This window comes from Zosterops lateralis (assembly GCF_965231275.1).
Source record: "Zosterops lateralis genome assembly, chromosome: 17".
NCBI lineage: Eukaryota > Metazoa > Chordata > Aves > Passeriformes > Zosteropidae > Zosterops > Zosterops lateralis.
In genome coordinates, this window is record NC_139777.1 from 13,024,167 (window position 1) to 13,094,412 (window position 70,246).

The following is a 70,246-nucleotide window of genomic DNA, read 5'->3' on the forward strand; positions in this document are numbered from 1 at the left end:
ACACACAGACTCTGGGAGCAAACACAGAGTAAAACCAAGTCTAAATAACTTTGCTGTTCCCTGACATTTGGGCACTGCCTGCTGGAGCAGGCGGCACTAATTACTCCTTCCTCAGCCAGGCACGACGGGAGCAGGGGGGGACCAGGGGCACCGGGGTGTTCCCAGCCCTGGGGACACCTTGGGGAGGTGTTGGGGTGTGGGTGGGCCTGTGCAGAGCAGCAGGGTCACCCCATAAAATTTTAATCTCCATTTCGACAGGCTAAAGCTCCGTGTGTATTCCTGTGTCAGCCCTCAAGGCAGCAGTAACTTTGCAGCTGTGGAATATCTGACTGCTTTGTGTTTCCTCAACAGAAAGATGTGAAAATCCAAATGTTAAATGAAGAATAAAAAATAAATAAATAAAAAGGATAAAAATTGCCATTGTGAAGAAAAAAGAGCAAGAAGGGGTGGAAAGGGAAAGAGCAAGAAAGGCCAAAAAAATTAATGAAAGGTAAGTTTGAAAAGCACAGAGTTTTGTTTTTGATAATAAGGTACTGAGTACTTTTTGATAAAGGAACTGAGTTCTTTACACTTTCAGGGATTAACCCCCACAAATGATTTTTCTTTAAGAATTGCCAGTAGTGCAGGCAGTGCCCTGGGCTCACAGACCCACCATGTTCCCCCAGCTGCCAGGAGCAGTGCCAGGCCTGGCTCTGCAAGAAACAGCAGTGGGGTGAAGTCCTGGGAGCCTGAGGGTCAGGAATCACTGGGAAAAACTGGGAAAAGGACCATGGGACAGAGCAGAGCTGCATCCACACAGGCAGGGGAGGATGCAGTGCCCACCCCTGGCTTTAGGGGCATGGAGAAGCTGGAAAAGGGCACAGAGGATGTCCCCAGAACTGAATGGCCTGAGCTGGGGCACAAGAGAAGAGGCAGCCCAAGGAGGGTGGCTCTCAGCTGGTTCCTCTGTGTTTCCCACCCCTGGTTCTCCCAGTCCATCCCCCAGGGATGGCACAGGCCCGGAGCTGCCTGTGCTCTGCTGTGGCAGGTTCCAGCTGAGGACACACAGTTAATTATCTCCACAAACAACTCGGGGCAGGCAAAGTGTTCCCTGGCCCCCCCAGACCTATGGCTTCCAGGGGATTGCATGAGTGAAGATGTGAAAATGGGGGAGGGAAAAAAAAGAAAAGAAAAAAAAAAAAAAAAGAAAAAAAAAAAAAAGGGAAATTTGGAAAAGAGCAGGTAGGGATTCACATCACTTCTGGGTATCCTTGGGTGCCCAGAGCCAGACTGTGCTGCTGAGGGTCCTTATCCCACAGAAATGTCTGGAATCCCCTCAGAATCCAGTGCTTGAGGCTCCTCCCCAGCTCTGAGCATCCTGGGTGGTGGCACAGGTCAGGAATGTGCCCAGCCTGCTCAGGGCTGGGGTCCCCAGAGTCCCTGGGAGCAGGCAGGTGTCCTCAGTGGTGGCACAGGGAGAGCTGCTGGCACTGCTGGACACTCCCAGGCACCCTGGGGTGACTCCAGGTCCTAATCCATCAAACCCATCACTAATTTTTTTGTGTTTCCTCTTTAAAGCAGCTGAGGCAGTGCCTGGATGAATTGGTGATGAGCTGCCCCCCTGCAAGGCTCCTGTCCCCGAAACCCCCCTGTGGCACCCCCAGTTTTGGGTGCCCATTCCAAGGCACTGCAGTGTCCTTGTTTTTCTCCTTCTGAAATCTGGGCACGTCTCAGCCCTGGTGTGCAGCTTCTGAGCAGCAAAACATCCCTGAATCCTGGTGTTCCCTTCATCCCTGGTGTTCTCTTCATCCCTGGTGTTCTCTTCATCCCTGGTGTCCCCTTCATCCCTGAATCCTGGTGCTCCCTTCATCCCTGGTGTTTAACCCCATCTTCTCCCAGCCCTTCCCTCTGGCTGTCAGGGCTGTTGGGAGGACAAGGGACGTTTTTTGGAAGGGCCAGTTGAGGAGATGGAGCCAGGGGACAAACCTGGGTGGGGGTTTCTCAGCTCTGCTCTGCTCTCTCCTGCTGGTGCCACTGGAGGGTTTGAAGGTTTGCAATGCCTGAACAGGTGATTTGAAAAGCAAATTGTAAAAGTATCCAGCTGGAGATGGGAGGAATCCCTGGCCCACGAGTTGGGAAGGAGTATCCTGGACATCCCTGAGCTGCTGAGTTGATGAAATGTGGTTCCCTGTCAGTGTGACACTGGGAGCTTGGCCCTCAGCAGCACCAGGACATGCTCTGAATGCCCCTGACCTCCAGGGATGCTGAGGAGGGTGCAGCATTTTTGGATACTCCTAAAATCTCCCGCCCCAAACCCTGAGCCAGCCCATTTGCAGTGCTCAGCCCTGATGGAATCAGTGGCATTTTCATAGATTCAGGCTCAAATTAACCTCAGTGAGAAACTCAATCTGGCCAGAGGCACCTCCCAGGGGGTCTGATGCCACCAGCAGATCCCAACATGGGGCTGCTCCTGAGGGCTGCAGGCAAAAGGCAGAGCTCCTCCTGGCACTGCAGAGATAGAGATTCCTTTTTTTTTTTTTTTTTAATAAAAAAAAAAAAAAACAAACCAAAAAAAAAACCCAAAACACAGGTGGGGGGGAGGGGGTAAAAAAAGGCCTCATGTTTGCAGCCAACACGTGTAATCTGTTGCAGCCCTTGTCAGACAAAACAGTTTTGCCGTAAGACAGCGATTCCCAGAGGGGAAAGGGGCGAAGTGAAAATACTTTATCAGCTGCCTACATATGTAAAGCAGTACCCTGGTTGAAAAGCAAAGCCTCTTTCCCTTTGAAAGCTGGGAAGGGAGAGATGGGAGGCAAGTGCCTGGGAGCAGGGACAGGAGTGACACAGGCACAAAGCCCAGCACGGCAAAGCCCAGGCCTCCCTCCCAAAATGCTCTTATCTCCCTATCAGCCCCAAAAAACTACCTGGCTGTGGAGAAGAAACAAAGCCAAACAAAACCCAGATGTGGCTCAGTTTGGGAAACTAAAAATACGGTTTTTAATGTACAGAATGTGGTTTTTAATGTACAGGAATTATTTAATTCAGGCATTAGGGGCAGGTTCTGTCAGAGCCCCCAGGTCAGCAGGGAAGAGTCCATTGCTCCAGGTAGCTCTTCCCTCAGGTTGGGCTGAGATGAAGGGAATTACTCCCTGCCTGGATTTAAGAAGTGATGCTCAGGAGCTGCCAGCAGACAAGGGTTTTCCTTCCTCTCTGAATTTAAAGTCTGTTTCAAAGGCTGGGAATTCCAGGACCTGGACACACGGCATAAATCAGCCCTCGGGTTCACAGGATGAGAGGACTCTACTGGCAACAAGTGGGCTGGCTCCTCATGGAGGCTTCTCCTGCTCCATCCATCAGCCAGAGACCTGAGAAGATGAGGAAAAAAAAATTAATTCCACATAACAACTCTCTCAGCAAGACAGAGAGGGGATATGAACAGGGCTGGGGGGACATCGGGCTGGGAGGAAGAACCCAGGAGGGGCTGAGATCCTGGATAAGGATGCACAGAGGCAGGAGGGGGAGAAGGAATGGGATGGGGGCAGGAAGGGGAGCAAAGAAAGGAGGGAAGCAGCAGAAGAAAGGGCAAAGAAGAAGCAGAGGCGGGGGCAGAGGGAAGGAGCCTGCGCGTGCCCATCTGGGCGATGCATCACATTGAAATTGTCCCGCATTAAAAATTCACCAGCCAGTGAATTTTCAAGGGATTTGTAGTAATTAGATGACAAAATGCTGGCAAATCTCAGGCTTGCCAAAGATGTTACTCAGGGGTCAAAGACTCGACACTTTTGGCTGGGTAATTTGTAAGTGTCAATCACACTCAGCCATCAGAGGGAAAGGAGAGATCCAACGGCTGAATCCTAACGAAGTCCAAGGCTCCTGCCTGCTGTGGCCCCTCCTGCTGCCACCCAGGCCTGCAGGCCCCAGCTGAGACCACACTGGCCTGACTTGGGCTCTCATTTTTAAAATTAAAATACAAAACTTGCCAGGTTTTGTTTCTCAGCACTGATCCTTGGCAGGAGGAGCTCCTGCCCTGCTCTGCAGCTGCCTGGGGTGATGTGCCTGTCCTGTTTATCCTGCTGGGGGCAGAATGGGCTGTGACCCCCCCGGGGTGATGCCTCTGCAGCCCTGCACCAATCCTGCCAATTGCTCCTGGGACAGTCCACCCTGGTGCTGACACACTGGGCTAAGTTAGGCTGAAAATGGAATTGAAGCAGCTCCTACCTGCAATCTGCCTGTTGCTGCCTCCCCCTTGGGTGTCACAGAGACTTTGGGGCGACCAAAGCAACCCCATGGGTTGTCTCTGCCCGTGCTGGCTCTGTTGAAAAACCCAGGTTAATTCAGATCCAGCAGGACACTCCCAGCCCTGGTCCTGCCTCAGGCTAAGCCCATGGCAGCAGCTCATCCCACACACCCACCCAGAGCTGGAGGAGAGAAGAAATTAAAAAGTTTTCCACGTCATCAGCTTAAAACCAGACCACAAAGTGCAAAAATTAATGTTTTGCCCCAAAAAACAGGAGAGATCCCTGTCTCAGCCAGGTGCAAAGCTCCAGTCCAGGCTCAGCCCTGCTGAGGCTGAGGTTAAGCCTGGGCTTTGCTGCCAGGTTTTGGGGGCAGAGGATGGCTCTGAGGGGATGGCTGCCCAGCCCCAGATCTCTCCTGGAGAGATTCTTGCCTTTTGTGGTCTGGTTTCTAAGCTGATGAAGCAGAAAAGCCCTGGATTTCTCAGCCCCAGGGTTGGGGATGGCTGCTAACAGGGACTACAATTACCTCCAAAAAGATTTGGGATCACCCAATGTGGGAGAGGCAGAAGCCTGCTCTTCTCTCCATCTCTCAGGGCTTATAAAGCTGTCCCTGTTACCCCTGCTAAACCCCACCTCCAGTTTTGGGCTGTGAGGGATGATTGAAGCTGTCAGGGAGGTTTTGGCCATCAGCTCTGAGGTGCTGAGGCACCAAGCAGCACCATCACACCCCAAGGCAAAGCACTGCACACCCCAAACTCCCTTCCACTCCAGGAAGCCAAATCACAGAGGAAGGGAAGCTAAAGGAGCTTTGTTTGCTCCATCCCTCCCAGCGTGGCTGAAATTCCTGAGTGCTCTTAATGCAGTGGTGTGGGGAGGGGAGAGATGGGGAAAGAGGAAAAAGAGGAAAAAGAGGAAAAAGAGGAAAAAGAGGAAAAAGGAAAGGAATCGCCCCTGGACAGAGCTGCTGTGCTTTAGCTGAATGCAGAGGCATTCCTTGCTGCAGGCCAGCAGGACTGGGAGAGCTAGAAAAGGAGGCAAAGCAGCAGTGTGATGCTCCCCAGCCACAGTGCTGGAGCTGAGGGGACTGGCAATGTGGCTGAAGGTTCCTCCTCAATTTCAAAAGTCATTCAGCAGCTGCAAAACACCTTGCAGGGGTAGCCTTCCTCCAGCTCCTCATCAGCTGCACTTCCAGCTCCTGCTCCACGTATTTACAGAGCCCAAATCTCAGGCTGAGGTCTGCAGGGGGTCTGAACTGAGGGGTTTTTCCATGGTTTTATCTTCACTTGATCTAACAGTGTTTTCAGATGTTGCTGGAAGAATATTTGTTGGGAAGCAGTAGGGAAGGACTCTGCTTGTAACTGCTTGTAACTGCTCTGACCAGTGCTGGGCACTTGGGAACCATTCCCTGCTCCCAGGGGGTGTCCATGGGATGTTTCCTCCCTGTCAGAGCCTGCTACTGGCAGATGAAGACCCCCAGGCCCACCCCACTGCACCTGAACACAGCTCCAACCACTGCCCTGCTCACTCTTGCAGGAGAAAATTAACCAGAAAACGCCAAATTTGAGTTGAGGGAACACCAAGAAAGCATCTTCCCCCCTAGATCACCTCTCCTGACACACACCACAGCCCTTATTGCCCTCCCATTGTGTCCCAGCAGCTTTGCTAAACCCTGAGCTGGAGATGATATCTCATGTGGGGACATGGTGACACTGGCTCTGCACCCCCCTGCTCCACACCCATCCCCAGCAGCCCACCATGGTCCTGGGGCTGCAACAGAGAGACAAACCTAATTACATGGCACTAATTATGGCCTGTGGAACGTAGGGACTGTGCTCCTGGAGCTCCGCAGGGGAGGTGACACTCCCTTCTCCAGGATCCTTCCCACCTCCCTGCTCCTGTGCTGGCATCACTTCCCGTTTGTCACCGATTCAGGTCACACTGTGCACACCCCCTCGTGCTCTGCCTCCCTCCCCAGCTCCAGTTTGGGGTGAAAGCCTCCCTGATTAGCCAATTTGGATCCCTATTTACTGTGAATTACTGAGCCTGATTATTATTCATGGCTGGCGAAGGCTGAGATCTCAAGCCCGGCCATGCGATTTCTCTTCCTCTCCAATGCATATATTTAGGGAAAACAGGAGGCAGAGAGCCTCAGCCAGGGAAGCTGCAGCTACCTCCTCCTGCTGCATTTCCTGTTGAGGAAGGTGCTAGTGGATGCTGGAATGTAGTGCCAAACTCTGGTCATGGGTAACGTCTGGATGTGTTAGAATATTGGTCCCTTCTAACTCCCTTCTCCTCAGATTCTGTGATGAAGGAGAAGTTCCCCAAATCTCCCAGCCAGCAGCCAAGTCAACTCTCTCAATCTGCATTTGCAAATTCTTCCTGAAGTCCAACCTGAAGCTCTCTCTGGAGATTAGAGAGCTCCAGGAATCAGCAGCTGGACTGGAAAGCAGCAGGGCAGGACACAGGGGATACAAGATCTTCCTGCAGCCCTGGCAAAGGCTGGGTGAATGGAATTTATGGGGCGTGCCTGTCCCTAAGTGCTTCCCAGACCTCATTCCATGGGAACACTTGACAGGAAGACCAGGCAAGATGGCACTGAAGGGATGAGAAGAGCTGAAATTCCTGAATTTAGGCAGGAGCAGTGCAGTGGTGACGAAAGGAAACCACCAAGAGCCCATAGATGCTGACTGCCTGTCCCTGCCAGGTCTCCTGCCTTCTCCTATGGGACACAGAGGAAATCACAGATGGTGGTGTGGGGTTTTCCAAAGGGAATGGGTCACTTTGGGGACCCACAGGGCACTGTGGCACAGCAGAGAGGGGCTGGCAGTGCCCAGCAAACCCAGGCTCCCTCTGTGCCTTGCCTTGCTTTGCTGGCTGGCCCCGTAAGGAGATAAAAGCCCACACAGGCCTCTGGCAACAGGCAGCAATGAGGAGAGCTGCTTCTACATTAAAACCCCTTAACCCTCTCATTCAGTAAAAAAGCTGCATTTGAATAATATCCTAATCCAATTGCAGAGCTGGCCCTGGGGAGGGGGATCTGGAGCCTGCCTGGGGAGCAGCTGCAGCAGCTCCTGCTCCTGTCCAGCTCACCAGGTCTCGCCCTGGATGAAGCTGTCACAGCCTGACAAAAACCCACTGGCCAAGGCAGGCAGTGGGCTTCAACCCCTCAGGGAGCCTGCACCATGTCCCAATAGCCAGAACTGAGTGTAAACCCCTCACCTGAGCTCTCTGCTGGGGAGAGCACAGCCCAGAGAGCCCCTCTGGCGTGGCTGTACCCCAGCTCCCATCTGCAGAACCAGGGCTGATGGATGGCTCTGGCTTGGAGCTGCTCATCTTTGCCACCAGCACAGCCTGGCCCCAGCACTCACCTCCCAAAAAGGACACCCAGGTGAGCAGCACACCCTCCCTGTGCCCAGCTCTGCCCAGGGAGCACCGGGCAGTGAGGGGTGACAGCACACACGGTGACACCCACCCTGGGGTGTCAAGAGACAGCAGAATGAGGGGGACAGGGACATCCCAGCCCAGTTACAACCACCAGTGTGCAATCATTTGGTACAGACAAAACCTTCCTGAATAATAGAGAAGAACCTATTCCCCCCTCCCAGAGCAAACAAGAGCACTGCAGCAGCACTGCTGAGGTTCAGGACCAGGGGGAGGCTGTTCCCTGCTTCAGCTCCATGGACAGGTAAGAGAGTTTGCATTATTTTATCATTAGGATTGCTTCAGATCAGGGGGAAAAAAAGAAAACAGCCAGTGGGGAGTGCTGGATTTCTGCAGACCTGTTTAAGTGATCATTTTAATTCAGGTGTATGCTTGTTTTTAGAGAATTCCTGCTGTAATTTTAGGGGTGCGACGTGGGATTCTCAATACGTAACAAAGAAGTGGAGTAGGAATTAACTCCAACTGTTCTCCAGAGCTGTGATCAGCACTTCCATAATTAATGTCCAGGCACAAATATATTTGTGTACACATACACAGCCCCCCCCACTCACATCAAACAGATTTCCTTGATACCAAATTGCCTGAAAAATTAACCAATGTCAAACTGCTCCACAAGATAAGTATCATTAAGGGAAAAAGAAAATCTTCATTATGTTTGAAGGTACAGAGGAGAGAAAAAGAAAACCCACATGAATGTTTTCCAGCCTGTTCCCAGCCTGGGAAATAACATGTTTTAAAACATATCAAAGGGTTAAATTAATTTTCATTAAAATTTAAATTTGAGAAGGCTCCCTCTCTTCTTTCCTCCCTCCTCCCCCTTTGAACGTTTGACTGGCAACCATTTCATATTTCAATCTCGGCAGAACAAATTGAATTAGATGTTGAAACCAAACTCTGCTCTGTTCTCTAAAGCCTACATGCTCTGCTTGTGCTAATCCTTTTCGTCGCCGCTGCAGACCTCAGAGACACTCAGCAAGAAACCTGCCCTGCCACAAAAGACAATGAAGGGAAAGAGGAAAATAAAAAAACTCCCCCCCAAAATAACAACCCAGGAAAAAAAAACCCCAGAGGAAAATTCAAACCCAAGCTGCAATGCTGCAGAGCTTTGCTGAAATCGTGTGCTGGGAGGGGACACTGCCCAGCTTCTCTGCCCTCTGTGCTGGGCATGGGCACGTCCTGAACAGTTAGGATGGTCAAACATCCCTGCTGACTGAAATTCAATTTACCTCAGGCTGAAGCTTCCCTGCAGTGACCCCCCTGGTGCAGAGCTGGGCCAGTGGTGAAGGCAGTGGGGAACAGGGACAGGAATGCCACTCACCAGTTGAAAGCAAAAAAAGGGGAATAAAGTTTGCCACCATTTCAGGTGACACTGCCACGCCCTCTGACAGCGCTGCTACCACACCTGTGCCTCAGTTTCCCCACTGCTACATGGCTGGTGCTGCTCTACAGGATGAGGGTTTTACACCACAGCCCTGACACATCCCAAAGGGGTATCCCTGAATTTTGGTGTGTCCTCTGAGCCAGCACTCCCAGGTCCTGACAGGAGTGGCTGCTGCTGGGTTTGGGAAGCCTCTCAGTGGCAGCAGCAGGACTCTGGAGCTGCAAAACAGTTTGGGGGACCAGAAAGGGGTGTCACACCACTGCAGCCTCAGTGCTGAGCCCTGTTTTTGGGAATTCTGCAGAAAAGCTGGGGTAGGACATGATTGTAAGGTCAGGGCTGGGCTGTGAGCAGCACTGTGTGCCCTGCCCAGCCCCACACCTGGAGGCACCTGCACATCACAGCTGGACAGATGTTACCCCAAAGCCCTCCCTGCAGTGGCCTTGCATGGAGCAGGCAGTGCTGATTTAACCCAGCTCAGGTGACGTGAACAGGGCTCCTGTCACAGCCCCAGGGTTTCCTGTGGCCACAAACACACACAAAGGACACCATGAGCCCATCTTACCTCTACTGAACCCACACAGGCTGAGCTCAGGGGTCTCAAAAAGATGAGAGGGGCTGGCAGGACTGCAGGGTTTGACCTCAGGAAGCCCTTTCATCCTCGCTCCCTTCTGCCATCCCATATTTTCCAGCCTTGAGATGCTACTCCAAGACACAGCAAGGAGGACTGATGGGAGCCAGGACTCACAGACCTCAGGGTGTGGCGCTTTTGGAGGGAGAGAAGCCACAGAGTTTTTGGTGCTGGCAGGGAAAAGGCCTTTGCCAAACTATCTGTGACATGGTGGCAGCTGTAGGTTGGTGTCCAAACAGGGACTTGTATGTTTTGGCAGCCCATCTGTTCTCCCCCAGCCACAAGGAGGGACAATTCACACCCTGGCAGCAATTCCTGCTGCAGCAGAAATTCTGCTGCCCTCCCCTGTGGGGATGCCAACAGCCAGGGCAGCACACAGAACACACCAGGGCATGCACTCACTTCAACACAGGGCCCAAACCCAGCCCAAATCTGGGCTGTAACCCCTGGGACCACAGCCAGGAGCTTGGGGGGTCACAGAGGGGAGAGGCAAAAGGTGGGATCAGCTTGGAGGCTGCTGAGCCTTTGGAATTCTGCCTTCTCCTGCTCCCAGTGCTGCCCACCCTGCAGCAAACCAGGTCACTGTGACTTTTGGGGCCAGCTGTGCCCACCCTGGTCCCACTGCTCCAGTACTCACCTCAGAAGAGCCCAGGCAGCTGTTAGATGTCCTCATCCTTGTCATTGTCCTCCTCTTCGAGGTGCTCCATGATTTCATTCAAAACCTCTGATCGTTTTTTCTTCTTTGGGGAGTCTGTCCAGGCCCAGGTGGGAGCGGAGCGGGGAAGAAGAAAAGCAAAAATTACAACCTGGACCCTCACGCAGCTACCTAGGAAGGTGCTGAGGGGGCTGGAGGTAGCAGGATACCCTTCCAGGTGAAGCTCATTAAGTATCATCTACTTCTGCCCCCCAGCCAGGTCCTGGCAGAAGCTGGGATTCCAATTCCTCCCACCCGTGCTTTAGTTCACAAGCTGGCAGCAAACAGCATCCAAACAGGTGATGGTGATACCCAACCCTTCCTGCTGACCCCAACTCACTGTGGAATTCACAATCTCCCTGTGGAAAAGTGGCTGTGAGCCTAACCAGGGGCTCATCAGGGCTCTTGACAGGACACAACCTCACTGAGACTGCCCCATCCCAGTGCACATCCCTCACCTCGGTGGAATGACGTCCCTGCTCTGCCCCACAGCACAGCTCTGTCCTGGCACTGCCCAGCTCCCCTGGGGCTCAGCACCATGCACACATCCTCCCCAAAGGATGCAGGAGAGGGGGGAGCCCTGGGGGGGCTGCCAGCACCTGAGGGAACATCTCAACCCTGCAGCAGCGCCCGGCACTGAGGTGACAAAGCCATTTGGTCCCTGATGTGAGGCTGACATCCTCCTTTCTGCTGGGCAAGCAGTGCCCTCCCGGCAGGAGCCGTGGCACAGCCCCCTCTCCCCCCCTGCCTCCCCAGCTCACTCGCAGCACATGGAGAACAGCTGTTTAAATCCTGCTTTCAGACATCAAAAGCCTCGCTGGGTTTCTCAAACAAACAAACATACCATAGGACTAAAGAAAAGGTGTAAAATAAATAAATGGAACAAGCTGTGCATTTTCTTTTAGTATTACAGCTGCTGCGGGAGATAAACAACAAGTAAATGTCACAAAACATCAATACAGAAGAAATTAACCTGACAAAAGCTCACATCCCCCCCCCCCCCCCACCTCCGCCTCCCCCCAACTCCCAACAATTTTGCATTTCTGGAGTTCCCATCTAATGATTTTATTTTTCAATTAATTCCTTGACAGAGAGCCAGAGCCTGGCTCCCTTCTCCCTGGGGGCTGTGGGGATGGGAGGGGATGAAGGTGCTGATGGACCCACTGCCCTCCAAGCACCGACCCCACTGAGCTCAGGGGGGCCCAAGGGGCCACAAGGTGCCACCACAAGACCCTCCAGCAGTTCTTTGCAGTTCAATCACCCAAAGGTGATAACCAACCCTGGAGGAAGGTGCCAGCTCAGCACTTCTCCCTCTCCTTCGCTCTGCTCCCAGCTCCCCTGCTTTGGAATGGCAGCAAATGTGGTCTCCTCTCCCAAACCCACTGTGGGAAGCGTGTCCTGTACCTGCCACCCCTTCCCAACCAGAGCCTAGAAGGCCCCTCACAGAGATCCTGCAATGCTGAGGCTGCAGAGCAGAGGAAAAGCTGGATGTGGGATGCTGGGTGCACAGGGAGCATCCCTCAGCAGAGCACAGGCAGGGAAATTCCCCCCACTGCATCCCCCCGATTCACCAGCTGGGCCACTGCGAGCACCACGAGCATCCCCCCTTCTTGCCTAACAAGGGGAAAATAAAAAACCCAGGAGAGGGTGGGGAAGCGAATTGGTTTCGACTTCCTTCCGTTCTGCTGCTCCAAGCTGGTTAAGGTTTGCCCGCTGACGATCCCATTTGCCTCCTTTAAACAATGTGCCGAGCCGGCGGGGCGGGCCGGGAGGGGGATTACCGCGGGATTAGAACGTGGCAGGGTTGCGGATGCCACGCTAATCCTGCAGGGTTTTACTCTCCGGGCTCCGGCATGTGTTTGCATTAGTTACAGATGCTCTCGGAAGAAAAAAAAAATAAAAAAAGAAATAGGAAAGGACAAAGGAGGAAAAAAAAAAAAAAAAAAGGGAGGCCAGCGGTTGGGAGGTGAGGGGAAAGGAAACCTGAGGCTCTGAGGGCAGAGGAGGAGCAAAGGTGATGGAGGCAGGAGCAAAGTGGCAATGGTGATGGTGTCAGGAAGACTTTCAGATCAGGACCGTGCCTTCCCTGGCAATCCCCTGATTCCTACAACTGTAAATAACCGGGGATGAGCCACAGCGGGGCTCGGCCGCTTTACACCCACCCACAGCTGAACCCCCTCCTCACACACCTCCCTCATCCACCCCCCGCCCCACACACACACACAAGCCATTCCTTCCCCTCCCGGCGCGGTGAAATTCCCCATATGTCAATTTAATTCTTTGATCGATGTGAAGGAGCAGGAGAAGCGGCCCGGCACAGCTGGTTCCCCAAGTCAGGCCTGGCGGGAGAGCGGCGGGCTGAGGGCTGAGGGCCGAGGGCGGGCCCCGCCGAGCGCACGGAGCACCGTAATTGTCACTTAGTGCGATTGGGAACCAGAGCCTTCCCCGCACGGCCGGGGCTCCCGGGAGAGAGCCGAGCGTGCCGAGGGCATGGGCAAAGCTTCCCTCGGCTCGCCATTCCTGCAGCATGGAGCTGGGGGAGGAAAGGGGGTGGGAGCCGTGGTTGTGAGATTTGGGGATGTGCAGCCCGGAGCGCTGCTCCTGCACAGGGCGCGGAGCCACGGCTGCCCCTTGCCCCAGGGCTGGCAAATTCAGCTGCTAACCCTAACCCTAATCCTAACCCTGGGATCCCTTGGTGCCAGAGCCAGAACAGCCACCCTGCCTGTTTCCAAAGCACCAGTGATCCTTGTTTTCCAAAGGGAGGATGGCCCTGCCCAAGCTGGGGCCAAGATGCTGCTGCTGGCAGGGTTTGTCACCTTGTCCCTGCCCCGCTGTGGCATTTGTCACAACCCTGCACTAGAGAGGCTCCAGGGATGACTGTTGGCCAAGCTTTCCCTGGCTTTTCCTTCCCATTGAAAAGTCACTGAGTTTACCCTCAGCAGTGTCAAAGCCGTGCCTGTCCCTGGCCAAGCCCTTGGGCTCCGCAGCCACCTTGCAGCAGTGGGTCCTCCACATTAAATGTGGGGTGCAAACAAAACTCAAAGTGTCTTTTTTTTTTTTAAATTTTTTTTTCCCCTTAATGTCAGAGCCTTCTGCCCCAGGATGAAGAGTAGAAATGAGCAAAAAGCCTTAAATCCCTCCCAGCCTGCGCTGGGAGCCAGCCTGGGGTTACAGGGCTGAGGTCCCAGGGCTCAGGGCTGGGCTGTGGCTTCCCCCCTGACAGAATTACTGAAACCACCCCTGGCAGTCAGGGATCACTCCTGGGCTCCTCACTTTCTCCTGGAACATTACAAAGCCTCAGAACAAGCCATAAAGAATGACCTGAAAACTACACAAAATGGGAAGGAAGCCTATTCCGTTTTATTGCATCTATTAGACCTATTGAAAAGACGGCTCAGAAGTGGCTTGATTGCCATGACAAACGCCTGCATGGAGAAAAGATTTGGGAGACCAGACCTCTCCTTCACAAATAACAGCAGACACCTGGAACTAGAAGCCCAATCTCTCTAAATGGTCTCTAGAAATAAGGTGTGTAATTGTAGCAGAGAGCAGGCAGTGGTAGGACACGTCTGTCACAGCCCAGGTCAGGACTTTGAAATACTAAGACAAAAATGATGAGGCTGACATTAGAGCTGGGGACACCAGAGATCTCGGTCTTGATTGTTTCCTGAGGCTTGAAGACCCAAAATTATCTTTTCTTTCCCACTCCCAGCTTGGGAATGGGGACCTGGCCACTGCAGCCTGCAAAGCTGTGGAGAAACCCTCACAATTCACCCACGCTGTGGTGGGAGAGAACAACTCATAGGACATTCACAAACAGCACAGAGATGGCTGAGCTGCTCCTGTGCCTTGTGGGGAGAGGAGGAGACTTGGGGAAATGGGGATCAGTAGGAAAAAGCCTGGTTTCTGGGTTGTACCAGCAGGGAAAAGAGATGCATAGTCTCAGCCTGGCTGTTGGATGCTGTGTGTGCTCTGCATCCTCTCCATCCCTGCTCCATGTGGGAAAAGCAGCCTCTGGCTATGCCAGGGAGGAAAGCTGAAGGAGCATCCCCCTTCCAGGGGGCTGCAGGCAGAATGCTGGCAGCCTTTTTTCCCCCTCTTTATCATTGTCACCCTCTGCACACCCACAGAAGGGACAGGGTGCAGCTCCTGCCTCACCTCAGAGCCACTGCACACCCCACAGTGCCTTGAAATCAGGGCCAGGCACTTCCCAAGGGGACAAATCCCACCCTGCAGCCCGCCAGCGTGGCACAGAGAGGCTGAGACCTGGTCCCAGGCCCCAGCCAGATCCTGGTGCCCACAGGTGTGCCCCAGCCTGGCACAGATCCCCCCTGGCATATCCCCACTCTGCTGCAGCATTAGCCACTGGCAGTTTTGCCAGGGCTGCAGTCATTGGATGTCCCTGAGACAGGCTGGAGCACAGCAGCGATTGTGTTTCCATCCTATTTCCCATCCCTAAAGACAAGGAGTGGTAGCCTTGCTCATGTTTCTCAGCTGAGACCCTGCAGCCACTTCAGCTCCAAGGCTGCATTCCTGGTGGGATGTGAACATGCTCTTCCTGCTGCCCTCCCAGGGCCCCAGCTTGGTGAGGAGGAGATGAGGAGACTAGGGCAAAGGCAGGCAAAAATCGGGAGCTTGGGGAAGGTGGCAGAGCTCACAGCCACACCTGCTGAGAGTCTGCAAGGACCCTAAAGCCAAGACTGTTAATTTCCCCCTACACTGAGCAGAGTGGAAAGGGGGGGGAAGAGATCCTGAAGATAAAACTGGGTGCCTGAAACATCTCCCCTGCTGAGTTCTGGGTGGGCACATCCACCCTCAGCCCTGTCACCACCAAACTACAGCTTCCCCAGCCTGGAATAACTAGCCCTGCACTATTTCAGAACACTGGGATCACTGGATCAGTTGGGATCACTGAATAACTGAGATGTGCTGCTCTTCCCTCACCAGGGATGTGCAGCCCCACAGCTGCTGCCAAACCCTTGGGCCACGGGCATGTGGTGATGGAGAAGGGAAGCTGGGAGGGGATGCAGGAGGAGGAGCATTGATCTCCAGCTTAGCCCTGCAGCCCAGGGGAGCCCTTCCTACATAAATATTTGCCAAGCAATGCATTTGTGCCTGTCAATGGCTGTCAATAGCAGCCTGCAGTGCTGTCATCTGCGGAGCTGTCACTCCCAGCAGCCAGAGCCAAGCAGCCCTTTCTGCATCCCAACCCATCAGCACAGAGTTTTCCCTTTTAAACCCCTGTGCTGTGTGCACAGAGCCTGTCCCCAGCCCGGCAGCACCCGGGCTCAGCAGCGCTGCGGCTGGCAGGTGGCACAGGCAGAGTTAACGCCTCACGGGCAGAGCTGTCAGACAAAGCCCTGGCCTGGCTGCCTCCTGCCTCCCCCTGCCTGCTCAGGCTGCAGCAGCTCTACCTGCCAGCCCCGGGTGTGTGCCAGGTGGGGCAGTCCCAGGGGCTTACCGTGGAAGTGCTGGGCGGTTTTGCGGCGCAGGGCCTCCAGCGTCTCCTCCGTGTCTGCCCACTCCAGCACCAGCCTGCGCCCGTACAGGTGAGTGCTGTGGCACAGGGCTGTGAAGGCTTTCTGCAGAGGGAAAAGAGAGAAAAGGAGATTAAAGGAGAAAATAAGAACAGGCTCGCAGGAGGGAAGGTAAAGATGTCCCTCCCTCTGCCCTGGAGCAGAGAGGCCACCAGAGAACATCGTACTGGGAGTGCTTTGCTCTGATGGGGCAGGATCCATCTCCATCAGAGGCTCTGACTCGGTCATTTATCTTCTCTGTACTTGCAGCAGAGCAAATTCCCATCACCACTGCTGTTGGCTGGAATCCAGCACAGGATGGGACCACCCTGAGCTGGGAATGCTGCAGCCTCTGGAGCTTTGGGTCAGCACTGGGTGGGACCTTGTGACTCCCTGGCACCTTGTTCTCTGCTGGAATACAGGAAAGCACAGCTCAGCTGTGACACAGAAGTTCATTTCTGCTCTGGAAGCAAGTTGGAAAACTGCCTTTCTCCTGCCAGCCATTTGGTGACTTGGCCATGCTGGCAGCAAATGTGGCAGAGCAGAAGCCAGCACAGAAGTTCTCTGCTCTTTCTGCCTGTGGTGGTTTGCTCTGCTACAGAAATCCAGAGGTTTCCTGGTGTTAGATCCCCTTAGTAACACCCATACAGCTGTAATCTCTTGGTGATGTTGAATACAAACACGCCAGCCAGCCCAGGGCTCAGATGGCTTTCTCTGTCCACAGGCAACCAGCAGAGACACCCAGAAAACACTGATTCAGTCCAGGGAAGTTTGATTTTGTCTTTATTTCCCACAGAATTTCAAGGAAATTCAGGACTGAGCGGGATTGGGCCCACAATGCAAATACACAAACCCACTGGCCAAATATTTTTATCCCTAAAGGCCCACAAAGTGCTCCACACTGAAGGCTGGGCATGGTGGGGAAAGAAATGCCCCAAATGATTTTTTAAAAACCCCAGCTAAGGCTGGGATTAGCTCAGGTTTTGAGCTCTGCAAACTCATGTCCCTGGAACAAAGATGTCAACTCTAGGATCAGACACATAACTTCTGTCCAACCTGAGCTCCCACCTGGAGGCCCCCAAACCAGCTCCCAAGTTGTCCTGTAGGAGCCCACATCTCTCCTCTGAGCCACCTGCTAAAAGTGAATTCTCTGAACTCTGAATCACTGCAGCTGTCCCCAAACGCCACATCTCTGAGCAGAGGGGCTTGTCCTGCTTTGCTGCCCAGAGCTGCTCCTCAGGACTCTCCTTGAGCTGCTGGGTTATGAAACTCATAAAACCCTCCATTTTCAGTAACCAGCACCCAGTAACCTGAGTTTTCCTCTCTCTCCGAAGTCCTTTCACTCATGTAACCCTCATGTGCTATAAAACAGTGATGAGGAGCACCAGCTCCTCCTGCTCCATGGCATGGCTGAAATTCCCAGCACCATCCCAGCAGCCCCAGCTCCCCGGGGGGATCCTGGCAGGGCAGAGTGCCCCCTTTTCCAGGGGCACATTCCTCCTGGAAGAGCTGGAAGCTCCAGCTGTTTTTATTTGCTGCTGCTGTGTTTTCAAGGCCTATCTCCCAATTAGCAGAGCAATGTGTTGGCTTAAACAAACACTCGGGGGGAGGCGGCAGGAGGGAGTTGTGAGGGCTGTTTATGTTGGCACAAGGAGCCTCTTCCAAAGCCTGGCACAGAACCCACGGCTCTAAACACTGCATTTCCTTTGTTAATTCCTATTTTTGGACTTCTCCTTCCCACAGCACAAGGAAGAGGAAGGTTGGGTGACAGCACACAGCCCATCCATGCTCCACAGGTCATGGAGGAGGGCAGACCATGATGAATGTGGTACTTGGTGGGCTTTGGTCCTCTGAGCCACTTCTCTGCCACCTCCTCCTCCTCCTCAAGGGATTGCCATCCTCTGGCTTTGCTGGCAGCCCTGGAAAAGGTCATGGAGCAACAGGGAAGGCAGATGCTGCCATCAAGTTGTGTTATGTGTGAGAAACTTGCTGGGTGATACACATCTTCCACCAGCCTGGTGCCATTGGCCTTTCCTGGCCACACACATCCCCAGAATGAGTTGGTTTGCACCCATGATGAAAGAAAGCTCCAGCCTGTCCTGGGATCTCTGCTCCCTGTCCTCCAGGTGGGCTCCAGGAGCTGGGAATGCAGAAGAGAAGCTGCACATTTCAGGTGACACACGGATGTCACTTCTTTGGAAATGAGCTAGAAGACAAAATGTAGCTGTTCATTGCTCTGAGAGGAATTAAGACTTTTTCAGGAGGGAAAAAAAAAACCAAAAAAAAACCCCCAAAAACAAACAAAAAAACCCCAACAAAACCAAAAACAAACAAGAGAAAGCACTGATGATTTAAAAGACAAAGGGATGAAGGGGAGAAATGCCATTCCCATACATCCACACTGCTGGAAATCTTCCAGGGAGAGGAGGAAATTTGCTACTGCTGCTATTTCAAATGAAAAGATAGGTAAGGGAAAAAACATACTTTAATTAGGTGACAAGTATGAAATGAGGAGAAGCAGGCTGGCTTTCACAGAAAGCAGGAGCTATTTTTGGGGTGCAGCTCCTCTGTGTCAGCATCTGCCTTCCCAGGACACCTCTTTGGAGGAACAAAGAAGGGACAGAGGTTTGTGGAGTTGTATCCGAATGAAGGATAAAGGGAGGTGTGGTGTCTGCTCATCCAAGAGAGAGATTCACCACAAAAGCCCTTCAATTTCCAGGGCTTCATATCTTCCTACACCTTTAAGGAGAGGCTTTGCCACAAAAAGCTCCTTTTGAAGTGCCCAAACAGATTCTGATAAAGCTGCTGCATTTGGTAACACACCCTCTGCCAGGTCACCCCAAAGCCTGAAAATCCTGGCAAACCTTCTCCTGGCCCTCATTTGCTTCCCAGATGCTTTAGTGGTTGCATGAAAACACTATAGACTTCTCCTCCTCGAGAATAGGATGTGAGCATGCTTAAAAATGCCATTTCTGAGCACTTTTTGCAAAGTTTGGTTCGAGCTTAACATTACAGCTCAGCATGGTGGGAAAAAGCAGGGAGAGGAAAGGGAGAGGCTGGAACAGCTGCTTAGAAAGGTCTGTGGGATTCAGAAAGAGAATTTCCAAGTGAAAAGGTGGCTGATAAGCCCCCGGGAAGGCCAGGCTGCTGGGATGAGGCAGCCAGAGCTCTGGAGCAGAGCCTGCTGTGCTGGGAGGGCCGGGAGCAGAGACCGGACCGCAGCGTCTGTCACCCCCGGGTGTGACAGCGCCAGCCCTGACTGCTGCACTCATCTGGAGGACAGTGCTGCTCTGCCTCCACATTCCCCCTTGCCCTATTAAATACTCAAGCCAAAGAGCCTCCAGGCTGGAATCATTAGAGGGACAAAGGGTCAACAACATTAGGAGATTGATAAATATCCCTCCCTCGCAAGAGCCGGTCCCAGCTGAGGATGCTCTCGGCGATGCCAGCTGCACACAAGGATTTTTCCTTCCGTGCGTGTGCATTTTGAAAGCGTTGGCTGTCTCTCCCAAATGGGCAATTTCTATTTGGAGACCAGATGTATTTTTATATCAACAGGGGAGAAAAGTGGGAACTTGGCTTCCCAGTTAATAGTTCAAAAATAAAAACAATTCTGCAACGATTCTGCACAGGGAACGTCAGGGAACGGTTAGTGCTTCCTTAACCAGAGTTAATTTGGTATTGCTGGTGCATCAGAGTTCCAGGGGAGGCTGAGGAGATCGAGCCAGGGCTGATGGGGCAGATCTGCAGGCACAGCATCAGGGAGCCGGGAGGAGGAGCCCCCATCCCCATGCTGGCTGTGGAAAATCTCCATGTGCGCTCCCACAGCAGCCATGGTCGTTCAGAGAAAAAGACAAACACGGGAGGTCACAGGCTTTAAATGCCCAACAAAGGCAGCCTAACTATTCTATTACAAACCCATCATGTTTTATAAGATGCTTATAAGCAATTTCCAGATTACCACTCTGAGCAAAAGCGTCACTGACAGTCAGAGCTATTCAGCTCAGAGGTCTCCAGGCCCACTCTCCTCCTCTCTCATTTCACTCAGCAATAAACTCTAAGCCAATTATGAGCATGTTTACAATATTCAGGATCCTATTCATCAATACACCGTGCATCCTTTTCCAGACGGCCAATGGAGTGTACTTGATGTGCCACTTGTGAGACAATTAAATCCCTCAAAGAGATGAGGGTGGAAAAAAAAAATATGAAGAAGGAAGAAGAGCTGCTTTGCTGGGAAAGAAGAAAACCCCGCTGAGAGCTCTTCCACAGGGCAGCTCTCTCCCTGCACGCTCCCCCCTCCAGCAGCTCTGGGAGCAGTGCCTTGGGCCAGAGCCCTGCCTGGCTCTGTCCCCTCACCATAGATGGGCTACCTGTCACTGAGATTCCCATTTGTCCAGTGCAGCTGCAATCAGTCCCTGAGGGGATGGAAAGGGATGAGAGGCAAACACTGACCCTGTGCCTGTTTCCTCCAGAGAGCAGCAGAAAAGCAGGTGCTGCCTCACACCCCCCCAAACTGAGCAGCAGTAAAGAATCAGTCTGGTCCCTCTATGTACCTTTCCATCCCAAGTTTCCTTGGGAAAAGATTAATTCCGACCCCAGGAACAAAGCCTGAATGACTGTGGAGTGAAGCAGAGGTGAAAGCAAAGCTTCTTTGAGCAGAGCCACAGGCACGGCTCAAGGTGCAGGGAGAAGAACCAGGCTCCTGGGGGGATCCTTGCACCCCCAGGGGGAAGAGGGAAGCTGAGCAGAGGGAAGTTTGAGTTAGGATCAATACAGGACTAACAAAGAAACTCCATGTACTGTGTTATACAGGAGGTCAGGCTGGAAGGGATGATCTAATAGTCCCTTGTGATCCTGGATCAATGAATACTGTCTAAAAACATAAACACAGGCTCTGGCTGGCTCCCCCCTCCTGTCTCCTCCATCTCTGCTCAGTCTGAAAAATCTGGAGTTCTGGGGGCTCATGTGGTCCCTTCCCTCCAGCAAAGACTTCCTGTGGGTTGTGCTTACAGCCACTCCCTTCCAGACCCTGCACAAATCACCAGGAATCACCAGCAGGATGAAATCCACCCTGCTCCAGAACCTCTGGCAAAGGATGAGAGCAGGATACCATCAGACAGGCTGCAATCCTCTTGTTTCTGCTAAAAACAGGGAACTTAAAGGTATAGGAAAGCTTTCAAAAAATAGATGAACTAGGCCAATTCAGAACTCTGGCACTGGGAAAGCAGCAGGCTAAGGCTGCTCAGAGGGGGCTCTCAAAACATACAGAAGAACTGGTGAACACAAGGCTTGCACAGGTTACAAATTAGGAAACAGCCACAATATCCAAAATTCTCCTAAAATCAAGGTGGTGTGGTGGAGGTGGGACATGTGCAGAGGTTTCCTGATGTGTTAATGTTGAGTCAAAACCATCCTGTCTCACCTTGCTGCTGACAAACCTGAAAAATCAGCTCCTGTCCTTCTGTATTACCAAGAATTTCAAGTTATTTTATCAGTTGCACCAAAATCATCCCCAATAAGGTTTTGGTTGTGAGTTTTGCTGTTGCCCACGTGGGGATTTCAACCTGAGTGCAGCTTTCCTGGGGAATGCCAACAGCCTGCCTCAAACCTGAGCTAAGCCTCAGTGGGACAGAGCCTCCTGCCTCCCCTCTCCTCCCCAGGCAGTGGCAGAGGGGCAGGGAGGAGCAAGGCTCACCTTGGCATCCTGCTTGGTGACGAAATCCACAAAGCCAAAGCCCCGGTGGGATCCCGTTCCTGCCATTTTCTTGGGCAGCCGGACAGTCTTGAGCTCTCCAAAGGTGCTGTGAATCCAAGGAAAAGCAGGGACAGTGTGAGATGAAGGGAAGAGTCACCCCTTTCCCACAAACCTTGGCAGCGCCAGCTGCAGAGCCACTCACATCAGGTGAGTCTTGCTCCAGACATCCTGCAGCCCCATTTCCAAAGCAAATACAACCAGCTAAAAATTCAGTTTATATTTCAAGGGTCATTCTGGATATAAAACCTAATACAAAAAACTTCTTTAATGTAACTGCTTTGCTCCTCCTTCCCTCAGGAGATCCAGCCAGAATGCCATGCCCTGCTCAGGGTGGGCAAAGCATCTCCAGGTGACCAGGGCTGCTCCAAATCCCACCAAAACAGATTTATTTGCACCTTTAAAGAAGGGCTGGAGTGCACAGGATACGGGCAGGAGACAGCATGGCCCCACAGGGAATTATTCTGTTTCCAGAATAGCTCTCCCATCCCCAGAGGTGTCATCCCTCCAACTCCAGGGATCCTGGGCATTTTTGATGATTGGATTTCCTCGTTCTAACCCTTCAGCCTTTCCCATCCTGCAGCTTCTGTGCTGGAATAAACTGGTTTTATCTAAGCTTTCTGGATGTAGAAAGGCAAACAAGCGAATCCAGCAGACCACAACAACCTCCATATCCAACAGCATTTCAGACAAGTTTTGCAGTGTCAGTGGAAAGCTAAGCATGGGGAGATAAGGGGGTTCCTGTCCCAGAGAAGGAACTTGTGGCTTGAGCACCAAAGCATGCAGCCATCCCACTTTGTCCAAACCCCCTAAAAACAGCCCCAAAGGCAGCACGAGCCGGACACCCCTCTCCAGTGCCATCCCCTGGAGGAATTCCAGGACAAAGCCGGTGCTTTCCCTGCTGCCAAGCTCCTGCTTCCCCTTCTCCTCCCCTCCCCTCACACCCATTTATCAAACACATATGCACAAACTGCAGGCAATAAATATTTAATGTGGCCCAGGTCTGAAGAGATGTGTTATTTTATTTGAAAATCTCCACACAGGCGTGCATACACAAAAGGAGCCTGGGATACAGCAGTGCCAAAGAGCACCTGGGAATAAACACAGTAAAGGCCATAAAAGCTCTCGTGAAATGATATAAGCTAAATCCTGGGAGTTAACCTGCTGCACTGGCAGCATGACCAGGCATTCATCCACCCAATTTCCTTAGGCAACGTGGTGTGTAAATGCACCATTATGAAGCTTCAAAATGAATCCGCACGTCTCGCGCTCGCTCGGTGCTTTCCCTCCCTCTCTCCCTGCTGCCCCCTCTGAGCTGGAGCTACGCAAACAAACAAACAAAACCCCAGCACAGCACAGGGAGCAGCCTCAGCTGCTGGGAAGGCTCGGAGCCTGTGGTTTCCAGAGGTCCTCCTGCGAGGGGGTCGAGGTGACAGGGACTCCCCAGGACGCCTGGAGCACCTCAAATGCTACAGCTAGGTGAAGGGAGAGGCAAGGACAAAGCTCCTGAGCCATGGAGATGCCCTTCTAGCCAGGAAAAATGGGAGGTAGGAGCCATGGGCACGCTCCAGTCTCTCTCTCTCCATGAAGAATATCAAGGACATGGCCTGGGGGCTGCAGAATATTTGCTGAAGGAACAGGAGCAGAGTATTTGCCCAGAGGGAGGTCTCAGACAACGTTCGGTCTGTGCACTGAAACACCAACGTGTCCTTTTGACATCGAGATCCAGTGCCCAGGATGGGCCAGGAGGTACCCACAGGAGCAGGAAGGCTCTGGATTCAGAGAAGCTGTACTGACCCACATCAGCCTGGGCAGAGCTGGGAGAAACTGGCTCTTCCTTCCTGCCCAGCTCAGAGCAGCCCAAGCTACCCACTCACACGTGGAGAGAGGTGTGGAGGGATGAACCCTGATCCAGCTGCAGAGCAGGGCTGGCCATGAGCTTTTCCTGCCCAGTGGGAGCCAGCAGGGGCTTCCAGAGGGATGGACTGGGGGAACAGGTGAGGTGGAGGGGTGAGGGAAGCCGAGGGGACAGGGCTGACCCCAGTGGGACCATGCAGGGGAACAGCGTCCCCCCCACTGCGGCGCTAATTAGAAACCACAACACAGCAATTACCAGCCCGGGAGCTGCGAATGAAGCGCTGAGCTCCGGCCTTTAATGTTCTCCTCTCCGGTGCCAGGCACAGACTCACACCTCTCTTTTCCAATTATTTCTCCTGGATTTGGGGGGGAGAGAGAGAGAGGCAGAGGCAGAAGGAAACCCAATTACCCCCTGCAGTGCCAGGCTCCCGTAGCCAGGGAAGCCAGAGGGAAGCCAGGTGCTGACACGTTTGCTCCCACTCCAGCTGCATCCAGGCTCCAGGATGGCCATGCAGGGATTGTGCCACAGGCAAAGGCATGGGCTGGGGGATGGAAGGAGGAAAAGCGTGGAGCACATCATCTAAGTGACACCAGAGCATAATGGCAAGGGAGGGAAGGAAGGAGCTTTTCCACAAGATCTCATGGAGCTGTTTGAAAACGGGCTCCCAGGGGCTGGGATGGCTCTGGAGGCAGGGGAGTCACAGCAAGTGAGAGCTGGTGGCACTGCCAGCTCCTTCCCCTTCCAGCACAGAGCTCTGATGGGCACAGATAGAATGCAAAAGCCACAGGCAGCCCAGAGTGGGGGCTCCTTTGAGTGCTCTCATCTCTCAAAGTGGGCAGACATCAGCAATCCTGCTGCCAGCATGGAGCACAGCACCAGGCCAGGCTCCTTCCCTCAAGCAGGATGGTTTACAAGGAAGTTTCCAGCATCAGTGAGTGTGAAACCAGAGTGGATTTTGAACTTATACTCACCCACCCATCCATACTTTCTCCACGTGCTCCTGAGCCCCTACAGCAGAGCTGAAGGACCTGGTGGCTGTGGGAGCAAAGCCCTTTCAGCCTTGAGACATTGATTTGGTTGCAGTCAGCCTGGTGTAACTTCGCACAAGACCTGAACCTCAGTCCTGATGAGCCCCCTGTGCCTGGCCTGGAGCTGGACTTGTGGCAGGACACTCCCACACAGCTCCTGGTGGCACCACACTGGGATGGGATTTCAGTGTGCAGCAATCCCAAATCTCCTGTGAAATCCCCGTGGAGCAGGTCACGATTAATACAGGAAGGTTTAGGGAGGCCAAAAGCAGAGTTTTGCCAGAGGTAGCAGGAGGGCAGAGCCCCTGGTGAGCTGCCATGCACACAGCTCCTCCCAGTTTCCTTCCCACAGAGCCATGAAAAACAGTGTCCAACAGCTCTTCTCTGAAATCCCAGGTGGAATCAGGACCAGGAGGGGAGGGCAGAGGGGTGGAGGGCTCTGCCTGGACTCCCCTGTCCCTGCAGGCCCTGCCAGGCAGGCTGGCAGCTCTGTCCTCACACCTCGCTCTCCCAGGCTTGGCACATTCTCCTGCTGTTGGCTGGGAGGGATGGCAGCCTCCACAAACACTGCAACTCCTATTTCCTCAATGAGAACCTTTGTTTTGTGCCCATCCAGATTTGCTGGGAAACCAGAAAAAGCCTGTGCTGGCCCTGGCTGAGCCACTAGCCACAGGGCTGCAGAATAGAGACGGCCACGAGCTCTCCTTTGACGAGTCACCCATTCCAAGCTCAGCAGAAACACAGGGTGCATCCCAGGGATACCAGCAGGGACATCCCCTCCCTCCCACCCACAAGAGATGCAGCATTTCTCCATGGCAGTGCTGGCTATCAGCTGCTTTCCTGCTGCTTTGGCAGCTCTTCCAGCTGCCAGCCTGCTTCCCTGGCTGAACACAGGGAGGAAAAGGAGATTTTTCCTCTTCACTGCAAGCTGGCTGCAGGTCAGAGGAACATCACTCCTTGGGATTGTAATTGTATCCTTCTGCCACAGGCCAGCTGGGAGGCAAGTCCTTTGCCTGCTAATTATAGGACATTATATTGCTATTAAACTGCACATTCCAGCTTGGGAGACAACCCACGGCTCACTTGGCTTTGCCTGGTCACCAGAAGGAGCCTGCACATCCGTCACCAACATGGGACAGAGGAGAATGGTCATACAGGTGGGCTCCAGAAAACCTCCTCCTTCCCCTTCCCTCCTCCCTGGTCTCCAGAGAACCCCACAGCTTCAGGCAGCTGTGAAGAGGACAGGGACCTCCAGATCAGGGCAAATGTGGAATCAGAGCGGTTTGGTTGGAAGAAACCTTAAAGCCCATCTAGTTCCACCACCCGCCCTGGGCAGGGACACCTTCCACTATCCCAGGCTGCTCCAAGCCCTGTCCAGCCTGGCCTTGGGCACTTCCAGGGATCCAGGGGCAGCCACAGCTTCTTTGGGCACCCTGTGCCAGGGCCTGCCCACCCTCACAGGGAACAGTTTTTACCAAATAATTTATTCCTAAGAAATTGTAAACATCTCTCCAGCTGGGAAGTGTTCCCTCCATTTTAACTCCTTCCCTGTCTCAAAGAGCAGCATTTAAAATGTAAAGTCCTTGGAACAGGCCAGACCTGTCCACCCCTGATGGGTATTTTCAAGTCCCAAACACACAGATGTGCTCATTTTACTTGATCTTGGTGCACCCCAAGCCATGAGCTGATCAAGGACTCCTGGCTTGCCACGTTCTGAGGGGGAAAGCACAACTGACATCATGAATCTGTCCACTGCCAAAAACACAGAACGTCTTGGAAAACAACCACAAAAACCACCCTGAGCGTTCTGCAGATTGTACAGAGATCCCACTGCACAGAGCAGTCCTAAATCCCCCTCGCCAGTTCATATTCCTCCAAGGAAAACAAAACAGCAAAACCACGTTGAAAAACGGATTACGAAAACCTTAACCAAAGCTGCCAAGCTTCTCCTGGGTTGTCACCATCTCCTCCTCCTCTCATCTTGCTGCCTTCCCATCCCCAGCCCTGCCCAAATCCCCCCTCGTGAGTGCTGGCAGCCCCGGGGCCAGAGCTCAGGCAGAGGATGAGCCAGGCAGCGTGACCGCTCATCCCAGATGGCTCTGGGCAGGGATGACGAGTCCAAAAGACACACAAGTCCTTCCCTCCCTCCCCTCCCTGCACAGCCTCAGCCCTAGGAGCAGGCTCTAGCCACACACAGAATTCACTCAATCCCTTTGCAATGCTCCTCTTCATTTTATTCTTTTTCCCCCCAAACAGAAAACCACAGCCCTGCCGGTCTCTCCCTCTGCACCCATTTGCTGATTAAAAGGGGGAGGGAAAAAAAAATACAATAATGGTCCTTTTTTTTCTTTCTTCCTCCTTGAGGAAGGCAGGACCCTGGCAAATGGTTTTGCCCCTGGGCTGAGCCATGGCCAGTTCCACCCCCTGCATGAGGGAGTTAATGGAATACGCAGCAGAAGGGCCCTCCCGCCTCCCGCTCCAGGACTTCAGCTGACTCCAGGACGGCTAATCCCATTACAAGAAAATAACGTGGATAATTCAAGCTAATGAAATCGTTACAAGAATGTGGACAGCCAGGGGTGGACATTCAGAGCCAATTTAACACTCCTTGGTGTTGTTATCCCCAGCACAGGAAATATCTGAAAAGGAGGAAGGGAAAGGGAAGGAGGGAAGAAAAAAAGCCTTCCTCTCTTTTTTAGCTTAAATCCTGTTAGAGGGTTCAGGAATTAATCTGGCACCCATCTCCCCTATTGCCATTATCAGCAGCAGCATCAAAAATGTCTCCTTCACCTCTGAAAATCAGCAAATGAAGGCACAGAAAGACAAGGTGGGAGGGAAAGCTCTGGATCCTCAGAGCCAAGTCAAACTGTGGCTCCCTCCAGCTCTGGTGGAGGCATGTGGCAGCAGAGCAGGGGTCCCAGTGTCCCCCTGGCCCACAGAGGAAGTGACACCAGGGAGCAGGTCCCCAGTGTAAAGCTGATCCTTCATTCCCTGAGCTGGCCAGTCCTGCTGGATAATCAAAGCACCTGCAAAACCCACATGAAAAGCCAGCGGGACACGGGACAGCCATGTCTGCACCTTGTCCTTTACTCCATGGATCATCAGTTTTTCCAGCTCCCTCTCCTCTTTGCCCAGGAGGAGCACCTTGGTTTGGAGGCCCCTTGATCTGCTGCTGCAGCACAGCTGGGTTTTGCTTTGTGTGATTCCTCTTTTTCCTTGTGCTGCTGGGAGAAGTGCTGCTGCCTGCCCCAAGCCATGGATCCCATCCCTGTTTTCTGGGCAGAGCTGCCCTTGCTGCCAGAGCCTCCTGGGGCAGGTCTAAGGCCAGGCTCTCCTCACTGCAGCATCTCACACACTCCCTGGAGTAACACTGCTGCTGCTCCCAGCTCTGGCCTTCCCTCCTCACGGAGAACAGTCCTGAGGAAGCTGGTCCAGGTTTTGGATTGCCCTCGGTGCCTGAGGAAAACTCCAAGCTTAGTTCTTCCCGGATTTATTAAATTCTGGCACAGATCTTCAAAAATTATTTAGATGCCCAACACCACAACTACTGCAAGTGCCAGGGACTATGTGGACAGTGTGCTTCTTCCAAGGAGCTGGGAATTTGCCCATAAATCCCATTTTTAGTGGCAGCAGCCTCCCTTGGAGCTTGTGGCAAAGCAGGATCAGGAACACAACAGCTTTGGCCCCAGAGCAGGAGGCAGCCAGGGGATCTTCCCTCTCCTCAAGATGCTGGAGCACAAGGCAGTGGCTGCTTCCTGTGGCTTAACTGGCTTGTTTAAAAACACAGCAAAACATTTTATCCCTTCTCGATTTATTTTCCTTAACAGTTGCTTATGAGGGACCTTATCAAAAGCGTTCTGAAATTCCAAGTAAATTAGTCATTAGGCAGGTTTTCAGAACAGTAATTAGGCCACTCCATGCCCCTGATGTATTATTTACCTGAGAAGATCTACATAATTAGGGCTCTTCTTTATAACTGGTATTACACACACTAAATTCTACTCCAGTCTATCGTGTAATTACGCAATTAGGCTGCACGCTAAACAGAAACCAATCCTGAAAACCAAGCAGAAAGAAAAAAAAAAAAAAACCCAACCCACAACAGTAATTATTATTTTTTTAAATCCTCCATCAGCAGCACAGCAGCAAGTCTTAAAATTTTAATATCCCTCCACTTAAGTAATTTCCAAGCAGGTGCTGCAACCAGGTTTGGTTTCTTAATTTTGCCACGTTTAATCCCACTTTGGGAGGTTTTAACATCGGGAGAGATCAGCTTTAAAGGCTGGTGGGAAAAGGGGCTTTTCTCTTCCCTGGATTTGCTGGGAGCAGCATCGTGTCCCTTTGCAGCTCCTCCCAATCCATGAGGATTTTTCCAGCTCCTGGAGGCAGCCAGGTACAGTTGCTGTGATGTGACTGTCGTTCCTCCCTCCAGAGCTGGCTCCCATGTTGGAATTTTAGCTTGGAAGAAAGGAATGAAAGCCCTGGAGTGCTTGCAGCAGGAGATGGGATGTGCAGAGCCCCACCCAGCAGCCTGACACGCCTTTAGGATGGAGGGATGGACTCTCCTGGAGGATTCTTAGGAGCCAGCTCCTTCCAAAGACATGAGGAAGTTTGTGCAACTAGCAACTAGGAAACTCAGAAGGAATCCAAATTTGTATCCAGGGCATCCTTGGAGAAGGCAGCCTTGCTATTAAGATACCAGCTGCATCAGCATCCCTCAAAAATAAAAATATATCTCATATTCAACTGCAGAACCTCCTGATTTGTTCCCACCTTTTCTCTGGTCTGACTGCAAGGTGAGATCCCAGGGTGTCCCTTCTATTGGCCATGCCCTGCTTTGCTTCCTGGTCCCTGCTGATGGAAGAGCCTGCACCACTGGGGTGGGAAGCATTCTTTTAATCCACTTCTTGCTATAAATCTATTTTAGACTTGGTGACATCAAGGGAAAGCAGCCAGGACTCACTGACACCTCCTGGGGAAGACACCTGCCTATTCTCCACAGTTATTTCCACGCTTTAAAGACAACGATGATTCACTGTTTAATGAAAGCAGGAATAGATTTCCTCCTGAAATTTTACACCTCAATGCCTACAATTTCCAGTTCCTCAGGGAGAGGGGAAGATGCAGAGCTGGCACAGGGAACACCATCAGCTTTAGGCAGCCCTAGGGTTAAGCAGCACTGCTGAACTTGAACACTGACAGGAGTTTGGGAGTTCAAAGCCACTCCAAAAGAGTCTGAGCTGGTGACTCAGAGGATTTAAAGATAACTGGTGGATGTGTGATGGAAGAGGTCACCCCAAACCAGGACAGAGGTGGAAAATCCCACTTTAATATTATTCAGATTTTGTTGTTGCTTCTCTTCTCTTGGGCAATCTTAAAGAGCTCTGAGCTGGTTCTGGTCCCAGCAGGGCTCTTGTCCCCTCTGCTGCCATGGGCCAGCCACTCTCAATTCCCTCATTTCACCTATCCAACATCTTCCTTCTTAATACTACTAGTAATACTAGTTACTCCTAATAGTAATTACTATTTTTTTTTTTTCTGAGGGAGACAAAAGACATGCTAGTGTGGTGGGGAAAGGACCAGCTCTATCCGGACATCTCCCCCCACATCCCCTCCCTGGAGCACACCAGGAGCACACCAGGCTCCCCTGGCAGAGCTATCCCTGAGCTATACAAACGCAGCAGCCACGACCCCTCATATCCCAACCCTCATGAAACCTCAATCCCTGCACAGCCTTTCAACAAGAGCCTCCCAATGCCTGCAAAGCCCTTCTCAGAGCTCACAGTCCTAAGCCACAATTCTCCCAGCATGCAGCATCTTGCAGGACCAGGGCTTAGGAGCCACCAAGTCACTGCCCTAATCACCAGAGGGTCAGGATTTCAAAGGGACCCGCAGCTCCCACAGCACTGAGATTTGGGGATTTATCTCTCCTGGGCTCTTTTGAAAATCCTGATCAGAGTGCGGCTCTGGTCAAAAAAAAAAAAAGTTATGCTAAAAATAGCGCTCACAGGAAGGTCTGGTGCAAATCTCTGCTCCTGGAGGATTCTCAGGAGCCAGCTCCTTCCAAAGACAAGAGGAAATTTGTGCAACTAGGAAACACAGAAGGAACCCAAAGTTGTACCCAGGGCATCCTTTGGAGAAGGCAGCCTTGCTGTTAAGATACCAGCTGCATCAACAATCCAAAAAATAAAAATCTATCTCATATTCAACTGCAGAACCTCCTGCACTGAGCTGGAGAATAAATATAGAAGCAATGAGGTATTTATAGGCACATAGCTATTTTAACACAGCTCTGCTTTAAAGAGAGTCCTTATTTAAGTCTTGTCCCTGTAAAGGTGCAGGATGACTTAGAAAAATAACCTGATTAATTATTTTTATCGGGAGAACAGAGAAACACAGAGGGAAGATCAAATGCAGATCAAATGTGGCAGCTGTGGTGGTGACTCAAACACAAGGAGCCTGCCCAGCTCTCCTGAGCTCAGCCTTGTTCCCCAGAGCCCAGCCTGGCCACATGTGACATCTGCCAGGGATCACAACACAGCAAAGCATTAAAAGCAGGCACAGAGCAGCTCCTTGGTGAAGGAAGCTGGGAGCCACCACCCTCCAGAGACAGCTGAACATCCCATTTCCTGCTCCTGCTGGAAAAGCCCTGGGAGCAGAGGGGTATTTTCGGCTACCAGTCCAATTTGCCCATCCTGTGCCCGAAACTGGAGGTGTGGCTACTGCCCAAGCTCTGATGGTGACTTTCCTTCTGCTCCCAGGCCTTTGGTCACCCCTTGCCAACCCGCCACAACCACAGCAAAGCTCAGAGGCTGCTTTGCACAGTGGAATTTGTCTTTACAGGTCACCTGGAACAGTCCCAAAGGACAAGACAGGGAGTGATTGGTGCAAGCACTGTCTGAGCCACTACTGGATTCAGTGATGGTTTCCACTCCATTCCATGGATAGCTCATTGCTCTCCACCCATCTCAGGAAGAGCTGGATGAAGATGACAGAGATTTCCCAGGATCACTGAATGGTTTGGGTTGGAGACCATCTAATCCAACCCCCCTGCCAAGAGCTCCAAGAAGTGTGGCCACAATGAGAGAAAAGGGGAAGGGATCATCTTTCCAGCCACAACCCACAAAAAAATGCCAGCACATACCTGGAAAAAAGGTGAGAGGGGCTCTAGGGGTAGGAACAGCCAAAATGGCAGGGGGCAGAGCAGAATGTCTCACACAGAACAAGCTGAGCCAGGATGGGCTCAGCAATGCTGAGCCTGTGTGGGAGCTGTCAGAGGCCCAGCTGATGGCAGTAAGTCCCTGCAGAGGTGACAGCTCAGGCAGATGCAGTGAGCAAACAGCAGAAAAGGGGGAGAGACCAGACAGGAGGCAAAAGCAGCTCCATCTTTAAAGGCAGCTCCATCTTTAAAGGGCTGTGCTTGCTGGCATTTTTAAAAAAGGGAGGCGAGTGCTTAAAAAGCAACTTTTAAGCAGCATTCTTGCTGAGCACAGGTAGGGCAGGGCTGGCTGGCAGCTCCCCTCCCTCCTTCCTTCCCTCCTCCAGACCTCCCTGCTGCAGCAGACCCAATTTCATGGGGTTTTTGCACAAGCAGCGGGGTGGAAAACCATCATCGGGAGGCAGCACATGGCGCTGCCCCCACAAGGTGAACAGCCCCTACCCCACCTGGGTGGGTCCCTGGGTGAGGAAAGAGGCCCAAATGGCAGCCAGGGGTGGGGATGGGGGCACCCAGGGGTGGGGATGAGGGCACTCAGGGTCCTCCCAGCCCCGTCCTCCTCCCGGCTGCTGACGGCACAGACAGCGCAGTCCTGCGTGACAGCGCGAAATTAATATGATTTTGGGAGAAGCTGGCAGTGAGTAATGAGCAGCTGAAACACCTCATCCCCACCCCCCAGACTCTTTTAACCCCTCAGCTACTGGCATGGGATCAAGAGCAAGAGCTGGATTAAAGAGAAGCAGGGAAGGGCCAACACAGCCCACCCGAAATGGGATTTACAGGGTCAATTTTGGCACAAATCTCAGTAGTGCTGCTTGGGAGCAGCCCCAGCCTGTTGAGGTGCTGAGATCGGCACTCCTGGGCTTGGAAAAGTCAACGTTGCTGCTTTCCCAAGTGAGCTTTCACAAAGAGATGTCAAAAAAGATGAGGGGCTGAAGGAGGCCCAGAGGCCACCCATGAGGGGAGAGCCTGATGTGCTCAGACCACTGATGGGCAGCAGCACAAAAAGCAGTTTTCCAGCTTCCCTGGTACCTAATAAATGGGAATGTGGGCAGAAAAGACATCCCATCTTCAGTCAGCCAACATGAATCCTTGGATGGGTCAGTCCTTCTGATAAGGGTCAGTCCCTCAGCAGCACCTTCCTGAGAGGACAAGGCTCAAGAGCTGCCTCCTGTACTTAACTGCAGCAAATTTCAGATCTCCTGTCCTCTGCCAGATGCCTGCAAGTGCTCAGGATGCTGCTGGGGGAGGAGGAAAGAGAGGTGAGAAGACAGATGGTCATCCTGATCTGCCTTAACTTGATTTCTTCAGGAAAACCAAAGCACAGACAGAAACGCTGCTGGTGCCAGCAGCTGCAGAAGCCAGCACAGTTCAAAGGCCCTGGGCACAGGGACTTCCTCAGGAGAGGTGAGAGACTGTGCAGTGGAAGGTCTTTAATTGCAATCACATTCCAAGGCTGAGAATCTCCTGGATTGGGAGAGGGAGAAAGGCTGCAGCAGGCATGAGGTTAAAAAAATAATGATGCAAACAGAGATGCAAATAAAGGACACGATGTCATCGTGAGGAGAAAGCTGTGATTCATTAGAGGCTTGTTCAGGACCTTCTCGTGAAGTGAGACTGAAAAATACCCACACAAGTGAGAGATAGGGGGTGGATGGATCAGCATCACCAGGAAAGAACTGGAGTTAAGAAATCCAACAGACAGAGGAATTTTAAGAGCAAAGAAATAATCATCTTGGCTGTTCCTTGATGAAAGGCTGAGATGTAAGATCCAAAGTTAGTCCAGTGTAATTTCAACATTCCAGATTGTGCAATGCCCCAGCAGCCAGCCCCCAACTCTGAGAAGAGACAAGAACTGGCCCCAATATAAGGAAAAATAAAATTTCCCATGTTTTCCTTTCTTAGACACACATACTCTTCTTAATTCAGGCAAAAAGAGACTTTATAACATTAAGAATCCTGAGTAGGTTATTTCCAGCAGACAGCACAAGCAGCCTTTGGTTTTGCTCCCTATGGAGAACCACCTGCCCACATCTGTAAAATTTTTGCCCTGAAAATATGGCAAAAAACCCCAAAGCAGAACCCCAGAGTGGCATTTGAACAAGACATTCCAAAAGAAGCCCCTTCCCCACCTCACTGCACCTCCCCAAGCCCCTCCACGCTGCTGAGCAGCGGAATTTGTGTGGAAAACTAATTAAAGATCCCTGGGGAAGCTCAGCTGGATGCCCTGGAGAGAGGTGCTGTGGCAGCAGTAGGGAGGAAGCAGCTCACAAATTCCCTTCAGTTGCACAGGACAAATCCAGGTTTTGGGTGGGTAGAAAAGGGACCTGGAGAATGTGGAAAGCAGAAAAGGGGAGGAAAAAAAAATAAAAATCAAGTATGTAATGAATATTCAAACCAAGGAAAGGGATGTGCTGGGAAAAAAATCCTCCTTCTGCTCTTGGAAAGAGCCACCTTTTAAAGTAACTTTGCTAAGATAACACAGAGTTAAACATTTCCCTTATCTATGTTAAACACCTTTATGATTCAAACTGAAAAAACAGCACTGCAAACCCATTTCCTTATCCCCCACCCCATGGCTCTCTTTGGAGAGTGGCCAAATTAAAGTGGCCAGTTCCATTTCTGGGCTCTGAATATCAACCCAATTCTGCTGTGTTTGGGTTTCCAGCACACGAGGAGGAGACTTGAAGAAGGGGGGGAAAATGAAATGAGTTTAATTTATGCTGTTTGAACTAATAAGAGAAATAAAGCAGCCCAGCGGATCCCTGTATTCCTACCTGCAGCTCATGAGGCTGGCGTACCTTCCTGCAAGCTGCTTCCCAAAAAGCTCCTGCACCCTCTGTTTCCCTGTGCAACATCCCCTGGCACTGCAGCTTGGCCATGGAAACATCAGGATTGGTGAAAGGCTGCCAGGATGCACCTGGGATCAGCTGTGCAGGAGATCCAGGGCACACAGCCCCAAGGTGGGGAAGAGCAGAGGGCATGGGGTGGTTCAGGGGGGCAGCCTGTGCCAGGGGCTCCCCACCCTCCAATATCCCACCCATCCCTGCCCTCTGGCAGTGGGAAGCCATTCCCATGTCCTGTCCCTCCATCCCTTCTCCCCAGTCCCTCCCCAGCTCTCCTGGAGCCCCTTTAGGCCCTGGAGGGGCTCTAAGGTGTCTCTGGAGGTCTCTCCTTTGTCTCCAGCCCTTCCCTCAACTCTGTGCCTGCTCTGGACTCTCTCTGACAGCTCCACATCTGCCTTGTGTTCTCCTTGCAAACTAAAGGCACTAAAAGCAAACAGTGGGGCTGAGCTCTTCAGCCAGGACAGAGGGAGCCATCAACCAGGCAGCTTCCTTTTATCCAAAAAACCAAACTCAACACATCCAAAGGTGCAATTCCTGCAAGACCTTCAAAGAGCACGGGTGGGACTCCACAGCAAATAGTGACAGAGGCACACCAGGGTGGAAAACCTCAATCCAGAGGAGCATCCTGCAGCCCCCAGAGCCAGTCAGGCTCCTGCTCACACACTGAGCAGTCCAGCACAGCCCCTGCATTCCAATGAGGAGTTGGGATCCAGCATTAAAGGCAGGCACCGCATCCTCTGTGCCTTCCCTGCGCCTCAGGAGCAGCCCTGGCCCAGAGCTCCTAGCAGGGGCTGCACCCCTGGGAATGCAACCTTAAAATGTTGTTATCCCAGAGGACAGGCCAAAACAAGGTTTGGGAATATGCTGGAAACCCCAGAGCACACCCACACCTGTGCTGGGATTCCAAGCACCACATGAGAACCCTGGGCTGGAGCAGGAGCCTGGGGAGGGCTTTGAGAGCTCATAGCCCCTCTGGAGAACACAATGTGATCCCACTCACCACCACATCCAACTCGGAAACACCTTCCAGCTGTCCCTGCACACCTGAGCCCTGAAACACCTTCTGCTCCCTGTGCTGTTTGGGACAGGTTTCCACCTAAGCTGTGTCTCCAGGCAAGGTGCACATTCCGCAGCCCTCAGGGGAGGCCAGCAAGGTGGGATCCACCTTCCAGCTGCTTCCCCAGGGCCTTTCTGCTTCTCCAAGACTCATTTTTGGGCACTGCCTTCTTGCAAGCAGAGCACCCTGGGACAAGCAGAGGTGTCACTGCCTGCCCTGCCTATTCCTTTTGCCACCCCACCACAGCAGCAGTTCTGTCCTGGCTCAGATGTCTCGTCCTGGCTTCTCCCAAACCACCTGCAGCCCCTGTGCTACTCCCAGCAGTCCCTCACACTCCAGGGAGATGCTCCCAGCCACTTCTGCAGCTGTTCCCAAGCCCTTGGGCTTTGGGGGGGCAGCATGGAGACAAAATTCAAGCAGCAGCAGCAATTGGTTTTGAGCCGTTCCTACCCCAACACTGAAGGTTTTCAAAGCAATCCTGGCAGCACTGGACATTCTGTTTGCATGGAATGCCCTAATTAACTCTGCCCAGCACTTGCTTAACAAACTCACATGTTTTTCCTCAAATTTTTTTTTCTCCTCCTGTGTCTTTCAGCAGGCAGAGATTTTCCACGTCTTCAACAGGGGAAGGAGAAATTGTCTCCAGTCATGTAGACTCCATTACTGGGAGAAAGGTGTGAACAGCAAGCATGTCTGGCAGACGGATTCATTATCCCACCGTGTCCTTTATAATGGGAAATGAAAAGCCCATTCTGGTAACTACACTTTATTATAATAGGTCAGAAGAAGTGAAAGGCATCATCTTATAAAATTAACTTCATAAAGACTGCCTTAAAAAAATAATAATAAAAAAAATCTCTTTGCCAGTTTATCCACTGCATCTCCCTGCAGAGATTTTTTTTTTCTCCCAGAAGGGGCTGACTCCTAAGTCTTGTCCCACTTCACTTTTCCCCTCCATCAGAAGGAATAGCTCTTTTTCCTCCTAATCAGGCCCAGCCACTTGCTTTGCCAGATGCAATAAATGCCATGTCTTTGTCAAGACAGAGGAAATAGTCAGCAAAGGAGTTCAAATGAAAAGAGACACCCACCCCCAAAGGTCTTTGGCAAGCAGCAGTGTTACTTTCTCTGTAGGAAAATCAGAATATGGAGATAAATGCACCTGATAACCTGTTCTTTGCTCTGCAATACCTTTCAATTCCTTTTCTGCTCACTGCTTCTTTAGTCAAACTAAAGTCCAGTCTCCCAGCTGATAATAATTTTGTGATTTACCAGCTTTGTCTGCAGTTCCTACAGGTGCAAGGCAAGGGATGGCCAGAGGGATGATAAAACCCCTTCCACACTGAGTCCTGGTCTCCCTCTCAATTCTGTCTGCCACAGCTAATTGTCAGGGGAGGGCTGGAACTAACAATTGCCGCAAATGCCAGAGAAATCAAAGATAGAACCAAAATGGTAAGTTCCCAAGATATATTCTGCAAAGAAAAGAAGAAACAACTTCATCCCCCAAACGCACAACTCCAAGAACTGCCATCCTTTGGTGGGACAAGCAGCAGCTCTGCCAAACTCTGAGCACACCCTGGACTGGGTCCATCCCCCAGGGTGCTTTGGATTGGGCAGGAATCTTTTAAGAGGTGTTTTTCTAAGTTTTATCATTCTCTTTTCGATGAAAATGAACCCCCCATCTCCTCAAAACATTATAAACCACTTGCAAAACAGCCTGATTTTCAATCTTCATGGAGCTGGTACAGCCAGAGGGAAGGAGGATGGAAGGGGATGCTCTGAAACAAAGAGTTAATTGGAACTCCCAATGAAGGCTGCATGGATCTCATGTGACAGATTCTTAAAGGAGCCCAATTTTCAGAAATTGCCAGGGCTCCAATCTGGGAAAATGTGGCCTTTCACAGATCTCCAATTCAGCTTGCCACATCTAGAGTTCCCTTTAAAAAAAAAAAAAAAAGTCTTGCCATGAAAGCCCCACAATTTGGTAGCAAAAATTATCATCCTCCATGGGACAGCAATCCCTTTGTCTCTCCTCCCCTCACTGTGGCTCTTTGCAAAGAACTAAGCACCATTTATCTTTTGTTATTTTTCCAGGTAGTAAAGAGAAGAGTAGGATCTGATCAAGAACAAAAACGGGTGCAAAAAAACCCACACCCACAAAAGCTAAATCTTCACACCTCGCCCAAAAGCAGCCCCTATAATTGAACAGCATTTCTCCCTCTGAAGAAGATAACACCTATCTTAAAAAAAAAAAATAAAAAGATAAATAAATCCCTTGAGGGTGCAAGAAAGGCCAGAACCTCCAGGAGAAGGTGGCAGGACATGCTCTGAACCAGTGTCACAGCCCAGCAAAGCCACTGGGGCTGGGAGGAGGGCAGCACCTGAGGCTAAAAGATTATTTTGCAGGCAGAGGACCTGAGCTGTTGATCAGAGCATTCCTGACTGCCCTCAAACACTTTAATTAAGCATCAATCCAAGAAAGAGAACCTGGTATCCCCAAATTCCAACAGGAAGAAGTTGCTCCAGGCTGCTGTAGGAGCATAGGCAGTGGGGCAGGGTGAGGCTGAGCATTTCACTGATGGATCCATAAACAACAAGATCCCAAAATGTAAAACCAGCCAGGGCAGGGATCCCTGAGCAGCTACAGCACCTTGAAAAATCCACTATTCAGAGCACCCAGCTCCCTTGTTTTGCTGTCCCAGGGTCATCAACACCTTCTCTGGGGCCACTTGAAAGGGGGGACTGAGTTCCTTGACAAAGCTCCAAACATGGAAATATTTGTTTGGGGGGGGAAAAAGAAATATATCTGCACACATATAATGTGTTATAGATGTTTTTTGAACAATATTGGCATAATCTATGTATTTTTCTGGGGTAATACATACATATATATATATATATATATATATTCTGTGTGGTGTATATAATTGTGTGTACATAAAATAAACCCACATATATAAGTTAACACTTATTTCTAAATATTGATGTATTTCTAAATTAATATTTATTTGTTTTTTTAATTATTTTTTTAACTTTTAAATTAATATTTATTTATTTTCTCCTGCTGCACAGCTGGAAGGCGGCTCTGGAGCAGGTGAAACAATAGGGAAGATGCTCATGCTGTGAAACCTGGGGCTGTCACCCTTGTGTGGTGACGCCTGGCTGAGTGGCCCGGTGGTCCCCGGGCTGGCTGTCCCTTGCTGTCCCCAAGCTGGCTGTCCTGAGCAGGCTAAGAGTGCCCCCTGCAGCCCTGCCAGCCCTTCCACTGCCAAAGGACTGCTTTCCATTCCCCATAAATCCCTAACAAAAGACAAACTGAGACAGGTTCCTAAATGCAGAGTGAGCCCAAAGCTCCAGAGCAAAGGCAGCTACTTTAAATGCCCAAAGAAAGCAACCCAGGAGGGTGAGTGAGGTGTTGGGCAGTGCTCTGCTGTGCCTGGTTTGGGCAGGAGTCAAAGGAATGTGTCCCCCAAGCTGCTGGGTTTTGTTTTGAGGATAAACCCCAGCTCTGACCACCCCAGGTGAATGAAAGGGATGCTCTGACAGTGCTGTCCCCAGCTGGAAGCTGCACGTTCCCTGCAACATCCATCAGATGTTCCCCTGCCCCTCCTCTCCACAGCTCTGAGGTGCCAGACGAGACAGAGGGAAAAAACCCACACCAAAAACCCCCCACAGGCTCTGTGCTTGTGATGTACAAACCCTCCCAGCACCTTGAACTCCACCTTAGTCCCGGCTTTGCTGGCTTCAGCTTTACGAGGGTCACGTCTGCAGCTCAGAGTGTTGGGATTTAAATTAGCAGAGCTCCACGTGCTGAGGAAACTCAGCATGAGGACTGGCAGCCCAGAGCTTCTGCCTGAATCCCTCAGGGTGGAATTGAAGCTAAAGCATCCAAGCTGCACAGCACAGGAAAAACCTTCTGCTCTTCTCGAGGCATCTTGTTGTTGTGACCATCATCACACCCCTGTCCAAAAGCCAAGTCATGCTTTGCCCTTTAGTGAAATCCCTGGAATTCATCCCAAATGAGTGTTGAAACACAGAGCTTTCCTCACAGCCTGCATGGGAACAGCCTCTCCCAGCCACATAGGAACCACATCTTCACACAAATAAAGGAGTGCAATTCCATGAACACAGGGAAACACAAACAAATCCCTGCCAGGGGCTTTGCACTGCGTGGGCTGAGGAGGTTTCAAAGGGTTAAGCAACACCTCTTTGGAAAGAAATGCCCCAGCTGTGATTAAAGCACCCAAGTTCTGCTAGGACAGGCCCACAGTGGCCACCTCCTGATAATTTTCTCTATTTATAATTAACAACCTCCCAGCACAGCACCCTGGGGACTGGAGCTGGAAGAAAAATCCCTCCTGTAAACCAAGAGCAGAGCAGGGACCATGGCCTGGGGCAGTGAGCAAAACATTCTTGTCCTGGGAGCAGTAAAGATGGTTTTCCTTTTACAAAGTTTCACTTATTTTTCAGGATGGAATCACAGCACAAAAGGCTGAGGACACAGAGGTGATCCCACAATCCCCATTTTCTTCCACAAAGACAACACAAAATTCACAAAATATTTACAATCTGAGAAAGAACCTGTATGAAAATTCCAGCAGCTCCACCCCAGAGTACCCCACAGACCCCACAAAGCACTTTCCTACCTGAAGAGCTCCCTGATTTCCCTGACAGTGGCCTGGAAGGGGATGTTTCTGACCAGGATCTTGGATGTTTTCTGCTTCTTGGCAGTCTGTTTCTTTCGGGCTGATTTCACAGCAGGCCTGCAAGCCAACAGGAAGGACAGGTAAAGACCAGGGAGCAGCAAAGTCACTTGGAACTGTGGCTCCCTCAGCATTTGGAAGGTGGAGAATAGAGGCACCAGCTCACATTGGCATCCTTGGTTTGACTGGCAATGCCACACAGGACACCAAGAAGGATCAGATTAAATCCCACATCTGAAAATGAAATGCTGCTCCAGTTGAGATCTTTATCTCACATTTATCACCAAATCTTGCTCTTTAATTGTCAGGAGAATGCAGTAATGAATGTATTTTTGCAAATTAGCTTAAGGTCAGCTAGTTTTGATTCTTTTTCTTCCTGGCTTATAAAATAGCAAATGAAATTTTGTAAAAGAGTTTTTTTTTTTTTCTTTTTTTTTTTTTTTTTTTTTTTTTTTTTTTTTTTTACCTCTGGAATTGTATTGCATTTGGACATGGTCAGAATTTACCTAACACAAAAGACATCAGCTTATTCCGTAAAGCAAAGCACTTCCCATTGTGGCCTGGATACCTGCTGAAGGGCTTTTCAAAATCAAACTGGATAAAAATGGTTTATGAAAGAATTGAAATACAAAGTGCAGGCACAGGGAGCTGTCAGACTGCTTGCAGCCCCCAGGAACCAGATTTTCAAACAAATTTTGACATTTAACAGGTATCACTTCCCATAGGGTTTCCAGACTGTCTGAAGGACAATGTTTAGGTGCCAACATTCAAATACGTTGATTAATTTGCACCTCTGCAGTTAGAATATTCTATGTTGAGTAAGGAAACAGGAAGGAATCCCTAAAAACTGAGGCTAATTCCAAGTAAATTCACTCACAAGTAACCAAGTCCTCACTGCCCAGACAAAATGAGGTAAATCCAAACTTTTTTATCAAGCAAGAAACCTGGTTTTGTCTTGATTTGATGTGAATATTATTCTTAAGCTCCTGTTCTCTCAGATGAACAGGTAAAAGAGTTCATTACCCACAGATTTCACACCAAGAACTTTTTAAACCCCTGGGAACACGCAGTGCTGCCTGAACTGTCACCAAAGCAGAGGATTTCTCCTTGAGCAGGGAAGAAAATTCTGCCTGGTTCTCACTTTGGGCTTATTTTTGGGGCCCCATTTCAGCTCATTCCTCATTTTTTTTTTTAATTTCCTTTCAAGCCAAACCGACTCTGAGTAAAGCAGAGCAAAGGCTGATGTGTTCAACAGCTGGAGCACTCATGGTTACATCCCTCAGGATGCAGATCCTGGAGAAGAAGGGAAGAAGCTCCCAAGGATTATTGCAGCTGAAATATTACTGAGGTGAGAGGTGAACCTTACCTGACAGCCCTTTCTGAGAGCTTCACTTCCAGCTTATGGCCATCCACAGTGCAGCCCTGGGAGTTCAAACAAAGAAATAGCACAAAAAAAGCGCATAATTAATAGAAATAAATATATAAAATAATTAGAAGTCAAAGCAGCACTAAATTATTATTAATCAGTATTTGTTCTGTGAGGAGATATCTGGGTCTCTGCCCCCTGCAAGGGGCACCTGACAGGAAAACTCATGGAAATTCAATCCTTGTACATCTTCTGGGATCTCCACGTTGGAGCAGCACTAAGAAATACCATTCTGTCCTTTTACGAACCCTCTTCCCTCAAAAACCTGGCCCAGTTTAGAGGCTTCTCCACCTGTCCAGTGCAGTCCACAGCACTGACATGCTCAGGCACATTTGGAACTGCCAGGCTCATCCAAATCCCTGGACAGAATTCCAGGCTGGCAGGCTCAGGCTCACCTGGAGCTGGCGCAGAGCCTTCTGGGCACCCTCTGGCTTCTTGTACTCCACAAATCCAAAACCCATGGAAAGCAAAGCACCTGTCAGCAGAGAAATGAGACCTTGTTAAGAAAGCAGTGATGATACCAGACATAAAAACAAACAAGGAGCAAGCACTGATTGCCAAAACTGGGGAGAAAAAAGCTTAATATGCCGTGAAAAGGGCCAGCCTGCCCATGGCTGGACTTGGGTGCTTCTCATGAGCACCCCTGGCTGAGTCTTTTGAGCAAGGCACTGCTCTGGACCAGCTGGTTTTGGTGCTGATGTGGAGAGGGGATAACAGATGTTTTGCTCTGCACCATCTCAGTGCAACTTCCTTAAACAAAACACTGCAAAGCAACTGCTGGTCCCAATCAGGGGAAGTGACCCCGTTGTGGAGACCAACATTCCATGAGCTGGAGTGGGCAGCTGCCACTTCCACAACAAAGGAGACACATCTCTTCCTCTCCCTGCACAGCAAAGGTTTGACCTGCAGTCACACCACACCCCTGAGTGGTGTCCACCCCAATACAGGAGCCATAATTAAGGGACAATTAATAACGAGAGGAGAAAACAACAGCCTGTTTTCAACTTCAGCACCTCAGTAGAGTGTAGGGATGACCCCCGGTACCAGGAGGAATCAAGTGCTACAAGATCAGCCCACACTTGGTGCTGCCTGCTCAGACCCACTAGAACTGAAGAATTCACTTTATTTATCTCCCAGTGGATCTGAGTTTTCAAATATGACGTGACAGGGAAGTTCTGTCAAGGGGAAATTGCCACAAAGCTCTGCAGCTCCCAGAGAGAAGCCACAGCCCCTCCAGCCAGGGCTTGCCTTAATCCAATTCCTCAAGGAGGGAGAGCAGCCAACAGCAGGCACAGCCACTCATCCCTGCAGCCTAGGGGGCTCAGGGCTGGCAGGGAGAAGGCAAACCAAGCCCACTCAGCATAGCTCTCAGCCAGGCATCCTTGAGGATCTGGCCATTTCCAGGATAATGCAGGCTTTAATCATCATGGGGCAGCAGCTCCTGTCAGCCTGCATCCCACTCTCTTCTGTGATCCTGAAGGAGTTTGGCTTCTCCCATCTCAGCATCTCAAGAGAAGGTCACATCTCCACAAATCCCACAATGGAGCTTAACCTCCTGACCGAACCCTGGGGGAAGGTTTGGCTGCTGCTCGCAGCCATTTCAACGGGAACACTTCTGGAAAGCGCTGAGGATTTTGCCAGTGGGAACACAAATGCTCAGCCAGATGAATGCTGAAGCAATGCCACACCTGAGCCCTCAGCAACCAGCTGAGGGAGGGAATTGAACAGTAGCATCTAGAGTACCTGCTTTGTCTTTCTTCTTGGATATTGTGCAGCTCTTCAGGGCTCCTGCTTTGGAAAACGTCTGCAAGGAATTGGGACACGTGATTGAGCTCCCTTTGACAGAGGCTTGTGACTCTCTTCCCCCAGCACACACCTGCCAGGCACTGCAGCTGAGCCTCTCCTCAGCAAATCATTTCTGTACAAATACACACACACAGAGTTTTAAAGGTATCAAGACAAAGATTCCCAGAGACCTTCCACCACTCCTCAGGAACAGCACAGAGATCTGAGCTGGCTCTGGAGGAACACTCTGGATTGCAACATGAGCTCAGGCCTTAAGGGTGGGTGGTGCCTGTGATGTCCCTAGAGCACAGCTCTTCCCAAAAATGGAGGGCAAACTATTTATCTGAGTTCCTTGTAAAGCCAGAAAAAAGAAGAGAGGACAAGTGCCAGCCCTCCTCTGGACATTTATTTGTCCACAGCTGGATCAGAGTCTCGACAGTCTCACAGGTTCAGGATTCTTGGGCCATTTTACACAGCTACAACAAGTGCCAGATATGGGAAATTCCAGTTGCTTTTCCTTATTTTGGTATGAACATCTCACACAACTTCAGGAATGCCACATTCTCTCCCATGTGCTTTGTTGAGCTGAGGCAGCACGATGTCAGCAGAAGCTGAGAGCAAAAGCACATTCAGAAATCATCATTTATTTCTTCACTGCCTCTCACACATGAAGCAGTGGCAGAGCTGCAGCAGTGCCTGTCCCAAGGAGCAGCATGACAGAAAATACGGGAAATCAGGACTGTTAAAAGATTTCCTACTGCCTCCACCTGTCTCTGGGTGGAATTAAACCCCACCAAAACAGTTTCAGATGCATTTGTCTTAGCTGACACCAGGAGTGATGTTCCCAGTCCCAGCAGAACCCAGTGCTCTCTCACCTCCCACGAGGTGACACTGGTTGCAGCTGAAACCCTTTAAACAACTGTGTCATTGCTCACCTCCTTCAGTGTGTCTTCTGTGGTGGCAAAGTTCAGGTTTTTGATGAACAAGGTACACCCAGGAATATTTTCTTCTTCCTCATCTTCCTCTTCCTCCTCCTCTTCTTCCTGTGCTGCTGCTTCCTCTGACTCTTTTACAGCTTCGTCTGAAACAAGAAGAAGAAACCCAACTTTGCAAGATGCAACAAAGCCAAATTTTGGGGAGTTGCCCACTCAAACTATGGGGAAGCCCCTGGATGGGGAGAAAGGTGGTGGATTTAGGAAGGGAAGATCAGCCCTAACAGTGGGAAGTCACCCAGACAAAATATCCTGGGGCTTGACACAACAGCAGAGAAACACAGAGACCTCCAGCAAGTCAGCCAGAGTTCTTACCTGGTTCCAGCCCTGCTTCATCCTCCTTCCCTGGAACCCCAGCTTTTCTTCTTTGAGGGGCTGGGCTGAGGAAAACCCCCATTGGAGCCCACTCCAGATACAAGGGCACATAATGAAACTGTGAAGAGAAGACAGGTGAGAAATGAGGAGTGAAGGGCAAGGCTTGAAGGAAAAACTCTGCTCTCAGCTGCATTTTTACCTTGCTCTGTAACAGAAAACAGCAGTGGAAAAGCTGAGTAACCTTCTCAAGTGCTAAACTCTGACACAAAAAGATCCAGCCTTAAAAGACCACAGCCTAAACTCTCTATCACAAAAGGATCCAGCCTTACACAGGACCACAGCCTGCCATGGGTCACTCCTGGATTGTGAAATGGAAAGGAATCCCTCCAGCTGTGTCACAGCCCCCTTCTCCAGCATCCTCTGCAGCCTGAGCCCTGCTCTGCTGTACCAGGCACCTCCCTAAATACAAAGGGTACAGGCTGGAACATCAGTGGCTCTGGGATAACACCCTTGCCACACTCCCTGTGCCACTCACGCTCAGAGAGAGCCCTTCTGCAGCTTCCCAACTCACCAGGATCCCACTCCCCAGGCAGTGTCCCCACCTTGGAGTAGGCCAGGCTGGTGAAGGCCTGCTTGGCCTCTGAGGGCTCCAGGAACTCCACGATGGCAGTGATGCCTCCCTCTGGCAGCAGCACCCTGCCCAGGTCGCCGTGTTTGCCAAAGAGCTCCTCCAGCTCCGCGGGGCTCGTGCCGGCCGGGAGGTTCTTCACCAGGATCACTGTCTTGCTCCTCTCTCCAGCAGCCTGACGCAGCCAGCAGGGAGAGAAAGGATATGGGATGTAAGAGAGCAAATCCAGCAGGTTTCTAACTGGAGAGTTTGGATCTGACAGGCTGTGCTCTCCCTCTGTCCATGTCACTCCTTTCTCAGATCCCAAAGGACCAACAGTTATTTGGAAAACACTGCCTGGAAAATCCACAGCCCACTACAATCACATCTCACGGATGGAGGTTTCAGCTGCAGATCCACAGGGCTCCTTCCCTGCCTACAGCCAGCTGCCCACCATCCTAAAGTCATCATATTATGGGATTTCACCCATCCCAAGGGCAGCTGCATTTTCAAATGGATACATTTCCTAACTTAGCAGGAAGGGTTGAATCCTGCAAGATGCTGAGGATTTAATTACCAATTTCCAAGAGAGCTGAGAACAGCAGGACTAGAAGAGGTGGATCCCCACTGGGGAGCCTCTCACCTGGCTGAAGGAATCCAGGCTGACTCCGTTTTCCACAAGGAACCGGCGGATTTCCTGCACCAGCTCCGTCTCTCCCAGAGCCACTCTCACTGCCACGCTGTCTTTGCTCTCCTGCAGGCAGAAATTCAGTCACCTGCTGCTCTCAGAAGAACATGTAAAGGGAATGTGGCAGGCAGCTTAAGGGTAAAATGCTCCAGCTCCTCTGGAGCTGCTGGGAATTGTGCTGCTGGAATTCAAACACATCCCAAAGTGAAATGAGATTTCCAGGAAGGATCTGAGCTTTAGGGTGCAAATTCCCACCAAGTTCTAGTTATGTAGGAATGCAAAATTCAGCCACAGGAAAGCAGAGTGGGAAGTAAGGCTGGGGACCAAGGGATCAATAGGCTCAGGACAGCACCACAGGCCTCAGCCTGTGTGGCACCCATGGATGCACTGAGGCTTTTCCTGTACAAGACCAGGAAGGCTCTGGCCACAAAGAACAAGCAGGAAAGTGATGTCCCACCCCAACTGACCCATCACAACCCAACTCACAGCATCCAGCACTTGGCTTTTGGAAGCATTGTACTTCTGGGCCATGGCATCAGCCACAGCATTTGTCCCCACGAACAGAGTGTTCCAGTTGTGGGAGCTGCCAAGAGAAAACACAGCCAGGGTCAGGCCTTGGGCCCCTCTAGTCAGTAATCCTGGGGAAAAGCAGCTCTGAGCACCACTATGAGCAGGCAGAGGGAAGAGAGAGGGAAAGAAAGGGTGGAAGATCCCTAGAGAAGGGACAGGATGAGGGAGATGTGACTGGAGAGCAAACAGAGCAGTGCAGGCAGCAGAGCTCTGTCGCCCTGATTTTTCAGCCTTCTGATGTTTTACATTTCTGTACTGGAGTTTCTTACCCATTGTAACATAAACAAAGAATGATGTTTTGTAAATTATGCATTCCTTCCAGGGGGAAGAACAAATTGATGGACTTCTGGTTTGACCAGTTGGGTCAGAGAGGTGTCAACCTCATCCCCCAGTTGCTGATCAAACCCCAAACCCTATTTAAACTCAAATCCCAAATAAACTTCCTTCTTTCTTGTCCTCACAACTAGACAGTGTGAGCATGGTTTTCTCATGTCTGTCTGGTGACAGAGCTCTGCTTCCCCAGACCTGACTGGTCACAGCTCTGCAGCTGCAGTTCAGGTACTGGCTCAGGGGACCACACCTTCCCAACTGGTCTCCTAAACCCACAAACCCCATGCAAGCAAGGTTGTACCCTTTGCCCTTCAAGACAGAAAGGATCAGCCACTTCTTTCAAACAGATCTGTCACACAGCAAGAAAAAGCTTCCACAAGCTTTAGAATTACAGGTGGCCAAGCAGGGGAGAAAGGCCCAACTGATCTGAAACCACATCCCCCTGAAGAATTACAGAATCAGACAAGTAACTCATACCAAAGCCCTTCAAACCCTCATTGCTCTCAATTTCTGCTGCTCACTGAGCTACTGCAGCTACTTGGACAGAGGAGTCAGGTAGGTAAGAGAGAAAGGAAACAGAGCTGCGTAGCAGATGCTTCGCCAGCTTTGGGAATCTCTACAGCCCCTGTGAAGGTCCCATGTGCATTTCTGCCACTTCCTGACAATCTGGCAGCTTGTACTGTACCTGGCACTGTTGGCTTTGTCCTTGGCCTCTTTGTGCTTTTTGTAGGAGGAAGAGTCTTCTGTGTCTCCATCTTCCATTTTCTCCTTCCTGATTGTGGAGGGTAAAAGATGCATCATTCTGCCCTGCAAGACAGGAAAAAGAGATCCATCAGCTCTGGAATAATCCACAGATATCCACATGGAGGATATTTGCTGGCACCTTTCCTAGTCAGACAGCCTTGGTGGAAGGAGGGAATTTTCCTTCCCAAAGGAGCCACAACTGCAAGTCAAAGTGGCCACACAGTGTGAGACAGGCTCAGAGCTCCCTCCCCACCTCTACCACGATTTTGGTGTCTGCAAAACTGTTCAAACCAAGCTACTCTACCAAAAGAACCTGCAGAAGAGCCTCAACAAAAGCTTTTTAACAAAGCCCAGGAGCAAACTCTCAGCCACGTTCCCAACAACCATTCCCACCAGCTGCAGTACCTGGAACACTTGCCCATCCAGCTCTGCCAGGGCCTTCACAGCATGCTCAGGCATCATGTAGGTGATGAAAGCAAATCCTTTGGGTTTCATGGTGGATTTGTCCATGGGGAAGTGGATCTCCGAGAGGGGTCCTGCAGGAGGCAAGGCTTGGTGGTCACAGATGTCCCTGCACAGCTCTGAACTGCCTCCCAGACACAGTCAGAGATGAGGGGAGCAGCTCTGCATGTATGGTGAGCCACCAGCCTGGGCCAGGAACTGCAGAGGGACAAGGCAGGCCTAGCGCAAGCACTCCAAGCCCAGGTGTGGCAGCTCATGGACTCTGACAGGTGACACAACACCAGGCAAGCTCTGAGCAGCTGCCTTCACCTTCAGTCAGGGATAAGACTTCCACAACCTCACCCTGCCTGCCCCAGGATGCCAAGATAACCTTAAACATCTTTAATTTGGGGGAAGAAGAGGGAAACTTTAAACTTACACCCCAAGTTTGGGATGCCAGGTGGATCTCAAGGATTCATCTCTAACCTGCAGGAAGCCTCTTGCCAAACAGCCTCACATTATCACACCATAATGATGAGGGGAGCTGGGCTGCGTCCAAGAGATGTGGGACACAGAGCTTTGTCCATTCCCACCCAGCAGGAAGAGCTCTGGACAAAGGAAACAACTTGCCCTGCAAGCCCAAGTCCCATGGCAAACACTCACCATACTTTGAGAAGACCTTCTCCAAATCCTCCTCAGTGCTGGTGAAAGGCAGATTCCTGACAAAGAGTCTCCCTGATTCAGACAAGTCCTCTTCCTCCTCATCATCCCTCAGCCTCCTTTGCCAGGGCTGCTGAGCAGGTTTTGCTGGAACAGTTTCTTTTGTGGTGTTGCTGCACCGGGAAACCTCCACACAGCGTCCACCTGATCCCAAACAACACACAGAGATGTTGGACACCTCCCAAGGCCACGAGCAGACAACACTCATGTGCCAGAGATGCCTTGAGAGGCTGCCTAAAACAGAGACTTGTCACTGGTAAAGGAATAAAGTAGATATTTATTAAAAAGGCCTTCAAAAGATGCACCTCGGGCAGTACAAGAGCCAAGGCTCCACTCAAAATGAACTCTGGGTCACGAGTTTTGACACTTTTATAAGTTTTGGTCCGTTTACATATTGAAGTTAATTGTCCAATTACAGCTTCTGGTTATGCAGTCCCATCTCCTAGTTTGCTCTCCTCAATTTGCTGTTTATACTTTTTGGGCCTGAAGCTGCAATGGTGACCTTGGGCTGGAGAAGGATTGTTTTGTCTGACTGAACTGTGAGGAGAACTTGCTAATACTTTACATGAAGTTCAGCGTTCTATACTAATGCAGTACAGAACCTGGAAAACATGAAAGCTAAAACATCACAAAGAGCCCAAGGTTAGACACAATTGGAGCCCCACAGGCTCTGAACAGGACTCAAAAATAAGGGGGAGGTGGGGGCTGTAAGAGTCAGTCTCCATAAAAATCAGGGTATCAACACCAGCCCCCCTTTCCTTGCAGAGAGCCCCAGCCTGTCTGTGCCAGCCCAGTCCAAGCAGCCATTCCCATCTGGCACACAACACCTGCAAACAGAATTTCAGAAGTTATCCCAGGGTCAGAGGCCAAGCCCAGGGCTCAGTCTTGCAGCACTGTCTGTACAAAGCTGGGCTCCAGCTGTGTTATTTTTATTCCAACGAGAACACGGCAAAACATGAGAGCCCCAAAACCCCACTACTGCCACAGCACCTGGTTCACCCCAAGGAACAATCCCTCCCATCTGCCTGGGAAAAACTCCAATCACAGGAGCTACTTGTGCAGGGAACACTCGAGCAGCTGAGCTCCCGTGGCTGGAGCGAGGAGGAACAAACAGCCCTTACCCAGGAATTCTTTCTTTCGCTTCAAGGCCCTTTGCATTTCTGCTTCACTCTTCAAGTCAACAAAGATGTAACCTTGGAGGGAAGGGAAGGTTCAACTGAGCATCATGTGGGGAACACACATAGCCACTAATTGGGTAATTAAGGGTGAATTGGGCTTGCTTTAATATAGATTCCTATAGATGGAGCATTCAGCTCCCATGAAAAGTTTCAATCCAGCCTGGAAATGGCCATGTCAGACTGGAAGGCTGCCTTTTCAAAGCTCATTCTCTATATACAAATCAAAAAAAAAAAAAAAAAAGTCTGACTTAGCAGCTGGAGGAGGCTTTCACAGGTGCCTCTGAGAGCAAATAAAAGGTGCATCCTTGTTGGACTAAAGGAAATGGGCAGACAGCAAAGCTCCAAGGACCTGCTCACACAAATCAGCACAGTGCCCTGGGCTGCTGCAGCTATCCCAGAGGAACAGGCTTTTCTTTGGCATGGGTTGGGGTGTTCAGAATAAAGTTCTGGATGCAGCTCAATAAAAAAAAAGGCTCCTGCTGCTACTCCTAAGGGAACACAGCCAACATTCCTCTGCCCACGGCATCCTGTGGGCAGCAAGTAGGGCAGGAGAGCTGCAAAGTCACAGAAAGGTCTGGAAGAATCAGGCCACGAGCCAGGGATTTGGAACTGCAGACTGAAAGAGGAGAAGGGTGATCAAGAGGTCCCCTAACCCACAGATCCCACCTCCCTTCCACACACATCTCTTACCTGAATTCTTCCCCTGGGCCTTTTTTCCCATCCGGATTGCCACTGGCTTCAGAGGAAAGAAAAACTCCCGAATTTTTTGCTGGGGAAGGAATTAGAATTGTTTGAGTAAGTTCTCAGATACAGGAAGCAGCAAACTGCAGGCTCAGGATTTTATATATAACACACCCTGCCCAACAAACAGATCTCTGAGCAAAGACAGCTCAGAAATTCCCCATATCACCCACACAACCCTCAAAAGAGTGAGAAGTTTCTGCAAACACCTTGCAGAGGGACACTCTGAGACACCCCTGGGCTCCCTCCCCAGCTGGGAAACCAAACTTGCCTCGGTGATGTTGGAGGGGGCCCCACGAAGCTTCACTGTGAACGGAGTGCTGCCTTCTCCTGGGCTGCCCTGGCTCTGCACAGAGGAGGGGCAAGAAAAGGGAGAAAAAGCTGAATGGAAGAACAAAAATCACAGCACAACCAGCTGGGCTCGGCCAGCAAACAGGAGGCTGAGGAGTGGGAGGGGATATCAGGAGATTCCCACAGCTGCTGCAGCAGCCTGAGGCAGGAGGTGCCAGCTGAAGGTGCACTGCCATGAAAATCTGAGTTCTGCTGTTCCCAGGACAGCATTTCCTGCAAAAAGAGCCTCTGAAATGGGCACTAGCAGCACTTATCTGGAAGCCCCATCTTTGGGAATTTAGTCAGCCCTGAGGAGATTCAACAAAATCTGTAATTGGGTCACACCAAGAACGGCAAGAGAGCTGGTCCTCAGTGGGCCCTGCAGCCTCCCCAGGCGGTCAGCTCACCCCTGCAGGGACTGACAGACACCTGCTGTCCTTAAAGCTGCTGCTTCAAAGGAGACAGAAAACTACTTCAGCTGTACCTCCAGCACGGATCCTTTTTTCTTCTTCTCCGCTGGTGTTTTTTGCTCTGTTTGTTGGGTTTTGGCCTTCCCCCTTTTCTCTGGGTGCGTTTCTGCAATGCCTGAATCCTCCCCAGTCTCACTTTCCTCTTCCTCCTCCTCACTCTCTGTGTCTTCCTCTGTACTGGATGAGGAGGAAGAATCCTTCACCACTTTAGATTTCAGGTAATCCATATCTGAGAGGTCTTTGCTGGTAGCTGCCTTCTTCCCTTCTTTCCTTCCTGGCAGACAGGAGAGAGAAGTTTTTTCACACAGATGCTGCTGCTTTCCCCCTAGGCCAGGAAAAAGCTGAGAACTGACACAATCATGACCCTCATCTCCTTATCCTCTACTTTTTCCATGGGAAAGGCCTGAGAACAGCAGAGAAATTTCATTTCAGCACTTCCAGACTGTCAGCCTGGATTTCAAAGCAACGGCTCACATATAAAACACATCAGGAAGGGGTTTGAGGTACTCCAGGATGAAGTATTCTGTCACAATTTTAACTAAAAACTCCAAGCAGGCCTCAGAGAAGGGTTTCAAGTGTTTAGTTTTGCAGGGAAAAGGACACAACCACACCTATATTTGAGTTGTCCAAGGAGAGGTGAGGAGCAACAGGGAAAACACCACTCACACCACCAGAACAGCCTAAGGAAACCCCACGGAGGGAGAAAAGCTCCAAACCCACACCCAGCCCTGCCGCAGGGCCACTGGATTCTGAAACACACACACCAGAGTGCAGCCCAGACCTGTGAGTGCTCAGAATGAAGCCACTACTCCAAATTTCCTCTCAGGAGCCAAGAGACTGAACCCTGTCCCTTCCCACTAACCCTGGCAAGTCCAGTGTCCAGCAAAGTGCACCAAAGGCAGCCCAGACAAGGTCACAGACACCCCCAGGTTCCTCAACAGCAGAAACCACATCCAGCCCTGGAAACGCTGCAGATGAAAGGGGCTGAAAGCAGGAACGCACTCAAAGGAAAGCTGCAGATTTGAAAGAAAGTCTGCCCTGTTCCTCCTCCCTAATGCCACAGAGAAAGCACAAATGCCACCCCTGAACATCAGACACTGCATTTGCCACACTCCCCCCAAACCTGGGGAAACAGCCAGAGGTTCCCAGCACACAGAAAGGTGAGACCCTCCTGGTGACACTGACACAATCCTGTCACTGTGACAGAGACAAGCAAAGGCTGGAGCTCCCTCAGGTACCTTTAACCTCATCCTCAGAGGGCTCATCCCCAGCATCGCTCAGCTCCTCAGACTGGTCTGAATCAAAGTTCAGGTAATCAGCTGCTGCTGATTTTCCCTTCTTGGGCTCCTCTGCCAAAGTGTCGTTAGCCCAAGTGGCCACCTGGGACCGCTTCTGGTGAACCACCAAGAACTCCTGGAACGCTTTATCTTCCTCCAGCTGTGGGAAAATAAAAATAAAAATAAAAAAAATAGACAAGTTGTGAAGAGACGCTCATAGTGAATCTGAAATCCAAGATATCGCCTCATTTCCAGCAGCGTAAAACAAAAAAATCCCTTAAGGGGAGCTCAATTTACACTGACAAGGTGATTAAAGTATTCTCAAGGTGTCTCATTTCTACTCTTTTTTTTTTTTTTTTTTTTTTTTTTTTTTAATAATTGGTGTTTAGAAAGTATTTTAAAGAGGAAAATAAAACAATAAAAAGAGAAAAAGACAAGCCCAATGTGCTGAAAGTCAGAGATGGTTAAACCCCAGAACTGCAGGAACAGAACTGACCTGATGCAGTGTGTGCTCACAGCAGTAGCTGACCATTCAAAAACTGGACTCTCACGCTGGGGTTGTTAAAATGATTTTTTTTTTTTTACACTAGAACTGGGCTGTCCCAGCCTGAATGAACAGCATGGGAAGTAGGACAGAAAGGAACAGCACCAAGAATGCAGGAACAGCAATCCAGCCTCAACTCACCTCCTTTAAGTTATCCACTGGATCTTTCTTCTTTCTCTGCTTTGGAAAAAAAAACAAAACAAAACAAAACAAACCAAAACAAACAAACAAACAAACAAAAAAACCCAAAACCCAGAAAGGTTTATTAGAAGCACAGGCAATTCCAGGTAACCCAGCAGCACAGGGAACAGAGACCCTGAGGCAGAAAACACCAGCCCCAGCACTCCAGGTGTCCCCTTCCCCACAGCCCAGGCCACCCTCCTCTGGCACTGACACACATCAGGAAGCAGGCAAGACTCACCTTCTTTGTTACCAAGGGCTCCTTGGTCTGTTTTTCTGGGGCTGGGGCCTTCTGAGAGTGTTTGCTCCAGGCTTTGGGTTTTGTAGGATCACCAAAAGACCTGCATAGCTCCACCTGGAACAAGTCAGGTTTTAATTAAACACAAGCTCAGCAGCCTGGGGTGTAACTGCTGGGAAACTTCACCAAGGAATCATTGTGACCCTGATGGGAGGCATGTGCAGGAACAGCTTTTCACAGAGGATTATTTCAAAAGCACAGAGTGACACATCCAGTCACTGTGGGAAAATCAGGAGTGGACAGATACAGAACCCCAGGATGGCTTGGATTGCAAGGGGCCTTAAAGTGTCACCCCTGCCATGGCAGGGACACCTCTCAGGGTGCTCCCAGCCCCATCCAGCCTGGCCTTGGACACCTCCAGGGATCCAGGGGCAGCCACAGCTGCCCTGGGCACCCTGTGCCAGGGCCTGCCCACCCTCCCAGGGAAGAATCTCCTCCTAAGATCCCACCCCTTAAGAATCCCAGGGAGATGTTTGCAGAGCCCAGCTCACCGTGACCCTGGAAGTGTCTATGAAGCTTTTGTTGAAGTGGTTCAGGGCTGCCTGAGCCTCATCCTCAGACCTGTAGCCAATGAAGCCAAATTTCCGGAACCTTCCATCCTTGGTGTACTTCAGGCAGCAGTCAGTGAGGGTGCCAAAGGCAGCAAAGAGCTTCCTGAAGCGCTCCTCCTTCATCTGGGAAAGGAGGGAGGGCAGTAGGGAGGAGAATCAGCCACAGAGGGGCTCTGAGGACAAGTCCAACCCAACACGTTCTGACTCAAAGGGCTGCTGGGAGGCTGCAGGAACCACATTGTGACCCAAACCCCTCCCTCAGCCACCAAACCCGCCCATCTCCCCCAGGAATCCACACAGGGGATGGGGAACAGGGCGGGATCGTGCGTGGGCAGCACTGAGAACACCTGCACACAGCTCCCGGACAACGAGGGTGCAGAGACCACAGCAAGGTCTGCTGAGGAGCTGCCTCCTGCCCCTTCCTGACTCCTCCGGGATCTCTCCCACCATCCTCCCCCCGAAGTGTCCTCATGTTCCCCATCCCAGCACGGACCACGATCTCCTCACAGCCCCTTCCCCGGGACATTTTGCCGCTCCTCCTCTAAAACCTCACCCTCCCACCACTTCAAGCCTTCTCTCCCGGGGGATCTCCCCGCTCTCCTCCATCCCCACCACAAACTTCCCTCCCGGCGCCTCTTCCTGCCCAGCATCCCACTTTTTCCCTCCACAGCGTCCTCTCAGACCCATCCTAGGCCCGGCACCGCCCAGGCGCCTCACCCCATTGGGGAGATTCTTCACGATAAGCCGCGACATAGCAGCGACAGAGACGCCGAGGAGGGAGCGCGGAGGGAGCGCTCAGCGCCGCGCACGCCGCCCCACGGGCGCCGCCATCTTCCCCGCGTCACGTGGTGCGTGGGGCGGCATCGCGCATGCGCCGCCGCGCAGGACCCGGATGTTAGTCCGTAGCAACGGCCCCTTAGCAACGGGGCCTGCAGGGGCGGCAGGGGCAGCGCTGGGGCGGCGGGCCGGGAAGCGGCGGGGGCGGGAGCGGGGCAGGGGCAGGATGAGGAGCGGGGTGAACACCCTCGGCTTTCCCCGCAGAGCGCGGCTGCAGCTCCCCGGCCCGTCCGCGCTGCTCGGCTGGGCCGCAGGAGGGAGCTCGGCGCCCGCCGCTCCCGGCTCCGGAGATGCTGAGTTTGTGCGGGGGATGGCGCTGAGCGCCTCGATGTCACGTCTGAAAGTCGTGCGGGAGCGAGGAGGGAAGGGAGACAGAGGGTTTGGCCCAGGGAAGCTCCGGATCCCTGGATTCAAGGTGCCAGTTGGACGGGGCTTGGAGCGAGCTGGGATAGTGTGAGGGGTCCCTGCCCATGGCAGGGGGTGGAATTGGATGGTCTTTAAGGTCCCTTCAAATCCAAACCATTCTGTGATTCTACGAATGCGAAAAACAGGTTCACTTTTTCGATAAATTTTAAGAAATAGGTTTAATAAAAAATTAAGACAATTAGGAGACCAAAAAGCAAAGTACAGCCAGCCGGGTGACTTGGTATTCAGCCAAGTCCACATTCTGCTATATCAGAGACACTCATTAAATACCCTTTCTATTGCATCAGTTTGATGAATATTCATATTCTTCCATGAACTATACTTTAGGAACTGTTTTGTATGGTCTCTCTTTGGGTTTGCTTTTTGTATGTGTGTTTTGTGGCTGTGTCTTGATTATCACCTCCAGCTTGGGCTTTGGTCTATACTTTTTTCAGCTGGGAGATGCTGATAGTTTGTATATCAGTAGCAGAGTCTTCTTTACATGTTCACTGGATGTTATTTTGACCAAACAGACAGTTTAAGCATACTTATATTAACTACTACCACTATGCCTAATTTTCTTTACTACTAGCAGAAATAAAAAACTTATATCCTATATTCTTACCACAACATTATTAATCATATAGCACACATTTTGCAAAAAGCCAATTTTATAATACACATTTATAACAATGAATAAAAGTGTCTTTCCTCCCAGGAACGGCTGAATACCCCCACAGCCAGAGGATGTTGTGTTGTGAGAGCTCCAAAGGGTAAAAGAGATCAAAAGTCATGGAATAAAACAATCCCTTGAGGGCTGCGAAACACTGCAGGTCCTTCCCTACCTGAACATCCACTTCCAGCCTCCTCATGAGGGGCTGGGACCCGAGGGAACTGCTGGGGCTGTGCTAGGGGAACCCCAGAGGGGAGCAGGAGTTTGACTCTGTGATCCTTGTAGGTCCCTTCCAGCTTAGGATATTTCATGATCCATTGCTGGAGGCTGAGCAGAACTGCTGTTCTTTGAGCATCTGCTCCTGCTCACAGCCCCTCAGCCCTGCTCTGCCTGTCTTAACACAAGCCACAAATCCAACTTTACACCTTTATTCCCAGAGGAAGGTGCTTGGGACAGCTTTGAGCTTCAGCACCAGCCCTCACCCACTCTCCCCACAGTTTGGAGTTACCCCAGGGATTATTTGGAGCAATTCCAGCCCCCTGACGCCCCTTTGAGGCTGGTGCAGCTGCCTGAGCCCATCCTAGAGGCTGAAGGCAGGAACTGTCTGGGGGAGACGACCCCAACCCAGGCACATCCCAGAGTCCTGGCAGGACTGGGTGCAGCCCATGCTCTCCCCTGGGAAGACAATAAAGAAAATGCGTTTTGCAGGGAGGCAGAGCAGAGCCAGGCTCAGGGCAGGGTGAGCAGGACAGAGTGGGATGCACTGGGAATGCCATGGGTGCCCTGCTCAGAGGGAAAGGGTGACAGCACAACCCCCTGTCACCCCACAGCTCTAACTGGGGGCTCCCAGGGCAGCTGCTCCTTTGTCCCTTCCCCTGCCCTTCACATGAGGGGTCTCTGTAAGTGTCACAGCACAGGGACCCAGCTCCCTCCCCCCTTCGCCCTCCTCATCCTTGGCCGGGCTGTCAGGGCTGTCACTTGGGATGAGGGCTGGCACTGACACCCAGGCCATCACTAATGCATCCAGACCTTGCCCTTGTCACTGCTGTCCTCTCTAAGACACTTGTCCCCTGTGTCCCTGGCCATGTCCTCCTCACCTGCTGCGTGCAGCTGGCAGCAGTGCCCAGCTCCTGCCACGCTGGGCTGGCAGCACTGACCTTGCTATTCCTGCTGCTGACCCTCTGGATGGGGATGGATCCTGCCTGTGCCCAGCCCTCCTGCTCTGTGCAGGCCCTCAGCTCCCACCACAGCTGCACGTGGGGCTGCAAATTGCCTTTTCTGCAATCAGGGGTGATTTTGCCCAGGTAGGAGCTTGGCCCCAGTGCTCAGTGCTACAGGTGTGACCCCTAAGGATCAGAGAGAGCCTCTCCTCCAGGGGAATTTGGGGGAGCAGTGCTTGACTGAGACAGGGCCAGGTGCCCAACTTGATCCCAGTGGCCATGCAGGAACCTGGGCTTGGCAAAGTCCATGGAAATGTTCAGCTCTGCTGGTGTCACTTAGTTAAAAACAATTGATTTTGTCCTTCCCCAGATGCAAAGCTTCAGTACAGAAGGACAAGATTTACACACACTGACTTCAGATTTGATTTCCTTTGTGGGTTCTGCTCCCCAGGGTGGGTCAAGATTTTAAGTTTGGAAGTGTACGACTGGAAACATGCTTTTTTTCTGGAAAACTGGGGATTTGGAGGGGATCAGAGACATAAGAGAGTTGTCCCTTCAGCAGGTGGTTGTGCTGCACCATGGGAAGGTCCTTCCCCAAGGCAGCATCAGTTCCAACCTGAGATCCCAGCCCTGCGCAAATGTGGGAACTGAGGCCCTGAGAAGGCTCAAAGGACATTTTGGAAAGCTCCCAGTGCTTGAATGGCTGCTCTGAAAACCATCCTTACCCCTTCTGCTGCTGGCACAGAGCATGGCCAGGAGACAGACCAGGGGATGGTTCACTGGGGACAGGTCACCCAGCACATGCTCTAAAACAGAGGAAAGGTAAGGTAAGGGTCAAATTATTTGGGATGCTTTTCCCCATGGAAACTATTGTTTTTGGTGATGGCAGTATGAGACACTCTGTGTCCCAGTGTCACTGTGTGTCACCTGTCCCCACAGCAGTGCTGGGATGGTGCAGGTGGCCAGGTGGGAGCTGGGTGGGGCAGGGGAAGGAAAAGGGCTTTGTTTCCTCAACTGCCTTAGAGGGTGACTGGGAGGTGACAGGCCCAGCCAAGGTGACACATTCCCCCCCCAGCCACGTGCTGTCTGGACAGAGCCCCATGTTTGTCTGCTGTCCCCCACTCCCTGTTGGGGTGCCCACAGACTGGTGTAGGTCATAACTGTCCCTTCTCCCTCACTCTCCACATCCATGTTAGGCACACCCGCAAGCCAGGGAGGAGGGACAGGATGAGGTCCCTGGGTGAGCTCCAGCCAGGGAAGCTGTTGGAACACAGCCCCTCAGCTGGCCTTGCACAGCACCAAAGAGCATGGGTCACCTGGCTGTATTATGTGTATTAAGGTGTATTATGTGCTGCCTGCAGCCATGGAGCTGAACTTTGGGAAGCAGGGGACCACGGTGTCAGGGCCAGCTCGCTGTGGGGACAGGCCGGTGTGGGCAGAGGGACAAAGGGACATTGTGCTCCGGGGTGTGAGGGCAGGGGAGGAAAGGTGCTACTGAGGAGGAGAGAAGGAAAAGAAAAGGTCCTGCAGAGCCTGTCTGCCCCTGGGTATGAGAAGGCAGAGGTCAGATGCAAAGGCTGCTGTGGTGTTTGGAGAGGTGCTTCTCCTGCTCTGTGGCCCCCGCAGTGTCCAGGGGGGCACTGGAGGTTCTCCCTGACTTTTCCAAGTGCCCCTGATGCCATGGCAGGCAGAGCTGTGAGCCCGAGCCACAGCAGCTGCCGTGGTGTGGTGTCCTGCCCTGGACAGCCCTGGCACTGCCAGCCCTGCCCAGAAGGACGAGCACAGCCCCGGGCTGCCCTTCATGCCTGTCACATCGGGAGTGCCTCGGCCACTGCCGGACGCTTCTGGAGGTGAACAGGGGAGGTAAGAGATCCCTCTGAGCCGGGGTCACCTTGGCTGTGACAGATTCTCCATGCCAGGCAGCCTCTCTGGTGCACACAGGATGCTGCTGAGCAGCTCTGGGGGCTGTGGGGGGCTCTGAGTGTACCCACACCCCTCCATGGCAGAAAGCACGGGAGGTGCTCAGTTTCCTGGGCACCCAGACCTTGAGTCCTTCTCTTTCCTTTTAGATGTGGGAAATGAGTGAAATTCAGCCTCAGAGGGCTACTGCAGAGGGTTTCACCTGGCTGAGGACCTTCTACTGACTAAATTAACCCACAGACAGCAGCAAGGACCCAGAAGCACTCATGGCCTGCTTCAATAGGTAACATTATTTTAATAACAGCACCATAGGAAATGCTGCCTGAACCTCCCTTGGTTTTGCTGCTGGAGACGTTAAATTCTGGGAGGGGAGATGGCCGAGCCTCCTTGTATGAGCAAATTGTCCTGACAGTCCTGAAGGAGATAAAAGGCTGCTTTTAATGATACAGCTGGTGCTTGGAAAGGCAGTGCTCGGAACACTTGTCCCTTCTGTGTGCTGCACAACGGGATGGAGCCAAGGGAGGAGGAGGAGAAATTGTCCTTCTGAAGGGCTTCATCCCTGGGACTCTGCCCAGCCTGGCCTGCCAGACCCTCTGCTAGAGGGACAGGATGCTGTCCTTGCCTGGGGCTGTGAGTGCTGCAGTGTCACTGTGAGAAGCACAACTTGGCTTCCAAACACACCTACCCTCACCTGAACCTGCAGCTAAGAGGACAGGCTGGAAGTGTGTCCATGCTCCTTCTCACTGCCCTCTTTTTTCCTGCAGTTTTGGGGTTTTTTGTGGAGATTGTGTCTTTTCAGATCTTTCCAGCTAAACTGCAATGCTGAGTATCAGCAGATGGGGGAGAGGATGAGGAAGGGCAGGAGGGATTTTCCCCCTCACATCGGGCACAAACAAGCTGCTGATGCCAGTTTGAGGTGCCATGGAGGAGGATTCACAAAGGACTTGGAAATCCAGATAATCCAAGTGTTTTGCATTACAGCAGCTGGGGACCAGAGGCTAAACCCTGTCCATGAGCAAGAATTAATTCATCTGCCAGAACAGTTAAAGGGACCGCACCTGCCTGGGAGAGGAGCCACCATCAGAGCAGGTCTCAGACCTTCCTCCTGTCCCTCTGGAGCAGTGGATGGTGGTGGCTGGCAGAGCTGAAGGAGATGATCCATGAGGTCAAATCCCTGCTGGCATCACTCTACCCACCACAGCCCAAGTGTCTCCCAGCAGAACCTTCTGTGGCTCTCCAGAGGGGATGGGCTCGCCTTTGGCACTGAGCACACACCAACTGCCATGATTGGGCGGGGATTAAAGGAAAGGTCCATCCAGGGTCTCCTAAAACTGGGGGAGATATTGGATGTGTTCTGCCACAGCTGCAGCTGGCCCAGGCTGCTGCTGTCACCCACCCAGCACAGTTTCCTCCCGGTGACAGATCAGGTCCAACCCATTTTCCCAGCAGCATTTCCCTTGTCAGACCTCGGCAGACTCCCCAGCACCAGATGGGTGTGGATGGGACCCTCCATGAGGAGACCAGGGAGAGGGATTTTCCTGCTGCTGCCCTTGCCTGGTCTCCCCTTCATCCATCACCCCGAGTTTCCTTTATTTCTGTATTTTTGGGCGTGTGTGTGTGTGTGTGTGTGTGTGTGCGTGTGTGCAAATGGGCTCAGGGGAGGGTCCGGGCAACAGCTGCCTTTGATCAGCGCAACATGTGGGAGATGGAGCACTTCAGGAATGCCGACTCCTGATCAAAGGTGGGAACACGGTGACAGCTGGGACTTGGCAAAAACCCATCCCGGCTAATCCCTGCCGGGGAGCCGGGGGGCCGCTCAGGGACCCACACAGGCAGAGCCCTCAGCCCAGCAGACTTGGATCCGTGTCCCGGCAGGGTGAGGGGAGCAGGGCTGCTCCATCTGCCCCGGGGCTGTGTCCTGAGCACGGCGTTATCCTCCCTGCAACAAGAAACGGGATTCCCATCTCTTTCTTCCCCGGTCCTCCATCATCCCTGCTCCCACAGGCCGGCACCCTCCAAACCCTGCAGTTCCTCCTTGGAGAGGGGGCTGAAGGAAAAGAGGGGCAGAGATGCCCTGAGGCTTTTATCAGCTCCAAAAAAGATGGATGGCGAGGTCATTTGCTGTAAAAACAGCTGGGAGGGAAAAGGGAAGACAAATCGGCCCCTCCTGACAGCCAGCCAGCCAGCCAGCCAGCCAGCCAGCCAGGGTTTGGGGACAGCGGGGACACAGCCCCTGCTCCACCCCAGGTGTGTGGGTGGCGGTGTAGGACAGCCCCCCATGCCAAGAATGTCGCATGTCACCTTCCCCCGCGGCCGCTCTTATCTCCCGGCGGGCTTTCTCCCGATAATCCCGGTGGGAAGCCTGTCTGGAGGAGCAGGTGGACTCAGGCAAGGCGTTTGTCAAGCTCAGCCCCCACAAGCTACACCCAGCCCTTCTTCCACCGTCATGGGCTTCACTCCAGCTCTTCCCAACCTCGGGAACAGCCTCCATTCCCAGCGGGAATTATCCCACCCCAGGTCTCCGATGCTTCCCGCACTCCCTGGTCCTGCCCGGACGCACCTTCCTCCTCCTCGTGGCTATTCGGGCTGGGCCGAGGTTCCTCTGTCACGTTAAAAAGGGAAGCTTTTAAAAAGGGCCGATAAGGGCGGCTCCCTGGGGGTCACCCCTGTCCCCGGGCCGGGTCACAGGTCGCTTCCTCGCCGGGCCGTGCCTGATAATGAGCCCATCACGGCCGGGGGGACGGAGACAGCATTTATCAGCAAACCCTGGGAAAATAAAGACATGGAAATGCTCCTGCGCCAGGCTGGGAATCTGGTGGGGATGAGCCTTTTTTTTTTTTTTTTTTTTTTGCGGGGGGGGTGTGGATGGAGAGTTTGAGGTTGAAGAGATGGTGGGGGTGGCCCAGAGGGAAAGGGTGGGGGAAAAGCAGGGAGCAGTGGGAACAGAGTTGGGGCTGAGGGTTAGGATCCCACGGGACTCCAGGAGGTGCCTCCACTGTCACTGAGGGCACCTGGAGAGGCTGCTGGGGCCGGTGGGGATGGTGAGCCCATGGGATCGCTGAGACTGGGAAAACTCTGCAGGATTATCAGGTCCAGCCACATCCTCCAGTGCCACGTTCACCCATTTTATAAATTCCTCCAGCTTTGGTGACTCCACCACTGCCCTGAGCCAGTGCTTGACAGCTCTTTCCATGAAGACATTTTCCTTAATAGCCAATCTAAACTTCCTCCAGTGAAGCTCCTCCTGAGGCTACGTTTCTGCAGGCTGAGCCCCCCCCACCTGCAGGTGGCCCATTCCAGACCCAGGACAGGCAGCAGGCAGGGAATGCCAGACCCACAGAATATGGGGCTGAGGAGGTGCTGGGTCTTCCCAGGGAGCAAATGAACCTTGAAGACTCCTTGGAAAGATTTGCCAGCCAGAAAAATGAGGCCCCAGAAAGTGTCAATAAGGCAGGAGGGATGGTGTGATCAGCACTGCCACATCCCCACAGACACACAGTCATATATGTCCCAGCCCAACGGGTTCACCTGCCAAAATATCCCCCACAAACCCAGATCCACAGCCCCCACTGCAGCCACGTCCTGCAGCAAAGAGCAGGAAAGGAAACTGAGGCACAGTGAAAAAGCCTGGTGACAGCCAGGGTGCCACCACAGCCTCCCCTTGCCACACCTGGACTATTTGTGCTGCAGCACTAAGGACAACCCAAGGAGCCTCATTTTGTGAGGGTTATGAAAGTGGCCAGAGGCTTCCTGAGCTGCAAAATCAACCCTCAGCACAGGGATGAAGCTGCTCCAACCTATCCCATCCCCATCCCTATCCCCATCCCATCCCCATCCTCATCCCCATCCCATCCCCATCCCATCCAGCAGAGCTGACACCCAGCATGGAGAGAGGGGGAGTTTTGGAGAGGGAGCAGCGAGGGACAGGCAGCTGTGGCAGGAGAGGGGACAGCACTGGGCACTGCTGTGAGGCAGCACAGGGTGACAGGCCACCGCTGACACCTTGGGAGGGCCACGCTCAGTGACAGCAGCACGGGGAGGGATGTGACAGGGGATGGCTGTGACACGAGGCCATGGGGCAGCTCCCACCAAGGACTCACCACCTACCCCGGCCGAACTCCCTCCTCCCTCATCCACAGATGAATCTTGCAAACACTTTTCTCTCTTGGAGAGGCTGAGCAGGGGAATATTGGAAGCACCTGCCTGCCTTGGCTGGCAGTCAAAGGCCCTGGTGCTGGGATCCCTGCTCGGCACAGTTGTTATCCCTGGGGAAATGCCACATGTGGGAATGTAGGGCACCCCCTCTCCTCAGTGACCCTCCCTGGGAGCAGCACGCAATTAAAACAAGCAAGGCCAGATGGTTTATTAGCAATTGCAGGGCTGGGAGCTGCTACTTTTCTCCTTCCAGCTCCAAGGCATCAGGGGTGGGTCCATCTCAGGATGTTTCACACACACTCCCTGGCAGCGGGCAGGGAGAGGTTGGGTTTATTTGGGAACGCAGCACTCTGATACCACAGCAGTGAGTTTGGTGAGTGGAGAGTGGGATTGGAGCAGATTTGGGCTTTCAGGAGGCAGATAAGAGAGAAATGGAAATTGTCACCTGGGTTAATAGCCATTTGCTTAGAATTATGGAATCACTAAGGTGGGAAAAGGCCTCAAAGGTCATCAAATCCAATGTTCAAGCACACCAGTTCTGGAATTTCAGCAGTGGGTGGGCTCTGTTCTCTTTGGCCAGACCACATTGCACCTCACTCAGCATGGCTTTGGTGGGAGCAAACAGGACTAGGCAGCAGGTACGCCAGGGGAGGAGGAACCTTCATTAGTGCAGCTCATTAGTGCCTGAAAATGTGCACACCTGAGGCTTCTGTGTCACCTGGAGGATGATGATGAGCCCCAGTTCTGTAGAAGGAGTCACCAGGCCTCCGTTTGCAAACAGAGCTGAATTCTCTGCATTTCTTTGCCTGCTCCTCTCAGATCTTTGCACCAGCACTGGGAGGTGGCCTTGGACTCGACCAGGATCCACACAGGACACCCTCCAAGCTGGAGAGCACAGCAGGACCCCCAGAGGACTCCCAATCCTCAGCTCATCTCCTGACATCCCTCCTGGGGAATGTGCTACACCCTGGGCACAGACACAGGACCCAGGCAGGAGCAGCCAGCCAACCCTTCCATCTGCAGGGTCCCTTCCTCTGCTGCACCAACCCCTGTACCTGTAGGGGTATTTTGGCTGGAAGGGGAGCTGTTATCACCCTCTGGGCAGAGTGGAACATCACTTTTCTCCCTCTCTTTCCCTTCAGCATCACCACCCCCATGCCAGAGTGCCCACCTGAGCTTCTGGGGCTGCCCCCACAGTGTTCCATCCTCCCTGGGGCTTGCAGCCTCCACATGAGCCTCTCCCTGGACAGTTTATAGCCCATGCTGGGCTTCCTCACCACTGGGAGGGGGAATTTGAGTGTCCTTTTGGGTGGGTGAAGCTCTGGAGCAGAGTGAGCTGGTGAGGGGAGCAGAACAAGCTGTTCCAGCAGGGGAGAGAGTTCCAGCCCTCCTCCTCCTCCTCCAGGGTTTGGCAGGCTCCCTGCACAGCCCTGCTCCATCCCCAGGTGCTGACAAGTGGCACCAAGCTCCCTGCCAAGCCCAGCATCCAGGTGGGGCTGCAGAGGAGGCTCCCCACGCCGCCCTGGGCAGAGCAGAGATGTTGGTTTGCTGAGGTTTGGTGCAGGTGGTTTGCTCCAAGGTGGAAAAGGATGCTCCACACAGGCGGATCAGCCCACAAGGAGAAGCTCCTGTGGTCCCCAAGGTCCTGCCTAGAAAGGGTTTGGAATTCCTGGAAGCACAGGCTGGCTGTGGGAGAGCACAGTGTGTTCTGTGCCCTCGTGGTGTTTTCCCTAAACAAATCCCTCAGTCCCAGCAGAGGTGCTCAGGCGCCACATTGCACCTCACTTCCATGTGTTTGGCAGGAGCAAAGAGACTTCTCCAAGCCCAGATTCCCCACTGCAGGAGGAGCCTCTGGGATTGCAGTAAAGCCCAGCCAGGAAACGAGCAGAGACACCAAAACCTGACTTTTTTTTCATTTTGATTTTATTTAAAGGTGGTGCTGCAACTGCCACTTTGCCTCCTGCAAAGGTTTATTTTTCTGCTGGCAAGGCTGGGTGCTGGAAGCTGCCAGGCAAGGGGCTCTGCAAGCCAGGAACTACAAAGCAGGCTGACACCTCTAATGAATTACAGTAATACCAGCTCGGGGTGAACTCTAAAGTGCCTGTTTACACAATCACTGACCTCCCCTCACCCCCTCTCCGGGGCCAGCCCCCCCCTCCTTGATGGATCACAGCTGAATGGAGGCAGCCCCCGGTGTTTATCATCTCCCAGCTCTGGGAAGGGAAGGAATAGCAGCATTTCCTGGCCACCACTGGCAATTCAATACTCAACCAAGGCTTGCTCTGAGAAATACCCCCTGCAGCTCCCTTTGAAAATCCTGTTTCTGGTGGGAGGGCTCTGCACACAGGGAAGAGGCTTTTGCAGCATCAGGCACTGGGACATCAGGCAAGGACACTCATGGAGGAAGGACAGCCCCTGTGCTCAGCAGGCCCCTGTGCTCAGCAGGCCCCAGTGCCCTGCAGGGAGGCTGCTCTTGGCCAGAAGATCCTCTTTGGGCTGTTATTCTGATTTTTTGCCATTTTGGCACAGGATTTTTTTCCATTTTCCCTGGTATCCTGGTGCTCAAAAGCTGCCAGCTCCTGGTCCCATGGGTCAGGGATTGCTCCCTCTGACAGGAGGGATCTGACAGGATCAGTGCCAAGCTGGAGGGAACAGGTTCTTTAAGGAGCCCTGACTTCCTGAGGGTGGGAAATGGGTGTTTAGATCAAGTAAGGTGAGACCAAAAAAAGAAAAAGAAAACCCAATAAAGCAGCAGGTTTCTCCTGTCCCACCTGCAACACTTGCAGCCAGAGCTTCCCACCAGCACCACAGGCATCTCCCTCTGTCCAAATCAAACCCTGCTCTGTGAGGAGGCTGGAGATGTGTCCCCAGATGTCCTCAGAGGTCCCCAGCTGCCCTCAGCCCTGCTTGGATCTGAGCCCAGCAGAGCCCAACCCTTCCTCTGTCTGCTGGGCTCCCCTCCCTGCAGGCAGAGCTTGGTGAGCACTACAACCCTTCCGACCCTCGGGGAATGCCATCCCTCACCTCCAGCACACACATCCATGGGCATGGAGCAGCACATCCACGGATAAAGGGTCACAGGAGCCCCTCAGCCCCCTCTCCTGCCCTGTGCCAGAGTCACAGGGGAGGGAGCAGCTGCAGCATCACCAGAGACAAGGCAGGGAGAGGTGCCATGGCCATGTCCCAGTGTGGAGCCCTGGTTCGTGCCTGAGGTGTTTTGATTTTCTAAAATTCTTTCCCTAGAAAATTTTCTGTAAACAAGAAACAGGTTTTTGTAGCTGTTTTGTTTTTCATTCCTTTTCCTAGGAGGGAGACATCTTCTTGATGTCCCTCTGGTCTGACCAATGTGATTGAAAAAGTTTGTCTTTTTGTCACCAATCAAATTGGTCTGTGTAAAATAGTATAAAAGAGAGACACATCCCAAAAATAAAGAAGTCATTTTCAGCCTTCTGAAGCTCAGAGTCTGTGTTGTTGTGGTGTAAAAGAGCATCACCAGTGTATCCCAGCCCTGCCCAGCTGGAAAATAAGAGTTTGTTGGGAGTTTGCTCAGCTTGGAGCATCCAGTGGAGGAAGGGCAGGGCTGTGCCCTGTGCCACCATCCCCTGCTGCTCTCACATGTGCCTGTTTTAGCTCTGCACTGGGGACTACCTTTAATACAGCCAAGCTTTCCTGCTCTGAGCATGAGAACTCCGGGGCTGGTCCCTGGAGAAGGTACTTCTCCCTTTCCCCGCATGCCCTCCGCCCTCTTCGTTTTGTTCTGGAGTTATTTTTGGAAGTAAAAGCTTTTCTCTTTGCCCTTCCCCTGGCCCCCATCTTTCTGCCAGCCAAAGTGGCATTTTAAGCCTCCTGCCCACCCAACCAGAAAAATGGTGGCTGAGGCAGGGTAGAGTTAAGCCTTTCCATCCTTCTCGAATCATTAACTGCCCATCAACTCAGCTGCCCAGAGAGGAGCCCTCAAAGCCTCTGTGGGGACAACCTGCCCCCCACCAGGGGTTCATGAGGGCAAGGAGAACCACAACCCCCAAAGTGGGGTCTCACTCCGTGTCTCCTCCCCTCCAGCACTACAAAATCCATTTGATTAATTCAGCATTGAAGTCCCCCATTGAATACAAAATCCCAGCTGCACTCCAAGTCCTGCTCCCACCTGGAGCTGGGTGGAACAACAAGGCCCCACCCCGAAAAGAGACTCAAACCAGGGACTTTGTGTCATCAAAGTCACACAGGGAGCAGGGGAGGGACCTGCTGGCAGCCAGGGAAGGGATGTCTGAGCCAAAGAATAGGAGCCCAGTGACCTCCAGGTGCCAAACCCCCCATGGCTTTTCATTCCTCGATTGCTGCTGGAATTCTCTGCAGCTGGTGGAATGGACACACCAGGAATTGCTGGTGGCTCCCTCAGCATCCCAGAGGAGGCAAATCCCTGTCACTCACAGGGACCAGGACAGTGGCAGGAGGGTGCTGGGAGCCAGGAGCCAAACCACACCCAAGGGAAATAAAAATCCCAACCATCCTCCCTGCCCAGGGCTGAACCTTCTCCTGCACCCCAAAGAGCCAGACATTTCCAAACCTCCCCAATCCCCAGGAAAGCAGGGTGCTTGTCCCTCCTCCCTGTGCTGGAGCACAGAGAAGGGAATTACCTGCAGTTCGAGGAATTTTCAGAGCTCTAATGTTTTATCTCAACATCTGGGAGTGAAGCAGATTCCCAAAAGACACAAAGCCCATAAAAACCAACAGCAAGGGACCAGCCTGGGCACTCAGAGAGCTCAGCATCCTCCTCACACCAGAAGCATCAGGCAAGGAAGCAGCACATGCACGGAGTTATTCCAGCCTCAGCTGCTGGTGACCCAGGGACGCCTCATCCCGAGTGATCTCTGAGCCCTGGTGTTTAACATCCCCTGGCAGACACCCCTCTGCCTCCTGAGGGTTTCCAGAGCCTGATATTTCTGGCTTCACACCGCAGTGAGTTCACACTGGATCCCAGAGCCTCCCCCAGGTTTGGATCCCAGGATGGGCCAAACTGAGCACCCCGTGTTCCAGCAAGGCAGGACCCCAGAAAAACCCAGCCACAGCTGTGAGTGAAATTTTCACTCCCTGCCACAGCTCCTGATCGGCACAAGGAGGGGAAAAATGGCTTTTAACCTCCTGCAGGGCTTCCTGCCTTGTCTCCATCCTCCCACCGCGGCTGAGCCCGAGCTGTGCGGGCACTTCGGGCAGGAAAACTCTCCGGGAATGTGTCCCCATGGCAGACTCGGGGATTGGAGCGAGATTGGCCGCACAGCCCCGGCAGGACCCGCCACCAGCAGGTGTCACCCGCCCCCTTCGCCCCGAGCCCCCCGAGGGCTCCCCGGCCCCGCCTCCCCGGCACCTTTGCTGGGGACCAAATCGCATCCCTGGGTCGCTGTTGTCCCGTCTCCATGGCAACCCCTCGGTGACAGCGCCGGGACACGGGATGGATGCTCGGCACAGCCCAGCCCTAAAGTCCCTGTCCCGGTCCTGAAAGAACGGGAATTATTCCTCCTTAGATTTTTATTTGCACGGAGAACTGCAAGCCAGACCTTTTAGATAAAAAAAAGAAGTTGCTTTCAGACTCAGAATTTTAAGGTTTCTACCTCAGGAGTGCAATAGAATAATGAGATGGTTTGTATTGGAAAGGACCTTACATATCTCATTCCATGGATAGGGACACCTTCCACCATCCCAGGTTTCTCCAAGCCCTGTCCAACCTGGCTTTGGACACTCCCAGAGATGGGACAATAACAGGTATCTGTACAGGAAAATGTGCAGCTGAATTATCACAGAGGAGGTTGAGTAGAATTATCCCAATCTCCACCAGAACACCCTGGGTTTGCAGGTAAATAAATCAGAAATTTATTTAAAGCACACACTCAAGATATTTTGCTTCAAAGTAATTCAATTGATTTAAACAAAAACCTCAGAATCAAAGATAAAAAAAAAAAAAATTAAAAAAAATTACAAGGTTGCTCCAAAGCAGACAAGTGACAGGACAATTCTGCAAACACTAGAGGTGAACAGTTCAGATTCAAGAGGAAATTTACTTTTCTCCAGCAATATGCTACAGCCTGGAGCTCCCACAGCATCCCCAGATTGTCAAATCTCTCATTTTTCCACCTAAAAACTCCAGTGAAAACTGCAACCTGTGCCAGCCTCAGTGTTAACCCCTTGGGCATTGTCTGACAATTCCTCTCCCTCCCCTAGCCTTGGCAGGTAGAAAAGGAGCTGCCAAGTGGTAAAAGCCTCAGAGGGAAACACTGAAAGCACCAGGGGAAGGACAAGAAGACACAGGGTCCTCTGCAGATGACACAAAGATGTTCAGCTCAAGTGACAGCAGCTGAGAACCAAGGGCAGCCTCTGGAGAGGAAGGACACCAGAGGGTTCAGCCAGGCCAAATTTAATGTGAAAAACAGTGGTTTGTTTGTTTTTTTCTGCCCCTCACTAAGTGCAGGCCAGTTTTGTCCCAGACAGGTGATCTCCCAGCCCAGCAGGCTCAGCACTGCAGGATTGCTGTGCTCTGCCTGAGGGAACAATCTCAGAGCTCTGGGTGGCTGTTTCTTGGG

General features: G+C 51.9%; 1 protein-coding gene across 2 annotated transcripts; it reads right to left on the bottom strand.

Annotated features, from left to right (window-relative positions):
* Positions 1-2,421: 2,421 nt before the first annotated feature.
* RBM19 (RNA binding motif protein 19) lies at positions 2,422-55,356 on the bottom strand. 2 transcript variants are annotated; one of them, XM_083874045.1, is made up of 25 exons: positions 55,242-55,356; positions 54,465-54,647; positions 53,917-54,030; positions 53,637-53,672; positions 52,913-53,111; positions 51,689-51,948; positions 51,146-51,220; positions 50,824-50,902; positions 50,077-50,148; positions 48,899-49,099; positions 48,200-48,330; positions 47,736-47,857; positions 46,637-46,733; positions 46,106-46,216; positions 45,458-45,658; positions 44,856-44,973; positions 44,484-44,629; positions 43,507-43,567; positions 42,159-42,238; positions 41,704-41,759; positions 40,281-40,397; positions 21,576-21,681; positions 15,823-15,943; positions 10,305-10,418; positions 2,422-3,344 (listed from the first exon to the last, which is right to left on the bottom strand). In XM_083874045.1, the coding sequence occupies exons 1-24, from the start codon at positions 55,275-55,277 to the stop codon at positions 10,327-10,329; spliced, it is 2,814 nt and encodes a 937-aa protein (XP_083730171.1). In that variant the 5' UTR covers positions 55,278-55,356; the 3' UTR covers positions 2,422-3,344; positions 10,305-10,326. The 2 variants fall into 2 exon arrangements, with proteins under 2 accessions (XP_083730171.1, XP_083730170.1); XM_083874044.1 differs by having other exon boundaries at positions 53,637-53,675.
* Between the last annotated feature and the right edge of the window lie 14,890 nt (positions 55,357-70,246).

Bases quoted from the DNA above. Each gene is read 5' to 3' on its own strand.
- RBM19 (XM_083874044.1), bottom strand. From the start codon at position 55,277: ATGTCGCGGCTTATCGTGAAGAATCTCCCCAATGGG. The intron at 50,903-51,145 runs GCAAGTTTGGTT...TTCCTTCCCCAG, and splicing joins CCCCCTCCAACATCACCGAG to CAAAAAATTCGGGAGTTTTT. The intron at 15,944-21,575 runs GTGAGCCTTGCT...TTCCCTCTGCAG, and splicing joins TCACCAAGCAGGATGCCAAG to AAAGCCTTCACAGCCCTGTG.